We start from the raw sequence: 72089 nt of genomic DNA on the forward strand, positions 1-72089 counted from the left end.
AACAACTAAACTCTGATTAATAAGGTCTTCTTTCAGTTTCAAAATGCTCGTTTCTCTCATTTTGTTGGAGTAACCATCATGGCAATTGGCAAACATTCCACTTTAATTCATATTTTTGAAATATTTCAAAGAATAATTGAATGTCGTCTGGAATCCACTTTGTTATTGGGTTCTTCTTAAGGCCGGTCCACTCGCTCAGTTTTACACAACGATTTGTCTGCGCATTTCTAATCGTTGCAGATAAAACGTTGCATGTGGACGGGAAAACCGCGCAGTTTTGAAGCCGGCGGGAAGACTGCACAGTTGCAGTGATATCTGAGCTAGATAGATTGAAGATGAACATCGATTTCGATGAACTGCTCAGATAAGTCGGAACGTGTGGACGGTAGCACTGTTTTCCAATTCAATTTGTGATTAGTTTCAATGATTTTGGCGACAATGGCGGACCTTCGGTATTATGTTCTCGGGAATTTATTGCTCTATACGAAAGTTTTTCTTGCATTTGGCGAGTAAAATTCAAGGACTATATATAGTAGTAACAGGGAGAAAAAAGGTGGATACATACGAGAGCTTAGTAAAAAATTCAAAGAAATCGATGAACGCGCAAGCAGAGAAAATAATAAGTTTTAATAAAAAATTAATAAGTTGAGGAGCACTCACCGTAAATAATTAGGAAACAATTTAAAAATCGATTCCATCTGGACCTGGAGAAGATGACATCTACAACTACAAGCCATCTCTCCTGTATTTTGATTCCTCGCATTCCTAAATGATCCAATCTCTTTTTTTAACAAGGCACAATGCCAAATTTGATCAAAATACTGCCTTCTCCATGACACGTCTCTGACAAATTTACGGCCGGACTCGCGGCCAGTCTCCCCAAATTCGGTGAGCATGGAATATCTCACAAAGTAATGAACGTTGCTCGATAAAACTTGGAACACGTATTCACTACGACCAAACGGTGATGTTTATTTAGCACGTGACAATTTTTTTCGATTTTGCCTTCGTTTGCGAGTTAGACGGCTTTATCTAATGTAAAAAATTGTCACGAGCTAATCATCGCCGTTGGGAGGTTGGGTTTCTATATTCAAAGTTTCATTCAAATCTGTACAGTAGTTAAGAAGAAATGTCATGCTTACTACAAATTTCGGCACGTATCGTCACATAACTCACGAATGAAGGTGAAATTCCAAAAAATGTTCACGAGCTAAACATCACCGTTAGGTCCTAATGAATACGTGTACCAAGTTTATCGAGCTACATTTATTACTTTGAAAAATATTTCATGCTCACTGAATTTAGACACAGGCCACAAGTTCGGCAGTAAATTTGTCCGAAACGTATCCATGGCGAGATTGCGCATAACTGAGCAAACTAGCCTACACAGATAAGTCGGCACCGTGTGGATGTGGACGCTCTAAAAATTGCAACGGTTTCACTCCGACTTGAAACTGCGCAGATAAATCGCTGTGTAAAACTGAGCGTGTGGACCGGCCTTAACAAGCATTATCGTTCAAACAAGCCATGATTCGCTTGACCCAAGATATTTCACACGACCGGCACAGGTAGCTACTCTCACCATGGCTGCATCAGCGCTACTAGCCACTTCTCCAGCGAAGAAAACAACACATCGTTGTCCCTCTCGGGCACTTGCCGGCGCATGCCTCTGGAGCGGCTGAACACGAGACTATATAGTAGCGCGGACAGTTCAAGCGGCGGATGAACTAGCGGCAAGTACTATCCCTGTGTACAGGCACCTTAAAACTTAGGCCAAGAGAATAATCCAAGAAAACAATTTGCACGCAAAACCGCTGCAAATCGAGAGTCGGACTGGTCCAAGAGGTGACTATGCGGCCCAGTCTTGTTCCGTACGATTGTCATCCTCAAGACGCTATTTGAAGGTTATTTCACATGTCGCTCGAATTGTGTCAAGTCTGAAGCACCAGTGTGACAATTGAAATCGCTATCGATACTATACATGCCACAATGTACGTTATATTGAAGATTTATGGGGAAATTCGACAGAAGTCAGGAGTCAAATTTATTCGACGTTCGATAAAAAAGCTGGAAATATCCTTGAGTTTTAACTACGTGATAGTGTATAGGGATGTGATCTGATTGAGCTACCAAGTTTATTGAGAACGTTTTCCTCCAAGCCATCATCATTTATTTTTCATGAAAAACCTGCGTTAGCTCCGTATTTATTCCTCATGAATCACTATGTAGTCGATTCGTTTTTAGTTGATAGCGCATTACGAAATTACTTCAGTGACAGAATCTTGCACCATCAGTAATTAGGGTCAATCAACATTTCCAATTGAAACTATGAGTAAGTTCACACATTTATTACGCGGTCACAAGCATTGCTAAGTTGCAAATTCGAAAGGGAGTTTGTTCTAGAGGAGTAGTCCCACGATAAGCATGGAAAAATAGGCACATTTTTCCATTTTTAATTCTGTCCCATTCACCACAGGTTTAAAGGGAATTAAACCAAGCCAGGATCTTGCATAACTCGTAAGCGGGATTTTCGAACTTCATTAGGAATCAAAAATTTGTAAATATCAAAATTTTCTCATCTGGAAAACAAGGGACAGACAATATTATAGAAACCTCAATTATACTCACCTCAAACGAAACAAAATGTTTAGATTATTTCAATGCGTTATGAAGTCTATGCTGCAAAACAGAGGAGCACCACCCAGGAAAACTATTCTAAACACGGGATGACATTTATCTGAAATTTATTCATACACTAGCTACTCCTAAGGAGGAATTTATGGGCAGCATTTGTAAGCAGTTACGAGGGTGTATGGTAATAAGCTTTATTTTTAGCATGCAGAACGACAGGGTGTGGTCCAGGGAGAGTAAGACAAAGAATGCATCGGTAGGTACGCTTTAATATACAAATGAGCCCTAGAGATATAAACAGTAATGAGAGCGTTAGTACAGTCTCACATTAACATACACTTGTACATCGAGTAAACAATTGTCAGGCATATCAAAGAAGTTTTTAGGGCTTGTGGAAGTGCTGATGCAGCCAAGACTAAAATGAGAGCATTATTGAAAGCGAACCAGGCCACTTCTTCCGGAATGCTACGCAAATAAAGCTCTTGTTCTCACTTGCAAAACCAAAAAAGACGATTTTCGTTTAAAATTTTCAATTAAACTGTCTGAAGGAGCGCTAAAGTGAACAAGAGGGAAAAAGATGCGATATATAAAGGTCAAGTTTAGTACAATGATAACTAATAAGTAGAATATGTTAACTTTGAATGGATGATGGAACGAGATTGAAATGGTACTGAGTATGTGTAAATTACTCGGGTTTAAGCACCTCACGATAATTAAACGAGTCGACCTAGCTTTTCCAACGATAATACTCATTGTTTCCTCCTCTCGAAGGGATGAGTGAGTAAAAGAAACGTTCACACTAGCACTCAACAGTTGGCAAGTCAGGTTAATACTGCAGTTGTCATCCTCCATCAACACAATCCAGCCACTCAGGTTCACAAACGAAGATCAATTCCTAGCTGACAAATGGGTGATAGTATTGATTGATAGCAGTCAAAAGTTACAAGATTACGGTCAGAAGAATGTATAAGTTGTATCAATTAGTGTAAAACATAAGCACTTTCTAAGGTGAATTATAATGATTTAAGGGATATCGAGGATGTCATTAAATTTGAGTAGTAAAAAATCAAGTGTTAGCTGAGGTATCAAAACGATGGTTACGTATTTATTTTGCTGTACTACCATAGTAATGAGCGATGAAAAACTACACCAATATCAAATGTCTCGCTTATATGAAAGAAGAAGAAAATATTAGAATAGAGAAAGACACATTAAAGCGCTGAATCCACTATGCGGAGATGTTAGATTATACACATAAGAGGCACACTATCGTGAGGAATTCAAGCACGTGCAGGCTATACATTACATGTCACCAAGATGTATAACACAGGACCAAGCTCAACACTCAATTTTCAAACCTGCACAAAATCTAGAGAGAATTATTGCCACAAACCAACAATCACACGCCACGAAAATTTGTTAGTGTTTTGACAAAAACGTAAAACGAAACCTAAAGAGCTGTGATGGCGCAACATGATTAGGAGGCAGTATCTGCCTGCCTGGCGTATGCAGCAAGGCGCGAGCTTTGAAAGGTTTGAGCGAACGCTAAGTTTATTATAATACACAAGAGATAATATCAAAATAAGAAAAATACGCTAAGTAGAAGCTAAGGAGTAACACACACAATCACAACTATACCTCTCCAGTAAAAAGAGTTTCACTAAAGTACCTACAAAAGCAGCGACTTGACAACTATGATCAAGAAGGTATAGTGCGTATCCAAACACTTCAATTTGGTGTCGCCTAGCAAAAGGCAACACTAAGTTGCTAACATAAAGTTGTGTCGCTCACATATACTTAACGAATAAGACTCGCCAAGAACAGGACCAACCAATGGTGTGTAGCCTGTACTGCAGCCTGCATGCCATTGACACTCATACACATCAAGGACAAAAGTTGGTACGTAATGCTCTTCTAAAGGTACGCAAAAATAGACAGGATGAAGTCACGATGCACCAAACACAACACGTGCATCCAGAATACCTATACAAACGAACTTCAGCATTTCACTACCTAATAAATCACAACTTCGCAATAGCATAATCAGAAAATAGTACTAGATTACCGATGATATCAAGAGCCCAACAGGAATTTATTACACATATTTTAATAAGCAACCATACTAGCTAAGTTGTTCAAAATAGTACAAAAAATATGTCCTACGATCATTCTACAAAAGGCTGCTGAGAGTGTGCAGGTAAGGAATACTAGGCGAGACTGCAGATGTCAACTCGACACAACCAGTCTTCTGGTGATCGTTATGACGGACAGTGGCGGGAAAAGTTACACGCCACTCGCATAGAAAAGTCCAAAGAGAGAGAAAATGTCACAGTCCCAGCAAGCGCGATTCAAGCTTTGTCATAGCAATTAACATTTACACATACCTTACTATGGATGGAATCAGAAGTGGGGCATTAAATCAATGCACACCACCAAGCAACGACACTTCAACGCGTGCCCGGGGTACCAAATGGCAAGGATAACTTCTTTGAAGGTGGCAAGAAAAACAGTAGTGAAAGACGCGCGCTTCGCAAGCCGGGGTTGACCATGTTGTCTTATGCAGGGAAGTACATAAAAAATAGTTCCAAGAACAACCTGCAGCACTAGAGATACGAAGGACATGGCACGCAAAGCCCTCTCATATGGTTGAAGTTGATGTTACAGTGCGGGTCGCATAAATTTCCGCGGAGCCTATATATGAGAGGGAGAAGTTTCATGACAATTTATTGTACTCTATTCCATCGTATAGAGGTGAACCATAGGCTATACTTGCAGCAGAGTTTTTAGTCGAGGGCAGATTGATGAAGTTTGCTCACAGGAAGTAAATTCTTCGAGTCGTAATCCAGCTTGAACTTGTGCAGAAAAACTTTCGTGTTCACAGTAGGCATAAGCTCCACGCAAGAAGACAGTTGAATCGAGTTACCCTGGAGTATCAGTTGAAGTTTGCATCCGCCTTTGTGCAGACACGAGTATAAATCTACCAAAACAACTAAGTAAAGCCAACTTTGAGACGCAGGAAAAACACCGCCTTCGAATCCAGCTTGCAGCCTCCATGAGGAACGTCTAAAATGACGGAACTCCGCGAAGTTAAGCCAAGAAGTAATCTGGTGTGCTTTTTTCACAAAACAGTTCAAGTTTGATACATTCAGACGATGTCAATAATAAAGATGATTCTAAGTAATTTGTATTTATACATTACTCGTGATTACTGTATGGAAATAAGGCAAATTTTCATTGAAACATCTTATGGAGAAATGTTTTAAAAATCCTCCTGCGAATCAAATGATCCAAGAATGCACAATGAACCATGCAGAGTTAGAAAGAGAAAATTGGTGCCATAGCGGAATAAAGTTGCATGAAACTCACAATTTGTGGACACAACAAATCTTGTGCAGAGGGAAGAGATATATTTTCAAAAATTTGTGTAATGATCGGAGAATAAGCATTTTTTTCAGGTCTCGGGAAAGTTTATTATTTTTGTTACAGGAACTGGTCTACTTACATTATTCGTAGGAGCAAATACAAAAGAACCGCCACGGCGTCGTAACTGCAGACTGAATGGCTGACTTACAGCATTTGTTAAAAGGTGAGTTAGACTTTATGGAATATTATAATTCAATAGCTTCTAAAATTATCGGAATGAGAGATACTTTGCGTTAAATTTTGACAAATTTTATATTGGATTGATAAGTGCATGATCAATTGAACAGCATATAGACCTAGGACGGTTGAAGAAAATATTTCACAAGTTAGGTAAAGATTGATTGGGTGCAATGGAGGCGAAGCTGCACTCGTGGCATGGAATGAGTGCTAATTAAGACGGCGTTGCGATCAGAGGAGGCGTTTAGTCGTCATCTACTAACACAGACGTAGATAGGCACATGGTCTTACAAAACATACAAGGAATAACAGCCTCGAAACTCCTTGACACAATATATACGACACAAATAGCGCGAAATTTATACCAAGCAGCAATCCTCAAGTCCTCAAAGTATTCTCGTCTTTACGTTCAAATGTTACACATAGATCTTTTGAACATGAACATGAGCGGCAGGGTGCACCCTTTTGAATACAAAAGTACACGACAAATTCAGAATACGGAAACCAACACTTGGACAGCGAACAAAGAAATCAGCATATTGGAAGCTGGAACTGAAAGCGTAGCAAGTGCGACTTCAATTTTGCACCGAAGTTACATTCTAACCTAATGATTAGATAATTTGGTATTAATAAAAACCAAGGAAAATTCAAGGAGTTTCGAGCCGCACAGTTAGAAGCTTAGGTGAAACACTTCCAGCAAGACGTTTCTAGTCTAATGTAGAGAAGATTTTTCTACACACAAATGATCATCCATAAGACAAGAGTAAGAAGACCAAAAGGCATGACAAAGAAAGTTTCAAAAGTCTAGTGCATGGCAGAAGCGGTTCGTATCTAATATCCATACTAAGGTAAGAAGAGGCGTAGAGAACTCTAGCGTATGGGAGTGTTTGAAAGTATTTCTTGAAGGCTATAGCATATAAGCGGACACACAATAGAGAGATAAACTCGATAAACTCCAATAGAGTTAGTTTATAAGGAGGACAAGGAGGAGGTGGACTAAGAATTGAATGGATGACATCAAACAACATTATATCGCTAGTCTAGAGTTAAGAGCACTACAAGTATTTGGTGTGGGCCTTCGGGCGCGAAGACTTGGTTCGATCCTAAACTTCTTAAAATTAGAATTGTATTATTGTAGCTAGGGATATAGCAATCGCAGTGCAGCAGAGCGCGCTAAAAAATGCATCACTCACAGAGGTTTGAGCACGATCAGAACAGTAACGCTAGGGTTCTAAGAGGTAGAAATACAACACTGCTGCACTCAACACGACAGCGCGAGCAATGCACTTGGGATGTGCCGCTCCAGCTGTGTTCAGAACGCGGTATTCTCACGCTACACCCACGAAAAAGCTTTTTTTTATCATTTTCTTGTTAGATTGAAGACAGGAGTGTGAAACAACGCCTCAATGATCACCACTATCACCATGATCATCACTAAAATGATCGGTATCAATTCAGGGTACAAGAGGAAGACATAAAATGGCTCAAGCACAGACACAACTACAGCCCATGCATGCAAGACTTCACCTCAGTGACGCTCAAGTAATTCAATTATAAAGACTTCATCTCAATCTCTGGAGCTGCACTGGCCAATCCACAACTTTTGAGCTTGCCTCCAAATGATGTTAAGAGTTCAATCTACAAGTTTGTTCAATTCAGTAAATTTAAACGCTTTATGATGAAAAAGCATTGCGCAGTCTTGTGTAGTGTACATTACCATGTCAAATCACATAAAGGCAGTTAGTTACATGCGAGATCAAGAAAGAAAAGCGAATGTGTGCAGTCCATAACAACACAAATGCACTTCACATACAAATAGTTAAGACGAACTCAGCCATTAAAGAGAACTGGAAATTTCTCGGTCGTAATTGCCAGCTTTTGATTTGTGCAAGATGACTTACTAACACTTTGTCGACAAGAGAGCAAGAGAATTGTGGAATTTGGATGATATGCAGCAGAGTGGTAGCAGCCAAAAGGTTTCACGACAATGAAATATAGGAACCGATTCCAGTACCAAGTTAGGGTCGGGAGTTATTTTCCAAACATTTAATTGGATGAACCTCATGCACGGGGACAAAACGCCGTTCATTAAGCTGGAAGATCACGGCAAACATTAATCAACATCCATAGAACAATTCAAAATTTACATGCGCGCAAAATTTGGGATTCAAGTTGGGTATGGTTGATGGGAGCGAGCAGGGACGTAAGGCGTCGTGTAATAACACAAGCGTGGAGGCGGCCCTCGCTCTTCATAAGTCAACAAATGCTGGACGGAAACTATCGTCGCTGCATGCAACCCTGACAAAGAAATATAGTAATCCTCATAAGTTTACACAACAGAGAATAGGTGGCGTGTTTCAATCCAGTCTGGGGTGTAAGTTCTTAACCGAGCTGCGTGGCGCTTTTCGTCTGCACTCTCAAGTAAAAGATAAAAAAAATGATCAAAATCAGGAAAGGTAGGATTTAGCCTTTATCATCTGAAATGGGAGAAAAATTCTAGGCTATACTAGAAGTTACACAACCAGTCCTGTTATACGCAATAGAAGAAAAAGATCGAGGCGAGTTTCATTCTTTCAAGTGATTCAACACTTGAGAATAATAATTCACATTAAAATTTGAAGAAGATGGTGGCTCAATTATCGTTGCGACTTAAACATTTTCTTTGAATGTTCCACTAATACTGATCTACCATACTGTTCTGCACGATACTGTACTGGGAAAGCCAAGGTATCATTATACTGTTCTACTCTTGGTGAGCGTAACATTGAATGCCAACCAACTAGAAGTGGAGAGAGCAAGCATGACTGAGCTTAGTCTATTTTGATTGGTAGTGATGAACTGGGGGTAAATATCACACAATTTGCATGGTACGCTCCGCTGAGCATGATACCGACACACACAGTAGCAGCCATCAACGCTTTAAAACACACGGATACGATGCGCATTAACGTACACCCACGAAAACGTCAAATTGATGCGCCATGTTCCTTCACATCATGCGTATGTTACAGCTCCAACTAACGTCATATCACACGGTGAGAGGCGATCTTGATACGAATGCCCCAGTAAAATGTCAAGCAAAAAACTCATCCATGGAAGAAAATATCGATAAAATCTAGCGTCTAACAGGGTAGAATTAAAGCATTGGTGAAGGCTGAATGATTAATGGATGAAGACAATCGAGGTTATAGTGTGAAGAAAAACGACTAAGCACAATAATTAGCAAGGAATGCCGAGTAACGTCCCATAAACGCACGGGTGTAATAGGCAAGGAATGGTTCAAAACGCTGCGCCAGAGACGTAATAAGAAATACCTAAGACATGGAGAAGATCGCTTCAAAACTACTCACTCGTAACATGCGGAAAACTTAATTTGCGAACTACTTGCTGGCTGAAACGCGCCAACAATCTAGTATACCGTGCCACCATCAAAACTATTATTCTACAAGTGTTATTATTGTGTTTAGGACATATAAGCAAGCATCAAAATAGACCTCAACCAACAACAACGAAATACTTTGAGAAAGTCGTCATTAAAGCTAATTAATAGAACCAAAACAAAGTTAATGTAAAATCCAACAATATTATTTCTTTTTGTAAATTACAGTACCTAAAGAGACATCCCATCACAACAAAGTTATTTGTAAAAAAAAGTCATGAGGCAAGTCCACACTTGACTAAAACAAGAACAACAATCCCTTTAAAGTTCACTTTTTGCACGAATATTTGCTAAGAAGTCTAATTAAAATGTCGTTCCTTGCAGCACAAAACCAAAAGCTGCTCACAAGGCAGCAACAGCACAAAGCAGCCAAATAAACGTAGGTACTAATAATTCACACGTAAATTGAAACAAACCTTTACCACACATAGCAGATGAGTCACAATAAAAGCTTGCTAAGAGCCATAACCCGTATGAACATTTTTGGTACAACTTAGAAAAAGTGTAGAGATGAACGGCAAGATCGATCCAAGCCAATGCTAATGAGCACGATGTAGCCGCAAGCATTTCCTTTGTAAGAACTAATTACCGTGCACGAACTAATACAGAAATGTAATTTAAAGTTAAAGAGTCCGTAAAAATGAAATAAATACAAACCCTAACATAATTACAGAAATAAAACAGTCATTCTTAGAAACTATAGCAATTGATTCGTATACAGCAGGCTGCATTAAGAGCGGTAGAAAATCAGACTTGAATGACTGGTGAGAAACTGTCAGAAATTATAAAAGAATAGCGAAGCACTGCTTCCTTTTAAAACGCAAAGTACAAATTCGCCAAGTCAAGAGAGAACAAAGTGATACAAGAATGAAAGCCGTTTAGTTTACCGGGTCCATAAAGAAAACAGAATGCAACTGTAACCTAGAGAGACAACACGAACTATCCGTTGCCAACACAGGAATAAGAGTAACAATAGTAGTAATAATGACGATAATATTGAGCATGCAAAGCCAAAAACTGGGCAGTTAAACTACCACATATTAATGTGCAGCGCTGACGCCATATGGAATGAAGGGGTAAAATCCTAGGGATTATAGAACAAAACCACAAATATTAAGAGCAATAACCACGACGAGCAACGAACTTACAAGCAAAGCTTTATAAATTCGAAATAAGAATGATTAAAGACAAACTTTCGTTACATGAAGTAAACACTAACAAACACACCACAAAACTATTAGTTAACTTGTGAAAATGCTAGCAAAAACTAGCAGCAAAAATCATCTAAGAATGCAGACACATCGCCAAACCAACAAGGATGAACCAGGAACGAGAAGTGGAAGCGCTAGTAATAAGTGTGAAGCAATCACGCGAGGATCTCATGTCCAGGCAAGTACCAAGGGTGTTGATTTTGGGAAAGTGTCGAGTGTTCAGCGAGGATCTTGCAGCGGAAACGACGCCTAAAAATTGGTTATTAATCAATCAATGATATATCAAACAACGATAATTGTGATGAAAAAATCGCTGTCATATATTTGACGAACCTGAATTGAGTAAATTTGCACAACGTCATCCAGAAACTAAAGGCCAAAATCACAAAATCAGAAACTCGTAAGGCCAAAAATCACTGGTATTTCAGTACTGAATAATCTGTCAGAAAAGATTTATCGAGTTAGGCGAACGGATGCACGACTCAAACTATAATCTCTTGGTGAGAGTAAGAATTGAAGTGCGGGCAAGCGAGGCAGCAAGACGCGGACGAGACGGCGGCCGGTTCATCGAATAATTGAACAAGCGCAACGTGACGCGCAAGATCCAAACTCAATGCAATGTCTAACATTTCCTAGATGGGTGTAAATTAAACTAAAAGATATAATGAAAGAGATTTAAATGTCATGAATAAAATAAGATTTCAACTGTCGATAAATATTCGAGTGCTAACATCCACTCAAAACGAACGCAAACCAGCCAATATTATTCTAAAACCAGGAAGTCAAACTGAACACTGAAAACCTCGTGAGAAGCAGCAAGACTATCTCGTCGCGAAGAGTGGCGTGTTCTACACCCAGAGATAAGCGGAATTATTCCTCAAAACATGTTGTGATGAAGCAAGGTGACCACAAAGACAGGATAAATTAGTTATTGAACAAAGCGCTACTCCGAAGAAGTTCCTTCTTTCAAGTATTCACTTGCGTCGCCGCGGCAGATGGGACACGTGCGGTTACTCTGCGGGAGGAAAGATTATTTCAGATTTTCTGGCATTGTGCGAATTGCGGAGAAATTGCGAGGCAACTCACATGGAACAGTAAGAATATGGAAAAAAATATAAAGCATTTCAGTTGTTGAAGTTTATTGTACTTCTGCGGCAACTATAACTATTTAATTATTTAATAAAGTTTTTAACACAAGCTCTTCCCAGATAAGGGTAACTTCATGATAATGACACGAGTTGATCATAATCTATTTGGTTTGTACGATGGAATCAAGAAATCAAAATGAAATTTTTCACAGAACAATGGCTTTACTTAAGCAAGTCCAAAGGGAAAAGATATTACTATATACAGGACATTCAACACGTGAATTTTCTCTAAGGAACTATGACAAATATACCTTGAGCCACTTGTCGACACACTTGGAATGGAATTTATCATATCCAAAGAGCTAAGACCAAGATGCTCACCTTGAGCCACTTGTCGACACACTTGGAATATACGGTAATTCATCATATCCAAGGAACTAAGATCAAGATGCTCACCTTGAGCCACTTGTCGACACACTTGGAATGGAATTCATCATATCCAAGGAACTAAGACCAATATGCTCACCTTGAGCCACTTGTCGACACACTTGGAATGGAATTCATCATATCCAAGGAACTAAGACCAAGATGCTCACCTTGAGCCACTTGTCGACACACTTGGAATGGAATTCGTGCAAGCAAGGCAAGACGCGCAGCATCTGGCGCACTTCGAAGTCGCACATGCACACGACGCACGTCGTCTGCTTGGTGTCGCATTTCTCTCCGGTGTACCTGCAAAACCGCGACTGTAAGTTCCAAACGTACCTAGTTGTACAAATGTGTTGTCCTGAAAATTTTATATCCTATCCTACCTAACGTTTTACATTCAATCTCAGGCATATATATGTATATATATATATATATAACTGACTATGATGATAACTGTCCTCAAAGTAAAAAGATTCGTCTCGAATAACCTTAAATTCAGATGCAGAAACACGACACGATACCTTTTATAACATTGCATCACGAGCCAGTAGAGAGAGTACAACAACACCGCAGATATTGCAGAACAGTACTATAACATTAGGAAATGGGCTGACATTTGGTCCTGGCACGATATCTGGTTGCCACACAGTACCTGTATGAAGGGAGCTAGTCGCCACACAGTACCTGTATGAAGGGAGCTGGTCGCCACACAGTACCTGTATGAAGGGAACGGGTCACCACACAGTACCTGTATGAAGGGAGCTGGTCGTCGCACAGTACCTGTATGAAGGGAGCTGGTCGCCACACAGTACCTGTATGAAGAAAGCTTGTCGCCACACAGTACCTGTATGAAGGGAGCTGGTCGCCACACAGTACCTGTGTGAAGAAAGCTTGTCGCCACACAGTACCTGTATGAAGGGAGCTGGTCGCCACACAGTACCTGTATGAACGGAGCTGCTCGCCACACAGTACCTGTATGAAGGGAGCTGGTCGATGGCATGGCGCATGAGGCCTCGTGGCTTAGCGTCTCCCAGACGCTCGGCGAGGTGCAGCAGAGCTTCGTAGTTCTCAGGGTCCTGCACCTCGGCTGACACTTGCTCCACGGCGCTCAGGGTGTGCAGGGCTGTCGGCTGACTCAACATCGCTCTGCTCAACGTCAATATTTTGTAAGTATAAAGCATCAACGATTATTCTGAATATTTTCTGCAACTTGAAGAAGGATCATAAAACACCATCCAATACTAAGCTTCCAATTCATCAAGGACACAAACGATGGTAAATGGATATGAGAATTGGACGAACGAAGCATCATATGTTCAAAGGAGCCTTGCGATGTCCACAGTAAACACATTTCACAGCAAAAGCATAGAATGACTGCTAGAATGATTTTCTAAAATAAATATGCCTCCTTGAATAGGAGGCATATTCCACTGTAGAAAAATCTTAGCAGCAGAAAGCAATATTTATAAGATATAAGTTATTATTTGCCAGGAATAAATTTGTGTCGGAGGGACGACTTATTTTGGTTTGCGTGACTCACAAGAAGTGCAGGAGGATCCCGGGGTAGGAGGCCGTGGCTGCAGCCACCGCTGCTGAGGCCTGTGCGGGACCGAGGGGACCGAGGGGAGGGCCCTGAGGGGGGCCTTGAGGGGCGTGACCTGCTGGCTGGGGAGGAAGGGGAACTCCACCCATGCCACCTCCTGCAAAGTAAATAATACGTTATCGTTGCGCTCAACGGTCCAACAGTGAATGATTCAACAGCGAACGATTCAACAGTGAATGATTCAACAGTGAATGATTCAACAGTGAATGATTCAACAGCGAACGATTCAACAGCGAATGATTCAACAGTGAATGATTCAACAGTGAATGATTCAACAGTGAATGATTCAACAGTGAATGATTCAACAGTGAATGATTCAACAGTGAATGATTCAACGGTGAATGATTCAACAGCGAACGATTCAACAGTGAATGATTCAACAGTGAATGATTCAACAGTGAATGATTCAACAGTGAATGATTCAACAGGTCCAGCAGTGAACTGTCACATGTGCAGACAGTCGATCACCAACACGATGTTCACACTAGGGCAAAAGCAGGCAGAAGTGAATGGAAGAACGAAATCTTACCTTAAAACAACTGTTATCTGACGCAGCACCCATAACTAGAGCTTATATATTCACAGTTCTGTACAGCTCGACTTTATGTTATGTTATTACAACATTGCATTGTTAAAACCCATCAGGCAACGGAAGGCGTGTACAATGAAAATTTTAAGATTTCAACAAGCCTTTAATTGGGAACTAAATTATGGCACACGGAAAATATAAGACTACGCAGTAAAGAACAGAAATATATCTAGCCCACCACTCACCCGGCACGGCACCCGCCTAGCCCAACACTCACCCGGCACGGCACCCGCGGCCGCGACGACGGCAGCGGCGGCGGTCCGCCACCCGCCGCCCGCTCTCCTGGTGGCGGCGTTGAGACCTCCTCGCTGCGCCCCCCACCGTATTAATTCAGGAACTGTATTAATACAGACACCGTATTAATTCAGGAACTGTATTAATACAGACACCGTATTAATTCAGGAACTGTATTAATTCAGGCACCGTATTAATTCAGGCACCATATTAATTCAGGCACCGTATTAATTCAGGCACCATATTAATTCAGGCACCGTATTAATTCAGGCACCGTATTAACACAGTGATACTCCAGATATGATCTAGCAATGAGACGAGATCTCTGGTACTATGACAGATTAGATCATGGCGACGGTATAAAAATATTCATGGTAAGATGGTGAATGGTATTATACTAGTAAATCAAGGACTATTAGGAAGTCCTTTTGACAATCACAGAACGCTGCTTCCACTAGTACAGCTTCATACTGAGTTACTTTTACACTACCCCCCTTATCCCCACTATACATTTACCAACAGTATCCTCCCTTTTTTTTAGACAAAAGTCATATTTTCAATGTTTTTAACCTATTAAATTCCAACTATTATGCAAAAAAAAAAAATAAAAATACTATCTTCACCTTACAATAGATTTACCAGTTATTTTTCACTTCACGTTAATGTTCCTACCATTAATTGTTTACAAAAATCTATAATTTAATTTTGTTCCATCTTAAACTGATGATTATCAAAGCATGGACTAACAATTTCCTTGAGCTGGTCCTGATTCTTATAGGTACGAATTTAAACAAGGATTTACTGGCACTTCCAACGACCATAGGAAAGAAAGGAAGACCTAAATGATATTAATAACATTATTTTCAACAAGTAAATTTATTTCGGATTTGAATAACTCCAATTATGATAAGCAAATGACACCGACGCAAACTTTAATTTAGTTCCTTTATTGCGCCAACGTTCCTCCAAAGCACTGACCATTAGTGAAGGTTATAATACTTCGTATTCCGTCTAAAATATCACCAACAAGAAAAAAAGTATAATATCAGATATAGGAATAAGCGAGACAACATACAAGATGTTGAACGCGGAGAAAAATGTGAAAGGCACTCGTTGCTTTGTCACGGATCTGTACATTTCCTCTCTGCGTCCACACTATTGTTCAAAATTTCATTAATTTCAGTCACAATCCAATAATTGGTTATAAGTATCTGGATTAGCATGAAAAATATTGAAATTTGTTTTCGTTCAACAATGGAGTACTAATAGTCAAGCCGCTTAATGAAAGAACCCGAAATAAATCAGTGCAGCCTGTCTGAGACTCACGGAGCTACAGGGAGACTCTTAAGAAACTCAGCTTGGTTGGCGCAGAAGAAAACAAGAGTCTCCGACGTATAAACAATAACTCTATCTATCAATTAACCTCATAAAAATTCAGGGCTAATATTAAAAATATAAAAATGTATATGATACTTAAAATAAATTATGCACAAATATCCACGCTGATTTGTAGGGGCTTTAAAGGATCAAGAAATTTTCCTCCACTTAAAGCTTCACTAAATGAAACACACTTGCATTCATTAATGAAACTAAGGATTAAATCAATTCAAATTAAATTAAATAAATCAATGAACTCATACGCATATTTGTCGCAAGGAAACGAAAGGTAACCGCCACTCACATGCGAGTGGTGAAGGGCGTGGAGTGGAGGCGGGAGAGGTGGGAAAGGCGTGACGAGTGCAGCCTGGTGGTGGTGTGGTGGCGGTGGTGGTGGCGGTTGGTGTTGTGGATGGTGAGGATGATGATGATGGTGGTGATGTGGAGGAGGATGATGAGACGCCGAGCCGGTGACAGATGGTGGAGGAGGCAGCTGGTGTGACTGCAGGGGAGGGGGGGCTGAGGGCGCCAGCTGGGGCATCTGAGCAGCGATGGCACCGGGCATCTGAGGCGCCAGCTGCCCGAAGATGGGGGGTGCGTGGGAGGGTGGGGGCGGCAGCAGGTGGTGGTGAGGTCCAGCTGAAGCAGCTGGGTGATGAGGAGCTACGAGTGGCGGGCCAAAACATCCCGCGGCCATCTGTGGGGGATTATTAAGGCAGCTTATGTCCCAGCACTGATGATAACCGAGGACATTAAGCGGGGACACCATCCCAACAACTCCCTTAAAACGCCACTGGGCGTCAGAAGTAAATGATTATACTCCAGACTTTTAAATTTCTTTGTCTTTGACATCAAGGAATAAAATGTGCAGAAAAAAAGTTCATACGCTACGAAAGGCGTATGAAAGGCGTATCTTTGAAATTAGGACGAGTCCGCTAGCCCAAAATGCGACTGTCTCAACTGCAACGGGAATTATTGGCTGACTTTAGGCAACGCAACTCAAATATTGAATGGGATAAGCGTCTGAGATCTTTCATTTAAATGTACATGTTTAATTTCAAGCGATGACGTGAAACCGAAAAACGTTTGCAACTTGTAAATTGACATGAGAACTTTGACTTCACAGTAACAGCTGAGGCTGAACATGTTTCTCTCCGCTAATTACAAATAGCGAGTCTCACATGGGAAAATTTAGACGCTCGTATCAATTTCTGTTTATAATGAGCCGTGGAACCTTAAGGAGGAAGGCCCATTGCAACCAATGAAGCTAAGCAGAAGGCTAGCTTCATTGAACCTTAAAATGCTAACTTCGTCTAACCAATTGCTAAAATTGGGGGTTAAGTTGTTAAAGTTAAAGCCCACCCCCCGGCTGTATGCATTCGACAATAAACAGATGTAATAGAAATTATTCAGTAATTTGTCCTGACGCGAAGAGAACATGAAGCAGCTGACAACTTTATGTGAAGTAAAAAAAATAACACACGATATAATTTAATGTTTACCTGGTACTGGTGCTGCATCGAAGGATGCGAGCAGAAGAGCGAGTGCAAGTTACACCGATGGTGTTGTTGCTGTTGTTGCTGGTGGTTGTGGTGATGGTGGTGGTGGTGCAGTGCGTTGTAGGTGGCAGCAGCACCGGCAGCCGCCGCTGCTACAGCAGCACCAGAGTTCAACTGCAATAACAATAAAATCAACATCTCCAATTTAAGAGGTCATATCCTATTTACATAAATAGCCGCAAATTACTCAAAAAAGTTCAATTCAGTAGCCCGCAACAATCGGTCCGCGAGATTACATCGAGCAGCGGACACTCGCGTTGACGTCCCCGTGGGTTTACGTCAATTAAAATTTCTTTGTCAAAGAATTTTGGGGAGCCAAATCGAGGGAACTAGCCGTAAGTGGTAGAAATTTCAAAAATTAATTTTGGCATGGGCTTTCTTTCTTCAAACCGAATCATAATGTAGAAGCCAATTAATTCGGTCTACGTGCACCGGCATAATCTTGGCGTTACCGCTAAGTCCTGGCACGATATTTTATACCTTCAGTGCACCTAATGCAACACTCCAGAGGAAGTAAATGCTCTACAGGCAAGGACGACAATCACGGAAGCAATCTCGGGACTAACCTCATTGGCTAACGAAAGAATTTACTGAGGAGAAAAACAGAAGCTGTTGCAGGGCTGCAGCATTTCTGAAGAAACACTCGCAGCCTCTCTTACAACAGAAGTATTACTAGGCTGTGTAATACTTCTGTATCTTGTGTAATACAGAAGTATTATACAAAATCAAGTCTTCCAGTATAAAAATGTAATGAAAATGCTGTTATTTTGTAAATAAATATAAATTCTTGAAGACAAAGTCTACCAACACAGAGTATCAAAGATGTTCGACATTTAGCAGAGGCCATGTACACAAATTGTTCAAAGCTGTGAAATTTGAATCAGTAGTTTTGAGACTACTCTCGCACTACCTTCTGTTGTATTTAGCATCTGAAGATAGCTGAACTTAATGCCTTTCTTCACTAATAGAAAAAATATTCAATTATTGCTATAAAAGATGCTAGCTTTATTCTAACAGATCTTATTTAAGAAAGGAGATCTTGGCAGTTGAGCAGCCTTTTAAGCAACAGTCGTTTTATTGACATGAATTCAAGCTTATGTTTGTACACTAATTCCCCCTGCACGTTAATTTCAAGCGTGGATGTAACTCACCTTCGGTTCAAGAGGTGGAAAAGAAGCAAATAAATTTATTTAATATCAATTTACCTCGGTAATTATAGTTGAAATCAAATTAAATATGGTCGCATCATAACGTAAGTAGTAAGTCCAGTTAAATATTATAATAGATAAGGAGACTTTTTAATGCCTTGCACGCTTACCTGATGCTGCTGATGATGTTGTTGCTGCTGTTGATGTTGGTGCTGTTGCTGCTGGTGTTGTTGTTGCTGTTGGTGCTGCTGGTGTTGCTGCTGCTGCTGCTGGTGTTGTTGCTGTTGTTGTTGATGGTGGTGGTGGTGATGAGGTTGTTGTTGTTGGTGGTGATGATGGTGATGATGATGGTGGTGGGGGAAGAAGGGGGACAGGCCAATTCCAACGCTGCTGAGGCTCGACATGTTTAGAGTGATAGGCACCTGAAAACAAAAACAACATTTAGCTCGGCTTCCCAATGAACTCGCTCTTGGGCACAGATCCAATATTTATACCTCAGCTACAAAACCTTCATTAAAAGTTTAGAACTGAACAGTTTTGAAGCCTGGACATGTAGACTAGAGTATAAACTAAAAAAGTGTCCAACTTTAGTTCAGCGCACTACAAGGAACATGTAGAAAACATCTGTCCAGCTCCAAGAACTAGTGAGTTTACGCGTACACATACGTACTACACAACATCTCGTGTATCACAGATCGTTACACGTCAAAGGCCAGCCTAACGCCTCAGCTTAATAGAAAAAATTACAACTTGTAGTCTATAAAATAAGTCAATAGAACAATAGATTTGACATTAATAGTATTCTGAACACACTTTATTTGCAGACCAGATTTCAGTCCAAATTAGGGCCTAGAAGGAGCCGGTGCAACATCAGCGTCAAAATAACGGGAACGCGAGTTGAGACCTCGGCTTTAAAACGGCACCCAACCACCCTTAGGCAAACGTACGGCAGGGCGCGCTCGTTGTGACGCTCAGGCAGTGGCATGATGATTCTCACATCTAACTCGTGATTAATTATCAATCTCAATAATTGCTAAAACCTTTGTATGCTGACGAAAATCCTGAGGTTTTGATAGCAAAATCGAGTAGTAACAGAATGAGCCTATGCTTGTGTCCGGGCGGAATGAGCCTATGAATCTATTTTAGGTTTACAAATAAACCGGAAAAAACATTTCATTGATAAAATATTATCGAAAATTTTAGTGCAACTAAAATTTGCGGTGCCGAGGTTAAATCAGAAATGACGAGAGGCAAGCATTGGTGAATTTAAACCTGACTATTGAACATTTGCTATTCGTTAGCCACAGTCTCACGTTTGTATTCATTTCTTTCACCGACATGAAGCGTCCCAATAGCTATTTATTAATAAAAATCATCTATAAAATTTGGTGAAAGAGTTCGAACAATTTGGAACTGCACTCAAAAGCCGCGATGACCCATAAAACAAACAAAATTAAAGCATGGTGTGAAATCGTTAGCGACAAGAAATTAAGATTACTCGAGTTAAAATGAGTAAAGTTGACAAAAGCCGCGATGAGCCATAAAATAAACAAAATTAAAGCATCGCGTGAAATCGATAGCGAAGAGAAATTAAGATTCCTAGAGTTAAAATGATTAAAGTTGAGGTGTCGCGGGCGGCAGTGCGGGCGTCAAGACGAGGGGCGAGGAACAAGTAGCGGCCGCTATAGTTGGCGTGAGCACATCGTGTGGAAACTGTCGCTGGCGACGAACTTAATTCAAGCAAATACTCATTCATCCTGTCGAAACTTAGTCTTCGCTGTGTTTTTTATAGTTGATTAGAGCGCATATTAGGAATAAAATTATCGTTAGAAGACATGTTGTCTTCTTTAATAATATAAGGTATAAAATTACACTCAAACCTAATATATGAAAGTAGGACTGCGAAAAGAATCGTACTCGAAATAAGGGAATTCATTGAAGCAGTATGGCAGAGAGATAAGCATAAAAATGTCTTCAATGAAATGCAGATAAATTAGCTCTTCTTAGACCAGGTTAAAGCATTTGATCCGTTAGAACACAAGCCGAATCCTTATCATTTTCCGAGGTTGCTTTTCTCATTGTGTGTTAGAAAAAATATTAAAGCAACCAATAAAGTCTAATTTAATTCGAGAAAACCTCTCGAAGGACTTGTCAGTCCAACTGAGGTGAACCCGACTATATTGCCCCACTAACTATGACAGGTAGAAAGCAAGACAACATGCTTTCAAGAATTAAATGTAATAATTGCGAATGCAATTCTGGAGCAAGTCTAAGTTTTAATGTGAATTAGAGGAAAAAATCTTTTTCCTTAACATTCTTTGGACTAAGAAATAGAAATGGACTAAGAAATAGAAATAAATATACACCTTGGCATCACCCGATGAATGTTTGATATCACAATTTCAAATTTCCACCGGATATTACAAATACTCCGATCGTTAATTGTAATTTTCTAGTTAATACTATAGATGCTACATGCGTTGATGACAAGCTTCACTTGATACTGCAAACGATGCCTAATTTGATGAGAAGACTTCACTTGTGTAGACTTCTCATCAAATTGTGTAGACTTCTCATCAAATTGTGTAGACTTCTCATCAAATTGTGTAGACTTCTCATCAAATTGTGTAGACTTCTCATCATGATGCATAATGAGTAATCTACAACAACGGCAATCCTGCATCAGGGGAAAAGCCACGCCGTCACATGAGCGCGTTCACGCAGCGCTGCCTGAGGGAAGAAGGTTCAAGTTCATGCGATGGCAATGAACGAGCTCTTGGTTTCTAAAAAATATTACTAAACATTGGAAGTTTGTTCTAAGTACCTCCTCCTCCCATTACTTCCCTCGTTGTCCATGTATTCCCACCTTTTTTCACATGTCTATAATTTTTCTTATCACGTTGACTCCGAAGTGGTACATATGCGTACCACGAAGTGTAATTCTCCAAGAGGTGGTTGACTGGTGGTACATAATTCAGGGTTGTCAAATGGCCTAAAAAACGGCCAAGTCTGCGAACATAAAAGGCCAACATGTCATATAACTCAATTTATACCAGTGTAATTGTAGGTTCCGATGTGAAAATTCCATTTCCGTTTTATTTAAATTTAATTACGAAGTACCCCCTATCTTATATTTTAGCCGGGCAACGCAATTGAAAAAACTAAATCGAGGAATTTGTCCGGAAAATGACTGTCTGACAACTTTGTTTCATAATAATATTTCAAATGAAATAATAGTACGAGATGAAGCAATCGGTCAACGTGTTAAATCTCGTTTTGCCAGCTATTACATTTCCTAATAATTGTGACGCCCGTTCCAGCTCTTACCCTCCTCTTTCTCACCATTTCTCCCACAGCGCTTTATTTATCCTGGCGTGCGTCGCGCTGCTGTTTGCCATCTCACATAAAGAACTTCCTCGGCGCCCACAGCGGCTCGCCAGCCTGCCAGACCAGCAGCTACTAATAGCGTCCACGCAAGTTTCCTAATGCTCATGTACATCGACAGCAACTAAATCAATAACATGATGAAAAATACGTAAAGACCTGCTTTAGAATTATAATCAATTTTTTTCCCGACTGAATTCACAGTTCTGAGTGTTATAAAAGTGGCTCTGGAATCAACATATAACACTCGTAGGAAATTTTGGCTAAATATATTAGGCTCTGGTATACCACCGCTAAAGCGTGCGTGCCCACGCGAGCGAGGCGCCTGAACAGGGGAGTGAGGGAGCGGTGACTCATGAGGTCAACGAATAATAAGAACATCAAATGCAATATCAAGCATAAAAAAACTTTATGCTCAAAATTTGTTCATGTTGGTTATTTGCAACACTAGAAAAATTTTCATCGAATTTCAAATCGAGAGAATTACAAGTTCAAATATTAAATCATTAGGCTACATAGGAGCGCAAAGGGAATCCTTTCGAGTAATGCGTAGGAGGTTAGCCTAGGGTGGCAAGCCGTAGCCTAATGTTCTCCCCAGCACGGATAAGATTTCATTCGCCATAAAAACGCCAAAAATATTCGCCATAAAAACGCCAATAATATTCGCCATAAAAACGCTAAAAATATTCGCCATAAAAACGCTAAAAATATTCGCCATAAAAACGCTAAAAATATTCGCCATAAAAATGCTAAAAATATTCGCCATAAAAACGTTAAAAATATTCGCCATAAAAACGCTAAAATAGGTATCCTGGCTACGACCCGAGCGCAGTAGTAGCTAATAAGAGAGGCTGCGTAGTGCGTATGATGCCAGTTGGAGGAGGGGAAACCCAGAGTGACTCAGAGAGCTGGGCAGTGAGGGCGAGGCGCAGCACTCACTGGCCAGCTCTCTGGTCACGATTCATTCCAGCTTCGCTGAAGCTATGCCAGGAAACCCTACGGGGCGCAGCGTCAGGCAACGTTAACATAATATCCCAGGGAAAATTGTACAACGTTTCTCACAAAAACTTTAACGATTTCTTAATATCTTTACTTTAAATCGAAACAATTAAATTATCTTTTTTCACAATGAGTGTTTTAATAAAATTGTGTTTAACAATGTTTTTATGCTTTTGAATTTGTAAGTTTGCTTTATTTCTAAGTAACAAAATAAGGAAGAAAACAAAAAACGTTCCATTAAACATATACCTATATGGTTTTTCTGCCCCTTTCCGTAAATCGATTAGTGTGAAATGGGTTTCCAACCAATTTTCAAAAATTATATATAGACGAATAGAAACAGTTTCTAACACTACAAAAGCAAATTGGGCAAATTTAAGACAGAATCAATTAAAAGTTAGGGACATTTTCGTGGGACATTCTGTATAGCTTCACGTATCGCAAGCAAGCAAACTGAAGGTTTAAATGTGTAATATTTAACGAAGACAATTGAGAAACAAGCATTTTCGACATCATTGAAGTGAAAAAAAGCAACGCCCGGCTGAAGCCATGACCCCATGAAGCCATGATCGTCGAAAGTCATTTCTGTATCTGTAGTAATGTACCTATATCTTTTCAGAAATTTGTACTTGCTAATACAAATCTCATCAAACTGCATTGCGAAAACCATGTGGTAATTCAATATAAATATTGGTAGAATTATAAATACAGACATCAATCGATGTCATCTCAAGCATATAGTTGCTATAAAGCAACAACCAATACAGCTCTTGAGCACACACACAACTCATGTACCACAGTACCAAATCATAGTACATACACCACATAAATATACACAAGAACAATTATAACGCCTATGGTTGCTCAGAACTTACAGCCCTTAGAATGGCACAATTTTGCATGTTCAAGCGCCGTATGCGAAGTGTGCCGTCACATGTGCTGTAGAGCTCCCACGTCCTCAGAGGCAGGTCGTTACAAAGACCCGGCAAATCTGTGTTCTGGGTCGGAATCGTCGCCTGATTTTCATATATCATTTCGCCGTCTTAGCGTGATAACTTGCTAAAGACAGAACAATTTTCTTAGATAAGCCCACCAATCAACAACGACAAATCAGAAAATATACGATCAATTCGGTAGTAAGAATCACCTAATAACCTTTAAATTATATTAACTCTGTTGTAGATTTTCTAAACCCTTTTCAGATTCTATATTCCATTTTATTTTACAGAAATATTCGATCAATGAAGCACAATCTGATCGCGATGCCATAACCTCAAGAACAAACTTATACATAATCATAACAAACATAACATAACCTTATAACAAAAAAGCATCTGACATATAAAAACACTCCCATTTCAGTTACAACCCTGCAGCTTTGGAACTCACGTTACCCTATCGTCTTACTTAATTGGAGCTTCTTTTACGATTGCATTGCGAAAAGAACCACAGCACTAGGTCCAGGTGAAAGAGCAACTCAAGGCTCCAGAGCACCCAAAAACATGCCTTGTGTTTTTTAACTCTAATGATCGACTCGTCTAATATTCTAATCGCTCAGAATAACACGCCACAAAGAAAAACCTCTAGAGAATCAAAGCAAAATTCACCATTGATCGCATGTCAAAGAGAGAAATAATCGAATTTCACGAACATTGATGCAGAAAAAATTAGTTGGAGCCCACGTGCAGAGGCTGAGATCGCAATCGCCTGATCTTCAGCAATGGTTCTTCGAATTGATTAGAATTCATTTTAACGGAACACTGTTGATTTGGTGCAAATCCTACCAGTGTGACTATTGTGGCACATACGATTGAACACTAAAGTTCATTTTCCAGGCGGTTTAACGGTTTAGTTCATTAGCCTGACCTCAATTCTACATGCTGACTAAAATTTCTTCCACTGCAAGAAAATGATTCTAATAAATTTTCAAGACGAGCATAAATGTAGCAGCAGTTCTGAGCCACAGCACACAGCGTGCTGTCAAGTTCTATTCAAAACTACCGTCCATTCACTAGCCCCCAATATTGCGCAAATAATTCCCACAGGAGCGACAGGCAGCGTCTCTACAGAAGAAGCGAGCATGGGGGCACCAGCATTGCTGAGAGGGAGCAATAGTTCTGCACTCCGGTCCCTCCCTTAGCAGGGGACGTTGCGAAACATCGCCCGAGTTCTACAATAAACACTGAATCATAGGAACACGTCACTGGTGCCCAACAAGAAACACTGAACTTTCTGAACTCGGCACCCGAGCTCAACAATACGCACCCAACTTTTGGAAGACGGCCCCATGCATCAAAATGAAAGCTGAGCTTCAGCAACAAGGCCTCAAAGATCTATCTTTATCATTAAACTTCAGAAACACAGCACCCGATATAATATACATTGAATATAAACATTCAATGAATATAAACATAAAATTCATTCATTCAATTTTATGACTTTTCATTTAATACAAACATAATAAACATTGAACTAAAGGAACACTGCACCAAATTTCTACATATAAAGTCAGCAGAAACACATCACCAGGGTGATATACGCCATTAATACCGAAGGAACAGGATGCTCGAGCTCTACAATGAACATTGTACGTGATACTTCTAAAAACAACACTTGACCCTAGCCTAAACACATCATTAAATCAACAACGAATAAATAGCGAAATTTTCAAATGCGGAATCGAAAGATTAGCACGGCACAAACCACTGAATATAAATCCACAAACGTTTCCACGTGTTATTTCGGCGAGTGGAAGACGTGCACAGCACACGCAAGTTTAAACATGAATGGTTGGTTCCAGTCTGACCAGATATGAGGCCTAACTTTATGATACAAGAGGAAACGTTCTGTCTTACATTTACGAGGCTAACATCCGTAATAGTAGTTCTACAACACCGAATATTTTCTTATGCAACATATCCTCCTTCGATGTTGCATTTTTTAATGTACTAATTTTTAAAAAATAACCTACATTCTTTGTTACAAGTTTCCTACTGCGAATAAAGTCTATGTTATTGGTGCATCGCAACAGCTTCGAAAGAGTTGTTAACAGTCTCCAGAATTGGGGAGGCTGAGTGGGGGACAACCACTCACCAGTAAAAACTTTTGTAATCCGTCAGGTTTCCGCTGGCCCACGCAGCTCACGTTTTACTGGACGTTTTTTCTGCAAGTCGCTACGGTACCGACCCTCCTATAGCTCGGGGGAACTTAGGCTCAACATCAGAACAAACGCGCAATTTCGTAGTTTGTTAAATACTGGAATCGAAATCTGACGTGACGTGAGAGATAAGCAGTCATTGTGCTCTATGAAACAATTTATTTTAGCATTATTTTGCAGACAGATGATTACATGCAGTACACGGCACAGGAAAATTTGTTTCTGAATCCGTACTAGGATTTTTACTCGATAAAATTGGAGTAGAGCCAACAGAAACAGAAAAAAAAACATGAAAGAACAAACCGATTCTGTCGGATGCATCTATGGTAGTTCAGATCACATCATGCTCATGGTTCTCCTGTAACCAATCAATTTACTGTGTACAAAGATTATTGCAAAACCAATATTAACTGCTTCTGAACTTCGAATACCACGAGACCGCGGTCGATTTCAGTAGAAATCGGCAAGACATTAAAATTACACTCGGGTAACGGCGGAAAATTTATTGGGAAACGGCGGGTAACGGCGGAAAAATACAGTGCTATTTTTCCGAAAAATTTGTTATGTCGGAACCTCAATCCTCGTCACGCTTACGCAGACGTGCGGACTGTCGCGCTAGGAAGAAGTAGTCAGCATCGGTTGGCGGGCGACTGGCTTTGCTGCGCGCTGGACTGCAAGTGGTGGAGTACAAGTTCGATTCCAGGGCCCATACTTTCAAAAAAAGTTAGGAGATCGTAAGTCCATCAGCCAATCATTGACAGCCACGCAAGCAAAATCCGCCAATCATAGACAAGAGAATAGAGCGTAAGTACTTACGTTCACTTAGCGAGTTTTGAAAGTATGGCCCTAGACTTCGGCAAATTGTCCTTTCAAGACGTGGAAACTTCTTGCACATTGCATTTTACTATAGCGAAATAATTGGCATTGATGTCGCATCGAATACTAAAAGGAATTTATTTGAACCATTTTTCAAGGTCTTAAACGGCCAGCATCGACGTTCGTCTTGTTGGAGTTTCAGTCCTTATCTCGCCGTGTGTCAGCCTATAAAGTTGCTCCAGTAATTTGGCACACCCAACGATTTCGTCGAAATTCTCGCTTTCGCGGGCGTGCAGTAAGGCGATGATGATGGCGGCTTATGAAGATTTCCCGTAATCTTCGATCCCAGCAACAACCATTGCAACAGTAAGAGCAAACGAGATCATGCGTATTAGCGTTAGTTTCGATAGATTCTGTATAACCTCGTTTACTGTTCAAAAATTGTAAAGTAGCTTCAACTTTAGATTTCTTATAAGATGAAATGGATATGGTGCATATGAATTTGTAGACGTTAATCTGTATTTATTTATGTATGACAGTGCGTTTTCTCCGATAACTATTGGGAACATTAAACTGCTTCCAGGGGATAGCCCAGCACTATAATTCTATGAAAATCAAGAATATTGCAGCAGCTGAGCATTATAATAAACCGAGATTTTTAAGAACGCGGCACTCGAGCTCTAGGATAAGAAGTGATCAGAATTAAATCATTACTCGAGTTCTATATGCCCAATGTTCGAACAAATAAATTATACGGAAATATTTTATAGTAGGGGATTCAGCAGCCCAAATTTTACTCATGGCATTTGAGAAAGAGTTTAAAGTAAAATATTCGCTGACTCTAAAAAAACGGTACCATATAATGTTTACATAACAATGTATACTAACTTAAACAAAATCGATCTAAGTATCGAAAATGAACAAAATTTCAGGCGAATTAAAACAAAACGAAAATGCAGATAATTGATGATAATATATTAATACAATGATGTTATTTTTGTTCCCTCGTATCAAGCGCGCTTCTACTTGACAGTAGAAGAGAATTTGCCGATGAGAAGACGGCGTGCATACACCGACACGCATGCATGCAGCCATGTAAGTTTAGTTCAAAAGCACGATCAATGAACGCCGCTTGCAAGTGCGAGTGACAAGCATGTCATATCAGAGACCTCTACCGTCGCAAGATGAGAATATTACAAACGAATTTCATCGATCTATGAGTGTATCGAAAGAGAGTATGACGCCTTCAAACAGAAAAGAAAGAAGAGAAAGGAAGAGGCTCGTGAAAAGAGAGGAACAAACACGAGAAGGAGAGCGAGGCCTCACCGATCAATAGAGAGAGAGGAAGAGGGGTGGTTAGGTGCCAGCAGCACAAGCAGCCGCAGCCATACAAGCAGCAGCAGCAGCAGCAACAACAACAACAGCAGCAGCAACAACAACAACAGCAGCAGCAGCAGCGGCAGCAGAGGTTACAGAGCAGAGCAGACAGGACCAGCATACATGACCAATTCAGATGAATCATAGCTCGGGCGGAAAAGGAACTAGTGATATAAGTGCTATATATCAGTGCACCTTTGAAATACAAGCAGCCAATAGTCAACCGGGTTAATAATTCATTGAAATTACGAAGGCATTCGTCAACTGAAAGCCTTTTCTCGTTACATTTGGCTTCGAAGACTCGACTGAGCAAAAGAGTAAAGAATCGCTGCATCAATAATCCTAAAATAAATACATGAACGTTGTAATACTTTTAATTGCCCTCACGCCAGAATATAAAAGCCACGTATCGTACGCACGACCGATTCCTTCCTGCGACAGAACTGAGAGGATACGTAGAGGCAAGTTGAAGTAAGTTGAGGTACGTCGAGGTACGTTGAGGTACGGTGAGGTACGTTCAGCTCGCAGGAAATAGGGACGAAGGGAGAGGAGATAGAGGACGAAAGGAGAAAAATAGTAGACGGAAGGATAGGAGATAGGAGACGAAGGGAGGGGAGATATGAGACGAAGGGAGGGGAGATATGAGACGAAGGCACCGGAGGATACAGGGGATGAATTAAGCACAAGCAGAGCAGCACGGAGCGAGCCAGATAAGGCGGTGTTGGGGCGGCCTGAGAAGGGGAGACGTGAGCGAGCTTGGCTACGGGCCGCGCTCTCTCGCTTCACGTTCTTGCTGCGTCTGCCACCAACACTTTTTCTACACACTTTATACTTTATAGTACGTGTGCGTGGTGCGTATACCACCAACACAAAGACACTACGTTCTTTAAATCTACATAATAGCTAACAATCATTTTCAGTCGCGTAATCTTTAACTGCGAGATCACAGTGAGATAAGCTAAAGCTAAAGAAAAATTGGACACTGTATAGCACTGTATATTTTTGAAGTTCCGGAGCGCATTCTACTGCTAAACATACACGTGAATAGTCTCAGTATTATCAGTAACTGAGTTTGTACAACTAAGAACAGTGAATTTTCTCAAGAAAAACTGTCAACGCAGCATGGATTGATTCAAATGAGAGCATGAACAAAAATTTTCCAGCGAAGCAAGAATGCGTACAGGGAGCAACACACATACGATGGAAGGGATGCAGCAGCGACGGCTTGATGTGGCGATAGAAGGGGTCCGTAATAGTGGGGAGAGGGAGACAGGCATGGCCGTAACGAGCCTCAATAGAGGGGAGCAAATCCCTGAGCAGCTAGGGAGCGTTATGAGCTCGATCCCACACTCCCTCCTCCCGTCACGAGCTCCCTATGGCACCCTAAAGGCAGCAGCCACGTACTGCTCTGCCGTGTCCACGCACCACACCTGTCACGCTCAGCTTCAACACAACACTCTTGTCTATGTAATGAAACTGGCTGAGGGCGAAATATAGCTAAATGGAAAAAAATCTAGGTTTGATGGTGTGTCCAGTTGAACATGTTGATGGGTGAAGGAAAAATTGTTTTCGAAGTAACCATCATTCTTCGTTATGTCATCAACAAACTTAGGACTGAGTCAATGCAAGGACATACATATCCTAAATGCTTTATAAACTATATAATTGCGTACTTCCCTTTATATGCCTTGATATAACAGCGTTATACCTTACTCTGAGATTTAATTTGATCGCAGTCATAATGTATAAAATAGAACACGTTAACCGCAATATTGAAGGAAGATTAGAGGCTTAGCAAGCACCAGCGCATGACTGCACACTTCGAGGAGTAAGAAAATCGTAGTGAAACAAAACACGGGAATGAAAAAAGTTACGGTAGCAGGAAAATTTTATGTATTGAATAATTCAACATTAGAATGTGCCCATACTATGAGCGATTGTTATCTGAACAGATATTAAGATAGTTGCGTATTTTATTTGGAAGTGATATTGCAGTACTATATAACGGTCAAAATTATTCTACAAAAAGACGGTCCCGCATAGGCGAAAAAACAATATCTATTCAAAGAAATCAAAAGATACATCTCCATTCCAAAGTAGGGTGAATCATTCCGGAAACGATTATTCGTCATCTATTAATAGGAATCCTTAAAGCAAGTATTTTATATGAGTTAAGCAAGAAGATCTCGACACAAGGAGCCGCAGTCGTGCAGTGAAAGTGTTCTCTGAAGTCCTGTAGCTCCTGTCGTGCGCTTCCTGGGGAACGTCTTGGCTCGCACATCACAGGAGTCCCACGCCTCACTGCAGCGCAGTGGTTCTTATACAATTCTCGTCATAGATACACCCACGCTACAATAGTAACATTCATTCTTATCCAATTCTCGTCATATATGCACCCACGCTACTATAGTAACATTCATTCTTATACAATTCTCGTCATATATGCACCCACGCTACTATAGTAACATTCATTCTTATCCAATTCTCGTCATATAGATGCACCCACGCTACAATAGTAACATTCAAATATGACCCAACGGGGTAGATGTGCACAATGTTTCGATGAATTGCGCGAGAAAGAGCATAATTTATTCGTAAAATTAAAAACAAATCCTGATTTTATATAGATAATTTTATACCTTATGGTCATTAATTCTAATCAACATACTGTAGGCAAAATGATGGAAAACGTGATAAGTGGCAGTAAAACGCACAGTTATAAAGCTGGTTTATCGGGTGAATGGAGTTGATTTCATGTAATCAGGCTACACGCACACAAAAACGAAGGGCGGGGCTCTTGGCTACGCAAATCCGTGTCTCACAAATAAAAATATACCGAGACAAAAACACAATGGAGCATTTTCCATGAGACTTACTATCACAGAGTCGCCGTCGAGCTGTAACTGCATGAGGTAGAAGGCAATACTTGAGTTTAAAAACTCAACCTCAAGACACCATGCGTATAGTGCTCATGCGATTGTTCGTACCGCCGCACCGAGCTACAACGAATACGTACTGTCAACAGTTATAGCCATGCAAGCGATGGAAAAATCCAGCAAACAATTCAGTTTGTGGGACATGGTTAACACGGCACTTGAGCGTGAAATTTGTTCTATTTTGCACACAGCTTTTTACTAAAAAACTATTGATAGCCTTCTAGTAACTATTCTGTACCATTTTATTTGCTTCATGAATCATGAAATGACCTCCATTAAAAAAAACAGATATATAAGCATCAAAGCATACGCTCCTACACGTCCACGCTGATATTACTTTGTCCCTCACAAAGAAAAAACGAGAAAGATTTTCTCTTGCCTGAGAGTAAAAGAACAAATAAGTAAGTATAAATACCTTTGATGAACTTGAAGGAAAAGAATCAACATTAAAAAAACCAGAGCGGCCTTCCAGAAAACTTGAATTTAATTTTATAATAAAAAATTTTTATGACAGGAGTTTCTAGATCGTCATAAAAAATATACTTCATGAGGCGTCTGATGAAAAAATCACGAACAAGTGGAATAAATAAATAAATTGACAACGAGCAACATTAGATTTTCAAAACGAAGCTAATTTCGAAAATGAAACAATCCATAGCAATTATGATGCCCGTATGCAAAAATATTACGAGGTAAACCTGGTAGAAAACATAACATAGCGCTGTCGCATTTATATATATGCACATCGGAAACTCTTAACAGCTTAACGTACTCAGGTCTGTTGTCAATTACAATACCAAAGCTAAATTACAATAACTGAATATCAGCACAATACGTAATCCATCACCAAGTATATATATACATTAGGTTGTAAGAACTTAACACGGCAACTGACAGCAGCAGCGCTCACGTGGAGTTTATCACCAACAGCTCTAAAATGCTACGCAAATGGGAGGTGAAGACTGCGCAGTTACGATCACTGTAGCTATTTCCAGACTCTGACAACTGAAACTCTTAATGTTATCACCAGAGTATAGCTTTCAATTAGTAACGGACTGGATAAGAACTAGCAACTCGTGTAGAATGAAACAAAATATTACAACTTCACAACTTTCAAATGAAGACATTTTGAAATATTTGAAATAGACAATTCAGTAACAGTGGAAAACCATAACGAATGAAGATTGGTTCACAGACCGCCAAAACAACTCCTAGCACATGAGTATTAACATATGCAAAAATCAAAGCAATTAATACCAACACCCAACTACATGAAAATTTTCGGTATATTCGTAAATTTCTCCCATTAATAAGTAAGGATAAATTTTAGGGCAAGAATGCGGCCGACAAAAGACGGGACGGCGAGCAGATGGAGGGCGACAGCTGAGCGCGCTGGCGGCGACGCGGCAACCGCGCAGCTCGCGGCGACCAGCAATTCGTGCGCGGCCGCTGCTTCCTGGCCGCACTGCGCAGGCCAAGGACTCGCCCTCGGCCACCGCTGACCTGTCGTATGGTCTGCGCCAACCACCTGCTTACGCTGGCTTCCTTACATTACTTATAATAATTATTATGCTCACTTAAATGGCTCCTAGGCATTAGAAAATAAGTATAAATGCACCTCGGACTAACAATGGCAACTCTCACACAGGGTCATTGTGATTGTACGTACTGTAAGTACTGAAAATGCTGCAAGTAATTCAAGAAATATTTTTAACATTTTTGAACGGACGAATCGACGTAAGTGACAGAAAATTAAGTTCACAAATAAACACATAGGTGGAAGCATTTATCTCAGGAATGGTTAAGTTACTAAGAGGAAGGTGGAGAGAACATGATCTTTAAACACTCGTTTATACTCGTGCAACATTTCCTCCTTTCACCAGCGTAAGATGCATGCATGTCCAACAGTCGAGTCCATCATCTACGAACAATTAAGCGTAGTAATAATTAACTACACGATAGCGCAAGACATCATCTCTACAGTAATAACGCCACATCGACGTCACACGTCGCTTTCACAAGACCATTTCAGCTGCTAACTTCAGCATAGCAGCACGATAACAAGAAACGTTTTACCATCTACCGCTCCCTGTCATTGAAACGCTGGTAGGAATAGCATTACAAGTGGAGCTATTCTACCACTCAGACTGTAAAGTTAACTGAGCTGACTAATCAATCCCATGGAGAGATCAATTATCAATTAAATCACAATATTAGATTGAAGAACAATATAGTCGGTCATGGTATAATATGATGGTATACGAGTACCAAGTCAATAATTTTATCTTGTTATCAATGCATTGGAAATCCCTGAAACATTCGATTATACACGAATATAATACATGATGTAATTAAAAATATAATATTTTAGAATATATAACACATGGTTTACAATATTTATAAAGCGATGTGAAGAAAACGCTACGGCTGTGGCTATCAACGTTAGTTGTATTGCATAATAACCCTTTAATTTAATGTTTATAAAGTACTAATGATGTCCTTACGAATTTCTGCCGAAATTATTACGGATATTTTTTAATGTCGACTTTTAATGTATAGGAGGAAAAGAAATCGAACATAACCAGCACAAAAGGCACGCACTCTACAGAAGTGCGCTAAAACCAAGGGACATCCACTTAACGAACATAAAGTATTTGCAATGCGGCACAAGATAAAAGACTACTTATAGGCAGTGACAGGCTATTGACAAAGACAACATTATCGAACTCGTCGATACCGAACATAAAGAGAGCGAGCAGACACAAAGCAAGCGAGCCTTCTGACAACTGCATCTCGATGGGCTAGGCGACTAGACAGCGCGGTATGCACAATACAAACAGCCGCGCACATTGTTCCGTAAGAATAACATTGGTGTCATTGACGTGGTCTAGCAAACACTCCAGACGACAAGGTCGTACGCTTTCCAAGCTTACATTGCAGAGCAGGGTTCACGCCCAGAGCATGAGTCCTGCTATGCACCTTTGACTCGCGGTTCGTGGGTCAGCATGATGCCAAATTGATGCATGTATTCCATTAGTTCTGTGATGTTGTCGACACGACAGGCCACTAGTTTTCATACAGAGCGGCACTTGCCATGCATTGAAAATCATCAAGAATAAAATCTTAAAGGCTTATTTCTTATCTCAGTCAGCCATTTATCCCAACAACCATTACCATCAGAAGCACCAATTGAAAAGTCTAAACTAAAGCATCACCAAAAGCTTTAACTGTAAGTTGCCTATTTTCAACAACATGCAGTTGAGATAGTGTAGAATATTTCTGCTTTTTCTGACTATCAACACAAGTCAAATGATACGGCCAGCCTTTCACAATGAAGGAGGCTGAGCTCTCCTCAGATAATGGCGTCTCTGACAAACACTTGACACATAAATGATAATTTGATTAAGAACTTCATAGGAAGATTAAAATTTTGACAATTTTCAATCACCATTGCTTCACAACTCGGTCAACTGATGATTTGAAATAAAGTTGGCAGTAAATTTCAGAGGTTTTCGTAGCGTAGTGAAATTCGTGTAATCATTTGATTTTTGATTATTAGGCTAGCATTCTCAGCCGCCAACTAAACACCTAAGTCGGAATTTTAACTTGGTCATGAGAAAAATGTTTAAACTCTACCAAGTGCACCTTATTTACAATCAACCAGTCTTAGAATAGAGCGGAGTAAAATGAGAAAGTTCTAGAGTAAGAAGTAAAATGTTCAATATTAGCCTGCAGCTCATTTTCAATAATAATATTCAATAAAATAAGACATATGAGAGCAAGAAATACTACAAAAAAGGATTAAAAATGTGAAACAGAGCCCGAAGCTGATGGTTTTCTCGCCTAGAATCTAGATGCTGCTAGATGTTGAGCACGAGCCGCGCGAAGCCACCACGCCCGCCGCCGCAAAGGGCGAGGCTCGCGCGATGACATTTCAACGTCGCGACGTAGCTCCCAGAAAACTGGCTAAGTGAACGTAAGTACTTACGCTCTATTTTCTTGTCTATGATTGGTAGATTTTGCTTGAAAGGCCGTCAATGATTGGCTGATGAACTTACGCTCTCTTAACCTACTTAACTTACTTGCTCTCTAACTCTCTTACTTACTTAACTCTCTTAACAAAGTATGGGCCCTGATTGCTGTGCGCTGCGTTTGTGCTCGATTCTGGCAATTAATCTACGTGCGTTGCCAGCACAGCCAGTGGTTAGAACCTCGCGTGATGAATGATATTATGGCTACACTGAAATCAAGCTGCCTTGTGGTGACTCGGGAGTGACTCCGGGTAACCGCAAACGATCTGGCAACTGCTCATAAAATTTGTAGAGACTTGAATCACGATAGCAATATTGCATTCTGAACGATTAACGTGATTAGTTATTAAGGAAATCAACCGGATAAGAATGAATTACTATGATACGGCCTTGCTGGCGATACCAAATGAAAATCCTGCAACCAAGATAGAGTACGGAATTAACTGGAACGCATCAACCCTAACAAGGATATTTTAGTTGGTGTCCGAATAGGGAAAAATAAACAAATTCTCGCGTCACACCGCATTCTCTGCTTTAATGCCCAGCAGCGTGTTAAAGCTAACCTCGTTCAACGACTACACGCAACTTGAACACAACGCGCCGAGTTAATACTTAGAAGCTTTCAACTGCACCTATATAGCTATAGTTGATACCTAACAGCGACTGGCATTCTGCTGCCAGCTTAACTTAAGCAATTAGTCAACCAACCATGTGCGTAAACGACAAGACTATCAAGAATCGATAATTTTTTTAAGAATTGAACCATATATATATATATATATATATATATAGATTGATATATGGATTATGGATGGTTCAATCCTATACATATGTATATGGCTTGAACCATATATAGAATTGAGGATTGAACCATCTCTATATAGAGAGAAGCAACAAACGAATATGAAATGATAATTCATATTCGAGTAGGAAAAAATACTGTTTTATAAAGCATGCAAATTATGAAGAAATTTCGGAAACTCTTGAAATATAATACCTCGGTACGCATTCAATCTGATATATTGATTGAGTAGAGAGTCGGTCGGCTGACGTCAAAACAATAAAATGATCAATGGAATGTCTGAATAAGAAAATTTTACACCAGTATATATGTCATTTAACAGGCATTGTCATGAATGGGCCTTACGAGTCGTTATACTGAAAGAAAAAAACCCAGCCACGTGGCCTCCAAACAGCATGTGTGCAACAGTGGTTAGCTGAAGCAGAACCAGTCCTTCAATACAAAAGTGCTATATAGACAGTTTAATTCGTATTAATACTGGCCACTATTTCACATGCAAATAATACCTACGTGGTTTTAGGCAAATAAAAAACTACAGAGACATAGAAGGTAAAATACAGTAAGTGCCTGACACGACCGGAAGCGCTACGTGGTCCAGCAGCAGCGGCGGCCAGAAGGCAGCGCCAGATGGCGGCCGAGTGACCCCAGAGAAAGCTGGCTGTTGCATACCGCTGTTCTGTGGAATTATTGTAGTGGCGGAACTGACACATGCCGAACCTCAACTGGGGAATTTGGAGGTTTGAAGCCACAGTCTCCCAGGCCCACTTACGCTCATCCTGTGTGCAATGTATATATAGATGATGATGATCGACATCTTCAGCAGAAATCGTACACAGACGGCTGATGAGACTACAGCAAATCGCTTAGTCACCAAATTACGCTCCACTTCTGAGTAATGAGGAGTTTTGAAGCTTCATCATCACACCTTATCCTGGATCGTCGCCTCGACATTTCCGTCAATGAATGAAACGCGTAGAGTGGAATAAGCGTAATTGTGGTAGGATAATATCGATCATAAATTTATTCCAGAGTTGCGTTTTTTTACTCATTTTTGAGGCAATTTTGATCATGACGAGAAACGTGACCATTCATTCACTGATGCAATAAATTCATCTTCAAGAGCACAAACTTTCTCACAGGTGTGCATACAACACAGATCATACACCAATATGTTCGTCATTGAAAAAGCAGGTCTAGTCGCAAGTACACATATAAGCGAGGATGATACATACTCAAAGTATTACTAAATATGGATAGAGTATAAATTGGTCAAACTTAACGTAATAATTGGCAAGATAAATGTGTTGTAACCCCGTTAAATATACTGTAATTGAAATACAATGCGGTTGCTACTGAGCCTTGTATGGAGATGGAGGGTTAAAGTTTGCCCGGGAGGGTGCACTGGACAGACACGGGTTAGCAAGGCCTATACAAGCGTAGCACGGCGCGGCGGTGTAGATAAGATAGCAGCAGCGCCAGCGGGTCTCTTGTAGTCACGAGCAGACGTCGGCTTTACTACCAGCGGCGGCGGCGCACTTCTAGATGACTTGAAAGTAACGCGATATTTGCACATAAATGAACACTTAATTTGCACCTTTGTTTAGGAATTGCACTGTGGCATTTAAATCAATTGTCATTCTTGCTTGGTGAAAGGCCACGCAAATTATACCGGCATTAACTCTAATTCGTGGATGTTAAAGTCAATTACTAAACAACCGTTCGCCAAAGGAATATGTCTTATTAAAATATTCTCAAGCGAAGGCCTCAAGTTAATTATTATCGGCAAAAGCTAGTCGTGACACTACGAGACGCAGGCGACACCAGCAAGCCCGAGAGCAGCACAGGTGCGGTAACGCTGCACAAAGGAGAGGAGAGGAGACAGAGCAACGCAACTACGCACGGATCAGGAAATGCCCCAAAACAGAACAAAGCAGGAGTTCTCTGTCAACCGAGAGCGGCGTGCCAGATGGAAATTCAAGTAGAAATACGTAGTGTTAATTCACTTGAAACTCGTTTGCTAATTCAAGCAAATACCAGGAAATGCTCCAAAACAGAACAAAGCAGGAGTTCTCTGTCAACCGAGAGCGGCGTGCCAGATGGAAATTCAAGTAGAAATACGTAGTGTTAATTCACTTGAAACTTGTTAGCTCGTTCATGCAAATATTTTGACGAGAAGATATTCGTGGTTCGTCTTGGTTTTGGCTTTAATATATTGTTACTATATTACCTTATTAAATGCATTGCTCAGTTTTTGGGCACTTTTTGCATTGAAATAGCGATATCAATCAATATAAACTAATACTGATAGATGGATACACGATTCATGGTGCCTGTCACGTGGCAGAAATAAATCACATTATAAAAGTAAGCTCATGCACAAAACATACAGGTTGAAGTAGGACAACGTCCTTGAGCGCTGCCTCGGAAGCAATGCAAGTGAAACCAAGGACTACAAAAAACGTTATCGAGTTTAATGACGCATGCCTTTCAAATGCAAATAGAATCTCTTACAACGAGCAGCCTGAGCTAAAAGCGCAATAAAACCGACGGTTTTTGCGACTTCATAACGTAAACGCATTTGAAGGTACAAAAATACACACAGAATACTAGAATGCCTGAGGAAATAGTGGCTTCACTCTCCCGGGTGCGGCATGCAAGATAAACCTGAATAGCGATATCTTTGAACGAGTTTCTTTACCATAAGTAATGTAAACAATTCCAGTAGCAGATGGATTCATATAAGGGCCGGTGAGCTCATGAACAAATAAGACTATGAGCAGAACACCGCGCATTACAATGTCGGAAGCAGCCTGGAGATAACGGCTCAGTCACGCATCCGATTCCACGGTCCTAGAGAACAAGCGCAAGTATTTCGAGGATTCTAATTATTTTTTTAATTATTATATTATTATTATTTTTAAACGATTTGTGATTGACTACCCGTTACAATGTTTTACATTAGTTTCCGACATACGGACTATAGGAATTGTAAAACCTAACCGCTGTCAGAAATCGCTCAGTAAGTTTTAATTTAACCCAAGCGGGTAGGCGGGCAGGGCGTCTCTGTTCGGGTATAACAAGCGGTGATTGACGGGCAGATTTGAGGCAGAGCGATTATTTTCAGATCCGGGCTCTAGACTCTAGACGAGCAGAGGCAGATCGCAACACGGCCACGCCGGGCAACCCTGATGCCAATACGGGCTGGCTTGTAAGTGGCTGCGTGAGATAGCGAGCGGTCGGCCGGGTAGCCAAAGTTTGAACAGGACTAGGATGGCACATTTACGCAACAAAGGCTCACGTGATTGCGACACCGGCAAGCGCAGGATGGTATCATAGTTATCAGGATAACCTGAGAGATGGAAATTCACGGAAACAATCGTTCATCAATCACAGTTCTTAACTCAAGATGATATCTGGCTTTTCATGAGATGCAGCTAATTTTGGCAAAGATGTGGCAAAGCAACTTTCATCACAAAACGACGTTTTTACATATGAATTTCCTCGGACTTCATCGTGGACGTTCAAACTCAGGAATCATTTATTATACATTTTCATTTCCTACTCTTCGATATTTTCCTGTAATAAGGCTTAATGTAACTCAGTCCTCGTGCTGGGCCAACAATAATCAAAAGTTAATTTGGTTTACATTTTTACCATGAAAAGGTTTAGAAAAAGAACGTTCTTGAAATATACCGTATAACACGAATGATATAAAATTAAGTAGGTATATGCGCGGGTGCAAACTCATAGAGATTCACTTACTGGGTACCTGAACAATGGTCAATGCATGAATAACGAAGAGACAACTGACTGAATCGTGTCGGCCTTAAACAAGAGTTCTTTTGTTCTGCAATCAGAATTTTAGAAACTGATAAAAAAATGAACTGAAACTTAAACAAAAGAGGCACACGTGGCGGGATTATGATCGGATGTATCCAGTAGCGCATGCAGCTCGCGTGATTACGAGCGATGGGTTTCAACTCTGTATTCTGTTACAATAGTAAACTATTGAATTACTCCACTGTACTGAATAAAGATTTGTGCATGTATGAACATATAGCTTTTTTGAACCAGCAAAAATGAAAAGGTCATTTTAAAAAAATTAGTTTATAAATTTATCAAAAATTATAAGCATCAACAAATTTACAGTATACTACAGGTACTATGCATGTCAAAAATTGTTATCACAAAATCACCATTCGATTTTGTGCGAAATGTTGTATGATAAGCAGTATGATATGTAGACCACGTGCACACAAGCTGGCCCAACTTTCACGTTTCTCTGGCAGCCGCTCACAAAGATCATGTCATGAACACATATGTACACCGTATAATTTATAATGATTCTATGTCAAATCTACCTCAAAATTCAGTACGTACTAGTAGCACGACTTATAGTAAACAGTTTCTAGTTAAGGCCTCTCAATCTTAGAATAAATAACTGAAGAAAGATCAGGATAGTCAGCTCAAGTGCTAAGAAATTGGCCGAGAAGAGAACACAAATGCATGGGAATTATACACAAGAGTTCAATTTACATGAACCGCAATGAGAGGATGAAGTGAAAGTCTTCGCACGTGACCAAAGGAACGATTGATTCCCAATAAGAGGAAATCGATCATAAGTGATCCCACACTTGATAGGCGTGATAGCGAAAACATTCAAGCCAAGAGAACATTGTGTTCAGAACAAATAGGACTATTTTTTCAGATTTTGCCATAATTTGGACAGTGCTAACAGAATAACACAAAATAACAGGCCATTGAAAGATTGCACTCATTAAATTTCATAAGAATTCTTCACGATACTAATAATGTTCCCATATAGAACCTCGACCCTTAAGCCTGAGTGGTCAGCCACTACCGGTCAAATCTGTCACAAAGTACAACGACGGTCGTTGCACTCGGATAACCGAAGATAGCAGCCAGCCCACAGCAGACAGGAGCCGGCTGGCGGATGTTGGGCCACTGTTGCGGAGAATAACCCAGACAAAACTTTCACGAATGCAGAAAATTTGATCAAATCTCTTCGTTTAATTATATGAAATGGAGTTTTTAGAAGGAAAATAGCATTAGTTCATTCGGGACTTGCGATTATTGTATTGCGCGAGGTCGAACAATTGCTGGGGGAGTAGATTTCGCTCGAACAAACTCCCGCCAGATTAAAACTCGGTAAAAAATTTCATACTGATTCACTGAAGTCAAGACGGAGTAGTAATTAGAATAATAGTAATGTCGTCAGCACATTCGAGAGGCAATAGTCTGGAGCACCAGTCGTTCGGCGAAATTGCATGTTGGGACACAAATGGAAGCAATGCCAGAACATTGTGGTCAAAAAGTTTTTTAAACATGGTACATAACCTGGTTACCTGAACCCCTGTAATTAATTCCAAATCCCAGCAAACAAAGTTGGTATGTCGATCAAAAACAAAATTTACTCCAGAACTAAGCAATATAGCTAATGAAAGTGTCTAACTTCAATTGGTGATGACGTAAAAGTTGTACAGGGTGCGGCGCGGGAACTTACTTATTTGAATTGCGCGCCACGTGGCGGCCATTAGTCCTAGGAAGGTGGCGCCATGCGCAATATGGTGCGCGGGCTATGAAGTTTTTCGTCCACTCAGTTCAGTTGCGACCATGCAGTGGTCGAGAGAGGAGCGCGCGTTCGCAGTCTCTGAGATGTAATATTCAAGAATTAAACTTGTAAGTAAACCCAACGAAACTTTAAATGTAGCTCTTTGTAAAAAAGAAAGAATTAAAACGCTATCTTTAATACTTTTTACTTTGTGATTTTTTTAAAAGAGTAAGTTCCCACGCCGCACCCTGTACATTTAATGCATGAAGATGAGACCACACCGGAAGTCGGACGATGGCCTGGTGCGCGACTCTCTAGCACATGTCAGCTGTGAATGCTTGACCGTGCAGCTGTACCTTGCATGTGCGGTCTGCGGCATCACACTGTCAACGCTCGCAGTTCCAGTCGTGTTTCCTGCATAATTTCTCACTCAACACTACACATCTTACAATGTTTCTGCCCGAATCACCGAATCAAAGTATTTTTTTTGAGCCAAGAGGGACATGGGGGACAACCCCAAACATCCTCAGTAAACAAATAAAAAACAACAACAAAGTAATTTTTAGGAGTCGGCCACTTCTCGCGGTGTTTAACGCCAGTGTCAGGCTGCAAGTTCGCACTCCATGACCTGGTGTTGTTAGCTCGACAGAACCAGTGGCCGTTGCCAGCCATGAACGCTATCATGCAGGTCTATCGCTTTATTATCTACGAGTAAACTTTTACAAAATAACAGTGCTTATTTTGGGTTAAAACCTTAGCTTGCATGGCCTAAAAAGGGCTCAATGTTTATAGCATATGAAAAAATTTTTTAATTTATAACCAGTTTATAATCAATTTTAATTTTACTTTCCAGTTTGATGCAATAAATACAGACAGTATGCAAATAAGTCTTTAGAGATTATTGAAACCTAAAATTTGTATGAATATGAGAAGGACTTCTAGTGTCACATGAATAAATAAACTAACAGATTAATTGTAGGAGTTTAAAAGGCAATTTTTGCGCCTTGACATTCTTACGGACATTTGGATTAATGTTACGTTTAAAGGAATTACCCATGACTCATGGTACCCATTCACTTCATAGTTAAACACCATCATCACAATAATATCCAGCCCGTTTGGCAGGGAGCGGGTAATCATGCGATACGTTCAACATTTAATTCGAGAAAGTGTATCATAGTTTGCAATGAGGCAGAGTAGTATGATAAACGCGACAATCTTAGCATAGCTGAATAAAAAAACAATCGTATTCCTCCCATAGGCAAAGCAGCAAGAAAACTATGTCAGTAGGACACAATAACGCAAGAGATGAACGAATTAGTTAGTAATATTATAGAGGAGATACTGGAGACGAGCCTCCAGTGCTGCGAGTATCAATAAGATCGTTTGGCTCGCTGCGACATTGCGTGAAGCGAGGGGGGAGGGGTGGCCGCTGCACACATGCTGCACCAATACGCGTATTAGGTAAGCACACATGCCATGCCAATACGCGTATTAGGTAAGCACACATGCCATGCCAATACGCGTATAGTTGGTAAGCACACATGCCATGCCAATACGCATGTTGGTAAGCACACATGCCATGCCAATACGCATGTTGGTAAGCACACATGCCATGCCAATACGCATGTTGGGTAAGAGGACTGGCGCAGCGCCGCGCGAGTCAACACACAACACACGAGTCAACACACAACACACGAGTCAACACACAGCACACAGAGTCAACACACAATACACGAGTCAACACAACACAGATGTGAACCATCACTCATGGCTGTGTGGTGGCCATATGAACGATATTCAATCGACATGTACGAAGCTAAAGATAAAATTTTGCCTGTGTGCCACAAATCCTGGTAGGCCTGGTTTTATTCAGGTATTAAAATCAAACAGAAATGCGCAAAACTCTTCTCTTGATCATAATTTATAGTTCTTATTTCACAGCTGCCGGCATACATATTTTATCATAAATTAAATTATTGCATTATCGAATAAATAATAACAAGTTACATAAATCGCAATCGGAGAACAATCATTTTAAAGGAATATTGATCAGTAGGGTAGAGTCAACCATCAAAATTTTGTGTAAAAGAGCCTGGAACACAACGGGTTTACATGGATGCATGCAGCGCGGTTGTCTGCTATCATAGACGTCGTGTACTCAATGTGAAGGAGCAAACAACGAGCCTAGCGGTGAGCGTTTTGAAGGCTTCGAAGGCAGATAAGCCTGCAGCCGACGTGCTGCTGATTGCTCGCTGAGCCTCACGCCTCTGAGCAGAAGGTGCAGGTATCCTGCCTCACGCCTCTGTGCAGGAGGTGCAGGTATCCTGCCTCACGCCTCTGAGCAGGAGGTGCAGGACTGCAGGTATCCTGCCTCACGCCTCAGAGCAGGAGGTGCAGGTATCCTGCCTCACGCCTCTGAGCAGGAGGTGCAGGTATCCTGCCTCACGCCTCTGTGCAGGAGGTGCAGGACTGCAGGTATCCTGCCTCACGCCTCAGAGCAGGAGGTGCAGGTATCCTGCCTCACGCCTCTGAGCAGGAGGTGCAGAGCTGCCAGGTTCACCGTGTCGTTTCTGCAAGCTACACTGCCCGTAAAACCTTTAAAAATGTCCGAGTTCTGCCATCAACAAGCCTACAAAAATACAACAGTTCGGCAGTCGCCATGTCTACAAAAGTGCATAGTTTTGCTATCACAAAACCACAAAAAATGCTCGAGTACCGCGACCATCAAGCTCAACAATCGTCAAGCCCTGAAAAAATGTAAGAGTTTGGCTAACGGCATGGACGGAACTGGAAGTGAGCACGGCAGGGGCGGTCATTACTGACCGTGTGATATGGCCAGTGTGACATGGCATGATGGCGCATCGATAGTACAGGGCCTGACCCGACAATTGCGTCTCTTTTAGGTGCCGCTAAAGTAATCTATCGTAACGATACGTGGTGCACCTCAGCGCGTGTGTCGCACCACTCATGAACATGCTTCCATGTTCTATATTGTTCATAAAAACAATAGACAATTAACAGATCATTGACACAAGAATTCGAGCAGGATACACAAGGGAATTTGGATTCAAATATCAGAGGAACTCAGCTTTGAAAAAGTAATTTTTTTAAAATAGAAAATCAGAAATGGAAATGATGGCAACCTAACCAAAAATTTACAAATAATAGTCCCTGGTGTGGAATAACAATACATAATAGCAACAATTGGATCAAATAAAGCAGCAAAATAACTTACAGGAAAATTAGCAAATCATCTATTTAGATCCAATAAAAGATTAATGTTGGTTTCATTTTCCACTGTTACATCACATCAAACACAATGGAGTACCTAACTTCTAGCACACAAACATAAGTTTGTGTATTAACTCATCAACTAAGAAAATAAAAATGACAAATTATTATTTATCTATTGATGTCCAAACAAAACTTATCAAGGTAATTTGATTAACTAAATCCCTAATAACAGACACAGGCTAATTGGTTGATATTGACCTCTGGTAATCAAGGACAAGACTAAAGGGGTTGATAAATGTTGGCTGGAGTGGGGTCAATAAATTCATGTTGGTGGGAAGGAGGCCACCAAATTTATGTGGGTGAGAAAATGAAAACTCAATGCATTAGGTGAGCTACAATAGAAATATGGATTCTTTTATCAAAACCAGAAATGCCAACTCATTTTAAATACATATACCTATTCAATGTCAGGCAGGATCATGCTGATGATAATTTTCTAATCATGAAATGGAGGAATATAAGGTACCTCAAAACAATAGTACCTATTGGAGATGCATTGGTAATGAATTTGAGTCTTCCATTCTTTAAAGTTTAATGTAGTGTACCCCAGGAGTAAATTGTTGACTAAACACAACTCAGTCAAGCAACTACACAGCAATAACATGAAGTGATATGACCTCAATAACAAGTTGATAGGCAGCACTTTTCATCAGCCTAAACTCAATATCAAAAAGAGATCAATATAAGATACGAAACAAGACAAATACCATATTCAAACACCATACATTTTTTATTGGTACCTTTATGCAGGCCTGAAAAATATCTATCCTCCAAGCCGCAACTAAAATTTCCGGCCATTTTTTGAAGCCTCGAGATTTCTGCTAGAAGAATTATCCTCTATTGAGTCTATTCTAATTGTTAACAAAAGTGAATGCCTGGTCTGCAAAAATTCAAATCTATCCAAAAGATCTGACTTGAATGGACTGACTTGGATGTAGTAAAAAGATCTGACTTGGATGTAGTAAAAAATTTAACATTAGCTAAACATTAAAAATTCTATCATAATGTAGTTGTACTACCTACTACCTAGTGTCAATAAGATGGAACCTTAAAAAGAACGAGTCTGGTGTCCAACATCTACTCAGAAACATATATATGTCATTTATTTTTTCATATGAATTTTATTGGAACCAAGTAAGTGGTGTTAAAGTTAGCATTTTGGAAGCCACCATATTCTTGTGTGTGGAATTCCAAGTAAGTGGTGTTAAAGCTGTCTCTTATACACATCTAGATGTGTATAAGAGACAGGTGTTAAAGTTAGCATTTTGGAAACCACCATATTCTTGTGTGTGGAATTTCAAGGAAGTGGTGTTAAAGTTAGCATTTTGGAAGCCACCATATTCTTGTGTGTGGAATTTCAAACTTGGACAGAAGCTAACCATGGATTGAACAAAAATTCCTGTGGATCTAGCCAATTTCACACATTCCCATGGCCTTTCCAAATTTTGTCATGAAAAAATAAGAAAAATGGCCTATCTTTGCCTGCAATTTTCAAAAATCACTAATGAAATGATATTTTTTGTGCAATTTTAGGAAACTTGTGTCAAATATTCTAAATTGGAAAATGCCCATGCATGCAGTCAATTATTGAACCATTTTAATGGCCCTCATCCAATTTCTTCAAACAATTTAGAAAAAAAAACACATTTTTGCAACTGATTTGCAAAAATTGCCTATAATACGATAGTTTTTACTAACAATTTTTGTACAATTTTCCCAGTATTCCAGATGGGATGCAGCGCAGCCAAAAACATATAAAAAATATAACTTAGTACTCACTGCAGTGAGTGACAGAGAGCGCATTTTCTCGTTGACAAAAACGTGGTCACGGACGGACAGACAGACAGACATGGCAAGCACAATAGTGCATTTTTTCCATAAATGAGAAAATGCACTAAAAATAACTGGCCACTGCTTTTTAAAAATGCAAATATTGCTTTAATACACAAGAGTATTCCTTAAAATACTTAAACATCTAAAAACAGGCTACAAGATTCACAATGTAGTAAAATTTTTGTCACTTTAGAGGCTTGCAACTTCAGAAGTAGGTAGGCAAATCCCAATCCTGCTGAGAATGAGGGATAGATAACTTTTTATGCATCATTAATGCCTTTGATGGTATTATAAACAGAATATTGGGCTCCATGTGAGAATACAATAATATACATATGTCATTATAACACATTTATTTTATATTATATGAAATAGCTTGGATACTAATTAAATTTACCATGGCACACAAATGACACAAGTCAATGAAGCTGTCAATCAGCAAGCATCTACATGCTTAAATCACTGCTTCAGTGCTTGTCAAGTCGTCATCAAGAACAGTATGAGACTCATAGTGGCAAAGGAGAACATTTTTTGTTGCTCTCTCTCAAAACATGAGGAAGGGGCAAGGACTTTGAGTCTTATAAAAAGACTGGGATGTATCTTCGATACCATTGCAGATTTGGAATTTTCTTACTTATAAATCAAATCTTGCAGCTCCAAAGTGACAAATTTTTTATACATTTCAAATCTTGTGGCATGGTTGTACAGCCAGAGCTGGGCAGTGCTACTTCGAAATGTAGAGGCCACTACCGCTGTCGCTACATGCTCTAAATGTAGCGGGCACTACCGCTACCGCTACAATTGCTTAAATGTAGCGCCGCTACCGCTAGCACTACTGAAAATGTAGCGGCCGCAACATGTAGTGCGCTACTGCCCACCTCTGCTAACAACTAACATGTTGACACTAGTAATGGGCTGAGGTTGACAACATTACACCAAAATCTTTCGTACTGTTTTTTCATAGCATTAAAAATATTTGATACTATTAAGTAACATCTAAAGGCTTTATCGATAAATGTAGCGGTAGCGCTGTAGCGGCAACACCTTGTATTGCTACTTAAATATGTAGCGGGTGCTACCGCTACTGCATAACAGTTGCTTAAATGTAGCGCTGCTACCACTACATGTAGCACGCTACTGTCCAACTCTGTGTACACTGTACAGCTTTATTAACAATTAGATAGGAGATAATTCATCTGGCGAGGTGCACCAGAATCTTACAGCTCTGAAAAAAGGCTGAAAAACTCTAGACTTGTTAGACTAGGCCAGCTCAGGCAGCTGCAGCTGTAGACCTTTATTTGTCTTGAGCTTGAGGTGGCTTGAATATTAGATATATTCCATGGCAGGATACCTCAGACCTGCATACCTAATAATACATAAGAAATTGATTATAATATTGAGTAGATGAAGAAATTGAAAATTAAATGGTTTTTAAAAATCTCTGTTATGCCACCACTGATCAAATAATTTGACTCAAATGTAAGATTGAATTGTTCTATTTATGCTTTCATCACATTAAAATTGCAGAGCCACTTTGATCCTAATAGATTTTGTCTTGCTGCTGTTAATAGAATAGATTCTCTTTATATTAGGCTGGCAACTTAAAAAGATGACTTGCGTGTGTAGAATTGAGGTTAGAAGAGTGAAGCGTTGCCATCGCGCTATGATAACACTCACCGGTATGTATATGTACATCATATGCCTTGATCACGCTTGATTGGCGGTTTGGTCATAATAAGACTTCAACATTATTGGGAGCATTCACAATGAAGTATAATACGCGCCCAAAGTTTACCACAGCTCCCTGGCACTCAAGCAGCACATCACTGGCAGTCTGGCACCACACACCGCATCACCGAGCTGGCTGTTTTCATGTTTCGTATTCATGAACACTCATTTTCTAATCTCAAGCAGAAATTTTCAAGCAAAGGAATCCGAAATACGAAGAAGAGTTAAACTTTACACTGAAGATCGAAAGGTGCGAATACTTGTTTCGTTCGTTCTTTGGTACTTGGTAATTACCGACAATCGAAATGACTAACGCAAATTGCGCCTAACTAAAGCTCACTACCATTAATATCAACAAAAAAGGCTATTATTGCACAGCACACAGTATTCTACGATAAATTGCACATTAAGAAGCACAGGTTAAATACTTATGAGATCATCACGTACGATTATCATGACAAGGAGTGTGTAACTTTGAGATGATCAGATGAAGTAAAGGTAGGAAATGCGACACCTACTCGTCCCACGATCTACCCTCGCACTGACCCCTCTGTCGCGCATACACCCCGTATTGACTTCACCACCACCGCAACGTTGCCACATCGCCGGACAGCCATGTTGCCAAACGAGAGAAGCGCAGGAGCATACAAGCTAATTTCGAGACTATCTACTGAGGTAGATAATTCTCCAATCAAAATATATGTGAATTATTCCGTTCATACTCAGATGGCTTCGAAGACATAATGATATAAGGCAAATGGGAAGACATAATTTCAAGACTGTCATCAAAAGAAGATACATCAAAGAAAATATTAAAACTGTGCACAGACTGAAAATTCGGACTGAATTAATCAGGAGATCCTTGATAATAACGTGAAATCGTTGACAAACTGTATAAATGTAGGAACAATTTGTCCCATTTGAATGAATGCTATTGCTATCAATGAATTATGTCATTTTATGCAATTCGTTTTATTTAGAGTTGACATAGTTATGTGCTGGGCATAGTGCGATATATAATTTTGCACCCAAATTGTAGTAGCGGTCTCCACGGAAATGTATTTCCCACTTTTAATATTTTTAGCCGAGTCAAAATTCCTAGTGTACGAGAAGACGCGTTCGTCATCTTCGAAATGTAGCGATATTCTGTCTCCAATGTTCGCTATCGCTACATCGGTACACAAGATTAGGAAGATTCATGTTCTCGTCTCGCCGTGCTTGAGTAGCTGCGTCAAGTTTTATTTGCTTTATTTTTTTTCATGAGTTCCCAGACGTTTATGCTCTCTTGGAACATGTGATGAGCTTTGAGTCATACATAACGAAGTGTTTCTTCTGCTTACCGTGCATACCTCCACGGTAAGTATGCCTGCCTCCATGCAGCGGCACAGTACAGCAGCACAGTACAGCACCACAGCACAGCATAGCACAGAACCACTGCACAGCGCAGCACAGCACAACACCACAGCACCATAGCACAGCACAGCCCCACAGCACAGCACCACAGCATAGCACAGCACCACAGCACAGCACAGCACAGCCCCACAGCACAGCATAGCACAGAACCACTTCACAGCGCAGCACAGCACAGCACAGCACAGCACAGCACCACTTCGCAGCACAGCACAGCACAGCACCACAGCACAGCACAGCCCCACAGCACAGCACCACAGCATAGCACAGCACCACTTCGCAGCACAGCACATATATACATATATATATATATATATATATATATATTGCACAAAGTTTGTCAATGTCATGTCAAACCATTTAAAATTGACATACAGAAACAATTACACAGGTTTATGATGATAAATCTGTTGAATAATAATTTAATTTGTGATTAAAATGTCATTCAACCTAGAAATGTGCCTCATTAACTCATTTACAATGCACATTAAATAGTACTGTTCAATGGCCATTTGATGCTAAACCTTTATACCATTCAACATAGTGACAAAGGGTACAGGTCTTACTTGGGCTTGCCATTATGCCAGGATTTCGCATGAGATGAGCTAGTTTCAGTTTGTTGAGCTGAGGAGTGCCCAGAGTCACAGAGCTCTGTGGTATATTGGTCTTGTTCCTGAGCACTGTGACGTTCCTGACAGCTTCCTCTATCACCTCAGACGCATACTCCAGGTAAGCATGATGCGACAGCTTGGTGACCACCTCAGCTCTTTCCCTCCAATTCTCCTTATCCTCATCATAGCTGGTGTTTGATGCCATCACTAAACAGCAATGCTAATGTTCAAGTTCAGAAAATTTTTACTGAAACATTAGAAAGTGGTTGAGGAATTGTTCAGACATAAAACTGAATGGAATGGACACATATATATTGGAAAGTAATCTCTAAAACTTTGCGTTTGGCCACCTTCCCTGTCATAAAGGCCAAAATATGTTATTATTACAATGCGGCAAATACAATCAAAATTTTACTAATTCACTGAGCTACTTACTCATAGGGCTCTCGAAGAAAGTGCAACTGAAGTTGCCAGTATTTTCTCTTTATGTCTGAGCTAATATTTTTAGATTGAGTTAAGATTGGAAAAATCCTGCATCCTCATGGCATGAAAATCATATAATTTCAGTGTATTTGAAATAGTGTACCTCCAAACTCAAAAATTGAGTATTTTGGTTTGATCAGAATTCAGAAATATAGAAATCCAAACTGCTTTTTGATAATATTGAAGTTGCAATCTAATGTGAAAAAGATTGACTCTCTGAGCTGCAACTGTGTTTTTTGGTGCTGTCAATTCATCAAATTTGTAACTGTAAGTTCAGTTTTCAAGATGTGAATGTATTTTATAAAATGTAAAGTTGATGGTCAAATCCCAAAATGTTTAGAGTTATATCTTCAATTTTACCCTATAAAGAGCAACAAAAACCATTTGCTTTATATTCAACTAATTCAAGGCAATGTAGCAAGGAGAGCGCAGCCGTGCACCACCAATTTTGTGTACCAATAAGCCCTGAATTGAACGCCTTGGATCTCTCCGGACCTACACCAATCAGCCGCGCACCACTTGGCTTTGTCCTCTTCCGGCCTTGACCACCACCAGCCGTTTACCACCAGGCCGCGGATCGAATATGACTTCCAGGCATCGTTAAATTACGTAATTTTACGTTCATTGCATCTGAGGTTAGGTTTCAGATAGCATAGTTCTGTTCCAAAATTTATCGTCCTTCGACAAGTTGCCGTTCGACCGAGGGCTGGTTCGACCCATGGCCTAGATACGGACGGCTTGAAGTGTTGAAGGCTACGTTCCGGAAGGCAGGAATCATGATGGTCCATTACATCCAGGGCAGTGGTGGTCTTCGGCAGGCGACCCGATATAATCACTAAAGATCGTACTTTACATATATAATAAAATATTTACTATCTCTAATAATGCACTGTATAAAAACTAATTTATATAAAACGCGACACTGCTCGAACTTGATAAACCCTGTAATTTTAGTATCTACTTTTTCCGGATCCCGTAATTCCAGTTGTCCACAATTCCGTAGATAATAATAAAGCTTATGTATACAATTAAAAAAGTTACCCGTTCAAATCAAATTTTACATGGATCACAGAACTCCCATTTAACTGTTGTTTCTCAACACGACACATTAGTTGGAAACAAAATACCAAATAGATGTATTGTCAAGATAATTTTTCGTAAGCGATAGCGATAAAAATGTGTGGAGTTCTCACTACCAGAAAATAACTAGCAGACTTTAAAGCATCAGAGGCAGTTTGGATAGATCTGATCTAACGACACATTCAATACCTATTGTGAGTGAGTGGCTCACGATCATAGCATGAATCTGCGACAGACCAGACTGACTTGGTCTAATCTTTAACGCAACTATGGAAATAACAACATTTTGGAAAAACATCGTCCGGACAGTAGACTGAATTATACGGCACCATCAGTAATTATGGCCAAGCAATGAGCAAAATACGCTTTTTACGTACACACCACTGGAAACCATCGGAAATGCAGCCAGGTGTGGACACCGACTCTGTCAAAAAGAGGACGCGAGCTGTCAGTATAATCTTACTTCTGGCAGTGATGGCACTACCCGGCAGCCAGCACTCTACTTTCACCATACCCTCCGCATTCACAATACATTTCACATCCCAGCACTCTGAAACAAAGGTGGCGTACTATTTTCTCACTATGCCAGCCGGAGCAACAACTGCGACGAGGGCTCAATTGTCCCGTTGGCCTAGGCGGACTGAGACGCGCCGCGTATACCGGATACCCGCGTTCCGCTACAACCCCGTACGCAGGATGCGGGCGGCCGGTCGCGACACGGACTCTGCATCGACACAGCCTCTGCACCGACACAGCCTCGATCTGCACCGACACAGCCTCTGCACCGACACAGCCCCTGCATCGACACAGCCTCTGCATCGACACAGCCTCTGCGTCGACACAGCCTCTGCATCGACACAGCCTCTGCCTCGAGACAGCCTCTGCCTCGAGACAGCCTCTGCACCGACACAGCCTCTGCCTCGACACACCTCTGCATTGACACAGCCTCTGCATTGACACAGCCTCTGTATCGACACAGCCTCTGCACCGACACAGCCTCTGCACCGACACAGCCTCTTCATCAACACAGCCTCTGCACCGACACAGCCTCTGCCTCGACACAGCCTCTGCATTGACACAGCCTCTGCACCGACACAGCCTCTGCACCAACACAGCCTCTGTATCGACACAGCCTCTGCATCGACACAGCCTCTGCATCGACACAGCCTCTGCATCAACACAACCTCAGCATTGACACTGTCAATTAAGAATTAAAGCGTAATTCAGAAACTACCCTCATATTAAATTACAAAAAACACGAAATCGTACAACCAGCAGAACCTTCAATCCCTTAGAAATAAAACAAGAAATTAGGTAAAAAATCTGGCATGCAACACTGATGTTCACCTCCCGGCTGCCTTGCGATGAAGACCCGTAGTTATTCCAGGAAGGTCCCCAGGAATTGCTGCCGAACGTAGGCCAGAGTTGGTCGAGGCTGGAATACCACGATTGACTTGAAGGCGCGTAGTACGGAGAATGCATCCACGAATTATTCACTGAAGACCAGTAAGGGCTTCGGTACCATTGGTAGGCATTCGAGGAGCTCATGGATGTGTAATTAGAATACCTCCCCGAATTCGACGAGTATGGAAAATGAGACGAGACACTAGAATATGTTGAACTTGAATTCTGAGGCCATAAAGAATCGTATGTAGGAGCGCTAGTAGTATTAGAAAATGAATTAGGAGCGACATAAGATGGCAGAGATGACGAGGACGAAGAAACCTGATCTTCGACTCGCGATTGTGAATATCCAAGAGCTGCAGGCGTTGATATTATTACATCGAGATCACTCGCAGAACTTGGCTGAAGACCGTCATATGTGGATTGCCGAAGATAAGTTGACGAGTTTGCTTCTCTCGATCCGGACGAATTAAAAGTTCCCCGTTGATGCACACTCTCTATAGTCACAGGTCGATCTAAAGATGGGGACGTTCGACTTGGAACGTCTGGAGCTGGCAAATCAAGATTGAAGGAACGTTCATTGTTTTCTAAATCATCTCTACTTCTATTACTGTGAGACTCTAAACTTCCAGAAGAATCCATTCTAGATCCTGAATCAGAAACAGCTGATTGAGAGGACAGGGAGCTAGTAGAACGAATTGGTGGGTTGCCATTAATGTCTGCGGGAGCGATTCTTCCCGAATGTGTGTCACTAGTGGATGCCTCATCTGTCAAAATACCACTGAATTCTTGTGGAAACTGATCTAAATTGACACTTTCGATTAAATTTGCAAAATTTCGCACATCTAAATCACAGTCTCCTATGTTGAATCCAAAATCATCTGCAGGCCGATCATGCGTCTCTATGGAGGGCTCTATTGCGGATGCCTCGCTAGCTGACGGTCCAGAGGGACACATTTTAGAGGTGCTGGACAATAGTCCATCAGAATTCTCGACGCTTCCAGAGGTTTCTTCAGTATCACAGTTTAAGATTGAAACATTTGATTCGCTATTTGTATTTTCATTTGAAATTCCTAACCTAGATTTAGACTTTATAATAGAACTACTCTGATCACTTTCACTGAGCCTGTCTACGGAGTGTGATGCAACTGTTGTTTCATCAATCACTATCACCACTTCACTTCTTAAATCTGCGTCACTAGAATACTCGAGTGCGATTTCTGGATTAACAACGTCTTCTTCGTTTAGACCTAGACACAAATTTTTTTCCTGAGGTGATATTCGATCGGTTGAAGAAGACGCAACAGCATAATCCACTACATCTTGATTTGAAGCAAGATGGGATTTCAAAGAGTTTGAACCTAAATACTCTGGCTGAAGAGTGCTTAAAACAGGGTTAACATATGCATGCGGACATACGCCCGAATGTTCAACACTATTGGACGGCAAACTACCTCCTAAAGTGGTACCGGAATATTTTAAAGAAGAATGAATACTCACATCTGCTTTATTACAAGTCTGGCAAATAGAGTTCTCTATTGATTGCTGCGCACAACGAACTCGGAAAGCCTCAAAGCTGATCGGAGCCAAGTCGCATGGGTCGAACTGTACACCCACAAGAGATGTGCTAGCATCTTGGCCCAGGCTCTGAGACGATGTCTCCTCTGATGCTCCTTGCCGTGCAGAAGCTGAAACGTTCAAGACATCTATGATGTCTTCCATTTTAATTTCGCCTGGGGTATTAGGACAACCACTGTCTCTTGAGTCTTCATCCAGAGGTGAACTGACATAAGTTCTATACGGGGCACCTTTCTTTTTAAATTGAGTTGTTGATGTACATGTTTGAGCAGAAGGAATTGAAGACCTCCGGTCAGAAGGAATCGAACGTTCTGCATAGCTTAGCGATTCGCTGTTTTGAACTGGAGTCAATGAATTTGTGTTTGATGTTGAAACATCGCTGATTGCACCATCAGAACCCAACATAAGGTTTTGAAATTCAGTAGCTGAATCAATCCGAGCAGCCAAACGAGTTTTCCTTCTAGTCATCATGTATTTGGTGGGTTTGGGATCTAAGCTTTCGGCTTTACGTTTCTTACTCGGGATATTTCTCTCAGATGTGTAGGTCGTTCTCTCGCCCTCATCCCCTAAGCTCAGGCCGAGGTTTCTAGAGGTTGATGGGCTAGGATTGCAAACTTTTGAGACGTCGCGGCTCAAATCATGCCTTGAATTTTCGGTAGTATTGACAAGATTTGCTCGTTTAGGACGAGGAAGGTAAGTTGAACAGAGAAAATGTTTCAACTTCGCCCTAGCTACCAGACCAGCTATTCGAGGAGACCTGAGAGAATTTGGCTCGCTATTCAGCTCAGATGTACGGGATGGCTTCTTTGATGCAACTGATGAATGCGATTTTTGCTTTTGAAACTCTTTGGGGCGAACAGATCGATTTTCTGAAAAATGTACCGTGGATTTTTGTAAAGACCTTCGATCATTGACAACTTTAGATCTTTTTCTGGAGGTTCGTTCGATTTCTGCCGAAACGTGAACAGTTTTCAAAAATTCACTGGGGACAACAGTTAAATTTGATCGTAATTTCCGTCGAAATGTCAGAACTTGCTTTCCACGTTTATTTTGTTTATTACTACTGTGAATCTTCGTTGACTCATGAGACGGCCGTAAACAACAGCTACGACCACCGTAAAATTTTCGGGCTGAAATCACAGGCCTAGCTGCAGCTCGTCGCGGAATTGTGGAACAAAGCCCAGGATCTCCGCGGTCATGGAGTCTTCTCCCGCTCCTGAGTCGTCTATTGGACTCGTGCTGAGATGCCCGATTGCACTCAACGAAATCACTGCTAAGTTTAACCATTGAGTCGCTAGCCCAAACAGAACATCGAGTTCTGATCTTCGTTTTTCTAATCACAGAAAATTGGTCCGGACAACTGCGCTGACGATCTGAATCACATTTCGATCAACTTCCACTACAGTTTTATTTTTGCCATCGTTAATGCTACACTGTTCTTGAGTTCGAACCGCTTCTTTGCTGACTTTTGGAAGTCGATTGTGCCTTGCTGACGCTCCAGCTCTGGAAGTAAAAAAAATAGCAAATTAATGTCATACAAATATTCAATTTAACAACCTAGAATTAACTCACAAAATAATCTTGCTGGTCCTTATTTTAGTTTCATCTCATCATCATAAAATAAGCAAGAGAAATGGTTTAAATTAAAAATGAGGTCTATTACAGGAGACCTAAACAACAAAGATCGAATAGAAACAAATTTAACCGCACTGAGACTGTGATCGAAGTAAAAATTATACAATTCCACATGAACACAAAACGTTGCGCGTAACCCAACACTTGTAGTAAAATATCCAGCACACCGGGGCTCGATAGGAACTTGTGCCTCTAGGTCTGTACATTCCCGTTGGAAGTTAAATGAACTTGGCATGGCTCGATTCTTGTAGTCAATGAAGTTCAGGCGACACATTGATCGTATGAAGCTGTAAGCATAGAGAATAATTACAGCACGACTGCAGAATAATGTTCACTTGACAAGTCTGCACCGACACACTTGGCGAAATGCCAAGTGGTCTCGGTTTGTAAACATAATATTTTCGGTAACACGGAATCTAAGCATCTTTAATTACATAATTTTATTTCAAAATAATTCCCTTGTATCACTTGAGTTTCGCCAGTAAACCAATTTATCTTGCAGAGTAAACTCTTTATCAAATCCACTTTTCATGGTCCATGTATAAAAGCTTCACCAATTCGAATATAGAATCGGCATATTTGCTTAATAATAAAGAAAAAATGAGAGTAAAAATTCAGAAGCATAAAATAACATAAGTTAAAAAATAAACTTCAATGTGCCTGCTCCCTGTGGCAAGTTTGCATGAAGGAAAAATCTATTTTAATATTGTTTTAATGGCCCGTACTTGTAAGATTATACACTGGATACTCGATATTCATTTTGCGATATCAGCGCGCAGAAGGCCGGCCGGATCTGATTTCCTGACAGCGAACTAATCCGGCGCATAACTCTGCAATATAATATTACATTTAAAAAATCAGTTTACAATAAATTTCGAGACAATTATAAGTTGTGCACGTAGCTTAGAAGAATTCAGTTGGTCGTGTGCGTTATACTTATTTTTGCATTTGGAAATACTCCATGCACAGTGTGCGTTATACTTATTTTTGCATTTGGAAATACTCCATGCACAAGTACTCATACGTCGACGGTACAAGTACTCTTACGTCGACTACGCAAGTACTCTTACGTCGACTACGCAAGTACTCTTACGTCGACTACGCAAGAACTCCTACTCAAGCTATAAGGCTGGGTCATTTCATGAAGTTAAGGAACCAAGGACGAAGTTTTGTAAAACACGATCGCAAAAGAAAACACCCGCATGCCGAATCGTAGTTGAACGTCCGCCTACTGTCAGGTTTTCTGGAACGTCAACAAAACTCCTCCCTCGAACACTACTTAAGCTCCGCCCACTAATAAGGTCAAAAAACTTCGAGGTCATTCCATTCATTTCTCCAAAAAAAACGTTTCTTCCACAGACCTTTATGGGTCTACTCGGTCCAACCGTCATGCACCGAAGCAAATATACGAAACAAGCTTATACCCAGGATACCATTTTTTCGACGCCGTGCTCATCAGGAAGAAGATTCCTCTTTCAACAGCCAGCGTTCACCAGTAATACCATAGCAGATTCTCTAGTGATTATGTCAATACGTATCCATGGGTCTTAGTCTTAATTGTTATAACAGAGATTGAGAGGACTTAGCAAGAGATTGGAGGCTCTCTAGAAAGCTTTTTAATTGTACCGCCTTGAAGTAAAGTATTTGCGTTTTCCCCACAAGAGTCAGGCCGGGAGAATGCATTATTTCACGAAAGATCTGCCTTTACAAGAAGAATTTGATATCATTGTACGATTTCATTCCTGAGCGCTTATGTAGGATTATCTTACAAAAAACGAAAAATCTGACAATGCCAAAGACCATGCAGCGAAAGAAGTAATTTATCTTGGCACCACAGCTGGAGAGAAAACAATGATGACTTTTTTGCGCATAAGATTATAGAATGAAAACAGAAGAACGGATGGGCGTGGAGGCAAAAACGTGTGATTGTTTTCGAGACAGTGATTAAAGTACAAGAACGTTTAAGAAGCATCGACCAATCTCCTTCAGAACTGTTAGGCCTTGTTTCATCAGAAAGTCTTCGTAGAATTGAAACAAGCAAGCTACCGGAAACTATAGGACATATTCATACTCTTCAAGCAATTTGAACGCGAGAGCAAATAAATTTGATTCAAGAATATGGGCATCGATCTCCACGCTGCTGGATTAACGTAATAATTTGTTAATGAGGATTACGATGCTCAGGTGCCACCGTCCCATGAATTCAAGTGCTGGCGATAACAATATAATTTGTCGGCCCTTCCCGACTGTGGTGCTCGATGAGAACAAAACGAAAAGCAGGAGCGTAAAAACGCGGATAATACAAATTATTATTACGGAATTTTGATTACAGTATTTGCTTACAGTTGCAAGTTTCAAATGTTGAGCACGTCTCATGGCTTTATACCATGCAGGACTCAAAATTTACTCAATGAAGTATTTAACGTCCACTTATAATTTTAAATTCGAAATGCTGAATACTAGCATTTTCAAAGAGTTTCAATTCTTTCTGTGGTTTCCATTAGGTTTGCGGCAAGATTTATTTTTAACAAAATCCCCAACCCAGGAGGGAGAGTTCAAATAGAACCTCAAGAGCTCAAAAATAAGAGTTCTTGTGACGAGTGCAGATGGGGATTTTTATGGGTCAGGGCAGCTCTCTTTACATGGCTAGAGAGGAATTCAGGGTCAGGGCAGCTCTCTTTACATGGCTAGAGAGGAATTCAGGGTCAGACTCAGGGCAGCTCTCTTTACATGACTAGAGAGTAATTCAGGGTCAGGGCAGCTCTCTTTACATGGCTAGAGAGTAATTCAGGGTCAGGGCGGCTCTCTTTACATGACTAGAGAGGAATTAAGGGTCAGGGCAGCTCTCTTTACATGACTAGAGAGTAATTCAGGGTCAGGGCAGCTCTTTTTACATGACTAGAGAGGAATTCAGGGTCAGGGCGGCTCTCTTTACATGACTAGAGAGGAATTCAGGGTCAGGGCGGCTCTCTTTACAAGAGTAGAGAGGAATTCAGGGGCAGGGCGGCTCTCTTTGCATGACTAGAGAGGAATTCAGGGTCAGGGTGGCTCTCTTAGCGAGGGCGTGAGTTCGTATATATACAAGCTAGGGGGCTAGATATAAGAAAGAGGACTTGGTGAGGCAGTTCGTTCTCACCATCTAAAGAGTTCTGTAAAGAAGATGTAAATTGAACTGTTCTTAGTATTCCGTATAATTTGCGCGCTGTTCCACCGGCCGTCAACGGTCTGGTCTTACGGCCGTAAACGTTCTGGTATTATGGCTGTAAACGGTCTGGTCTTACGGCTGTAAACGGTCTGGTCTCGCGGCCATAAACGGTTTGGCATATACGGCCGTAAGAAATGAGCGTTCTCGAGCAGCACGGCTCTTGCGCTACAACAGTTGCGCTAAGACTCTTGCTCGTCCCATCGGGTTTTGACGGCAACTCTCGTTACCAGGGCCATAGGTATGAATAGCATAGGCGATGTAAAAGATAGACGTAGACAACACGTTTACTCTTTGTTTTCAAACGATAAAACCCGTAACCAGGCCTTATAGTAAGAATAGCATTAGCTACGGTAAATTAGTAGGTTACCCGTTAAACTTTGTCTCCTGGCGGTCAGTATCATTACCAGGCCATATGGTAAGACTAGCATCAACGACTGGTAATGGTTGAACAAAGTATATTAATACTGGGCCGCTGGCCAGCATTAACGACGGGTAATGTTTGAATAAGGATTAATAATAATCGGCGGCTGGACGTTCATTCCGATCAGGAGCGACGCCAAGTTCTTAACGTACCGGCAGTGCTTGCGATGCTGGCACGCTTTTCACTCCAGTCTTAGAATCGTAAAAATGGACGTGGAGAGAAAACAAGCTGAATTTCTACTCACACTTCTTAGGTGGTCGATAAGTAAGAAAAATTTACAACCTGAAAATGTAACCTTATCATAAAAGCTTAAGGAGGAGGTAAAAATGTCATGGAGTTTTATAAAAGCATCTGAAGTACACAAGACAGGACGCTAATCCAGAAAATACTCCTAGAAGAACCAGTTTCAGGTCCCAGTTCAGCTACCTGCTTAATTGAAGGGTAGATACTGGAAGACCCGCCTCGCCAACCAGGAATTTCCATCAGTCTTAAAATTTCCATTAGCATCGCCTTATTTGACACGCCACACGATCCTCTGAATTATGTGTGCCGCGCAGCAACTTGCAAATGCAACTTTAAAAGATCTCGTCTTAGCCTGAGCTTTATGCGCTTCGATGCTCTTCTTAATTGATTGATCTTCAACGCCTTTAAATTATTTAAAAATATGAATCAGATTTTATGAACACTTGAACCGACAATAGACATTTTCCAATATAAATAAAATGATTAGCGCTCATCACTTTATTAATGGAAAAAGGGGCTGTGAGAAATGGTTGGCATTGAAAAATTGTACATGTAATTAAGAAATTAAAGATAAGTTGTTAAACCGTATCTCCATTTCAAAACATTACTATTGTCTTCATTTTATTATTAATTAGTTTATTAATTGGTGACCACAAGTCAACTATGCACTGAATCCATGGCGGAACGGTAAACAATATTTCATCGAGAGGAATTCAGGGCAAAGAATACATTCTACGATGAATACTACAGTACAGCAAAGAATACTACAGTACAAAGAATACATTCATCAAACATTAATTGCAAAAATTGAAACCGGTAACGGGGGTTGGGGTGCCGTCACTAAAATGACTTCACAGTTTGTTATGAATATCAGAAACCAATTTGTAGCAGAAGCAGTTATAGATAACACATTTCCCCCGACGACATTCTCATCAAGACCAAGGACATAAGACGCAAACATCATCGCAATACCAGGTTCCCGAATTTCAAATCGCAACCCTACAGTTTGCTGACGCTTTGGCTGGGTATGGTGGAGGCCTTGGCCGTTTTCTGGCAGTTTGCGGACGCTTTGGCTGGGCACGGTGGAGGCCTTGGCCGTTTTCTGGCAGTTTGCGGACACATTAGCTGCATGGGTACGGGGAGGCCTTGGCCGCATTTTGCGGACACATTAGCTGGGTACGGTGGAGGCCTTGGCCGTTTTCTGGCAGTTTGCGGACGCTTTGGCTGGGCACGGTGGAGGCCTTGGCCGTTTTCTGGCAGACCTGTGCGCATGTTACGGTAGTTTGGACATGCGTGCCTGCCTGACCTGCTGGAGCTGCGCTGGTGCGGACGCTGGAAAAGTGTTAGGACCGACAAGTTCACCTGCGGCCGGCGCCCCGACTACGGCGATTATTTTTATCTAGTCAAATCAACAGCGAATTAATACTCAATATTACTCAATATATCCTTGAATATCCGACAGAGAAAACGCACAATTTAAAGTACCGTGGCGGCAAATTTCTCATCAGGCAGATTGTTGCTTTCAGATCAATATGTGCTAGTCTTTGCCATTGAAAAAGCTCAATTACAACCGGGCGCTAAAAAAACACAATTGTGTTCCTGAGAACAGATACTTCAGCGTTGAGCGGAGCAGCGCGCGTATACTGAACGACATAAATAATCCTTACAATTAAGGCTAAGCAGTCGACCGAAGCTGGCTTCAAATACGGCCCATTGTCTACATTCCTGGCGCCACGTGACATGACTGAGCTATGAGCAGACGCTACAGAGCAAGCGGCGTTTTCTCTCGGTGTTTTCACTTTATCCGCGCACAAGGTTTGTTTGCATCTCGATGGTGTTTAAATTGGTTGTTTTCTCCTTCAAAATCACTGACCACGCCATGTCCAACTGTAAATATTAGAAAAGCCAAACATGTCACTCGAGTAAATAAGAAAAAAAGTTTGAATGTAGGTATTTTATTGAAGATATCTCAGCTCAAAAATTTGCTTTTTCTTTGTGGAGTAATTTGTCCAAACTTAAGTCTCTCAGAACAAAAATTTGTGTGCTTAGAAAATCGTAGATTTTTAAAAAAATTGTAATCTAATAGAAAAAATCGAAAACAATTAATTATTCCTGCCAGGCTTTCGCAGCAAACTCAACTAGTAGCTCATTTCCAAAAATAATGAATGCATGAGGCTGTCAGTGAAATTTTCTTGAGTTAGCGTAATTAAGTAACTTCAGAGATAATCCATTGTCAAGTCCAATAAGCATCGTATCGTATGACAAGCAGTGGTAAAAATTTTTTCGAAAGGTATAACTTTCAATTACTTATTCTACCACTGAAAAACGAGCAATATTTGTACTATATATACTGAGAAAGGTTTAATGAGAAAATTAAATTTATTTAACTGTAATTGTTGGCATAGTTTCTGCTACGGTACTTTTCAGACGACCATAGTCATAATAAGATAAATTTTAAGACAAAAATGCACATTGAGGATCATTAATTAATGAAAATAATACTTGCTGACAATTATTTCAGCATCGACAATAACACTACGTAACATCAATTAATAGACATGATAACTCTGGTCATTTCCAAATCCATATTGATATGCAACGATGCAAGACGCTCCCGAAAGAAAACCGAACCAAGTCCAGTAAGCAGCAATCCGATGATCTACCTTGGAAAGATAGCATCAGCTCTGTGCAAATTTAGGGTAATTTTCGAGTACAAGGCCGTAGTAGAATCGTAGCAACACAGACTGATGTGTGCAACCCTGTGATGAGAGCAGAGAACCCGGCACTTCAAGGCAACAGCAAGTACCACCTTGCAGCAGCGCAAATGTTATACCTACGTGGGCAATTTTATAACTACATGTCCCAATGTAGAAGGCTTCAGAGCTATGGATCAACAAACTGAAGACCCCACTGATTGCTATTATTTCTAGATGGTCGAAACAAATATCATGTCTCACAGAGAAGGATTTTTGTATGGGAGAGAAAACATCCAACGAGTAACTCGTTAGAACTTGCTAGTAGAAAGATAGATACGAAGGCCACTAATACCATACGTAAGCGGACGATGGTCAGGACACGAGATTTGGTTTGCTTTTCAACCTCGGGCAGCAGAAAAATGGTCCGTCGAGCCTTTCGAAGGCAGGGCTGGATTATAGAGAAGACCGTGCGTGGTGCCAGCGGCATGAGCCATTACAGTTGAGGCTCCAAATTGAAGGGTGGCTGGGACGCTCCTGACCAGACCAACCTCACTCATTTATTAGCCAGGAGCCACTCAGCGCTCTAGCCCGACCATCTCGGCTAGCACATACACATATCCAGCTCTTCCTCCAGCACAACTCAGTACTTCAGGTTACGTACATCCAGCTCTTCTTCCAGCACAACTCAGTACTTCTATCCAGCTCTTCTACCAGCACAACACAATACCTCAGGTTACGTACATCCAGCTCTTCTTCCAGCACAACTCAGTACTTCTATCCAGCTCTTCTTCCAGCACAACACAATACCTCAGGTTACGTACATCCAGCTCTTCTTCTAGCAAAACACAGCACCTCAGCTTACGTACATCCAGCTCATCTACCCGCACAATTTAATTTGTGAGGCCGGCGAGGTCCAGTGCTTATAAAAATCATAATCTACCCACACTAATAATTGCTTTTCATCATCCATTATTGTCTTAATTATTGTAAAGTCCGATTAGTGGTAATTTACAACTAATCGAGTTTACTACTATACGGATTTTGTACAGCAATCAACGTAACGTAATATTTTCGATATCCATGAGAGACATAATATATCCTGATCGTGTCTGTACCTAATTCCGTCCTAACATCGTATTGAGAATCCATTTGGCGTGCCTGCAGAACTCGCGTGTACGCCGCCAAGTCGTGCGCTCCACGCCTCGCCACTTCAACCGTCACCACGAAAACTCGCGGCTCTATTTTGAATAACCAGCACATGTGGGAACGTGGCGATCTGGCCCTAATAACGCCACTGTATCATTTCACTATAACACACTCGTAATTGTGATAAAGAGAAAAATTCAGTGAACATTAGTTCAATTCAAGATTGAATTTGGTAATTGACACGTTCGACCCTTTTTGGTTTTAATCCAGCGGGAAAATAACTGAGGAAGAAAGCCGCTAGCAAGAACCAGCGGGATTTCCGGTAGGCCACGTTCCAAGTGCACGACGGCGACGACTTTTCAAGCTACAGGGCGTTCTCTAACTGGCTCATCCTGTACCATCAGGAGGTCATCAAGTCACTCAAACAACCGTCACGCACGCTACGGCTGTAACGGTTCCAACTATGTTGTTCCATCATCGTCATGGACTACAGAAATAGTCCAACAAGTATCCGTAGTAACTATGCATGCTACCCAATGAATGCTAGAAATTTTCTAATAATCGGAGGCAAATTGTAGCATTCAACAAGCTATAGACTAGCGTTAGAGTTGAACATCACAAACTTAGTATGAAATAATTGTTAGTCGCATACACACACCATTGCCTGAATGATTTATTCATAAGAAAGTTTAACTGCGGGTTGCATTAGACTACGCAACATAGTTTACCTTATCAACGTCTAGAGATTATAACAGCAAAAGAGAAAGAGATTGACGAGCTTGAAATAATGGAGAGCCTACAACCGTTAAGTCCACGGGAAGGTTCGTGGTGCACGTAAATACAGAAAAGTACACAGATGTAATTGAGACAAACTGCTATCAAAGTCACGGATGACGTCGCTCAAACTACAGCAGCTTACGACAGTACGGTTCCTTTCTCCACATGAACGTCGAAGTGCTGGTGCTGCAGCAGCGGCTGGCATTGATGCAACGCGAGAAATTACATCCCGTTTTGATGGAACCATCGCGTTGAACGAAAAGGGGAAAAAATAAATGTTTGTGTTCATTGCACACTAATACCTATAGGGATTGGGAATTAGTGATAGCAGTAAAATGACGTTTTTAGAGTTAACAATATATTTTTATTTCAGAAGCGGAATCGAAAATTAGTTTAATAATTACTTCGAGAGTACAACACGAACCTGCTTACATAAGGGACGTAAAATATATTTCAGGAACGGCACATTGGCCGTTGTGAAGAGTTCGCTCAACTTGGGTTTATATTAAAAAAAGCTGTTCAAAAATACGAGTACGAAGCTGTTCAAAAATACGAGTACGGAGTAGTCTCCGTGAATGCCGATGCGGTGTAAAAATAGACAACCTTCAACTACAATGTTTGCTAACTTTTACACTAAACTTTACGTAAAAACTCGTAAAGGACTGGAAAACATTTATAAACTTCACCTTTTGCTTAAATTTATAAGGAGACCTCTAGCTACAGACCAAAGTCAACCGAAGAAGTCGGACTAAAGAGCATTAGGAGGAAGCCCAAGAAAAATACGATTACGATCGAAAATAACATTGTAGTCAGAGACTTTACCGGGGATAAGCTAAATAAAGCAGAAGGCCAAAGTTGGATTAGAAAACTGAAATCAGTTTTTGGTCGGTATTTTCAAATTTAAATATCAAGAACTCGTAGCCCCGAAGTAGGCCTTCTGTTGTAAGCGTATTTTGAATCGATCACAAAACCTTCTTTACCTTAACCTCATAATTACTTCGAGTCATTCATGCGTAAATACAGTTAGATGGTTAGGGACTGAAATAAGCTACAATAATGTATTAAAATATTTTATACAAACTACAAAAGGTAAAACGTGACTAAATGAGTCATTTTGATTGAAAATTAAACCAAAAAATTATGAAAAAAGCAAAGACGAAGATAACACAAGGCCAATACGCGTCAAATAGACGGGCAAGAAAACAAAAAACTAAACACGCAGGTCAGTGCACAGAGCAACACGCAAACATGCACGCCAGTAACTGAAATAAGACACAGGCAACCATGAATGTAAAAGCAAGTAGCCAGACTAACAAAGAGTCAGTCAGGAAATTAACCAACCGGGCAAGTAACCGGGCAAGCAACCAGGCAAGCAACCATGCAAGAAACCAGGCAAGTAACCAGGCAAGCCATCAGGCAAGCCATCATGCAAGTAGCCAGGCAAGCCATCAGGAAAGCAACCATGCAACACATCATGCAATTAACCAGGCAAGCCATCAGGCAATTCACCAGGCAAGCCGACATGCAAGCCGACATGCAAGCAACCATGCAAGCCATCATGCAATTAACCAGGCAAGCCATCAGGCAACCCAGCATGCAAGCAACCACACAACACATCATGCAAGCAACCACACAACACATCATGCAATTAACCAGGCAAGCCATCAGGCAAGCAACCAAGCAACCCAGTATGCAAGTAACCAGGCAAGCCGACATGCAAGCAGTCACAAAAACGAAGCCCTGCGGATCAGGCGCCCCCTTCCATAACTCATCTTCAAATCCCCCGGCCGCGGTTGCCCGCCAGGCGGCGCTGCTTGCTCCAAGAAAGCTCTTATGCAAATCTTAATCGCCGGCTCAGGAAACCCAGTAGGAGATCTGCTAAGCCTCCGACCCGAGCAGCACAGGCAGACCCTTACTGTACGTGGTCTTTGGCTCATCCAGAACAATTTATATTCGATGCCTCAGTGTTTTGTCTAGACCACAAAGTGGTCCACTTTTTCGAATTGAACTTGAGGCAGTTAAACATACGTTCTTTTACAGCAATAATCAAAGATATTCATAACAGCGTTTGGAACTGTTCATCGAGGTAGTGAAGCTGAAATCGTTAACAGGTTTATAAAATTTCGCCTTAATTGGTGCATTCTGAATTTCATTTGCGGTAATATTCGCATAGGCAGAAGGGATTGACAGAAGTTAATGTACGTTTATTCATTTCTGAAGTCAATGTACTAATTTCACATAATTTCAACTCTAATGTGCTTACATCTACAAACCGTAAAGAGACAGAACATGGATACCTAAAAAATTAAATCTATACATACTATTCGCAGTTTCGGTTGTAATAATCATGCACTAAGCAATCTTCCAACCAACGTCGGGCATATCCTCCCCTATCTCACAGAGCCATAAACGAGTATCCAACAACCCTCCAGTCCCTAGTAACTATCCTAGTCTAGAGCCAGCGTTGCCGGTCCTAGCGTTCCTCTATACCTTCACAATCTAAAGCATAAATCAGAACGTGAAAAAATTCCAGCCACAAAGGAATCTGCAGTTTGCAGAGCTGGATTAAACCTCACCTCGATCGGGCACGCAGCTAGTTTGGTATAACGTTGAAAACATGTTCACTTGTGTATTGTAAATTACATCTTAATCACCGTTAGATTTTTTTATCTAAAAATGCATGAACGGTCCCTATGTTTGGAAGTTTCAAATTAAGATCCATGAAAAATCAAACCTACGAAAGCTGATTTTTTTCTCATAGCAAAAGAATGATTAACGATTCATTTGATCATATCGCTCCTAGCTACAAGCTGAGCGATAAATATTCAATTGAACAGATTCAATGAGAGCAAGCATTACCTGTTTAATTTATGGTTTTTAATGGATGCAAAATGCATCATACTATTGATAATCGGCAGGATTCAACTAATGGGCACCTAGCGCTAAATATAACTGTAGATCGAGTCCTTGCAACTTGGCATGCAGAAATTAGTGTGAATAGAATACATGATCACTATTCTTTGTGCCAGTAATTTAAATCTATGGGAAGAATGTCCAACAATCGCTGGGAGACATCGATGCAGCTTGATAACCATCCATATTTTTGGATTTCCTCTAAAAATGCGACTAGCTTTGAAACTAATCTTGGATACAATATCATCTGAAAACCACGTAGGTTGTGGAAATAAATAATTTGTGAAAGAATTTCAAGAACCTTCAAGTCAAATACGTAATTGAATAATTTGCACCGGTACACATAGTACACAATTTACTCAGTAATAGTATCTTAATTCGCTTATATTCAATGGCAGATATTCAGTAAATAATTATTTTTAGATGGAAAACTCGGACAACGGAATAAATTATTAATGTTTGAGGTCATTATGACGCTCCAGCTAATTCAAATAACATTTCAAAGCATAGTTTCAGATATTTTGTATGTCAGTCGCTACACTAGTAAACATTCTCACACGCGTCCATGCTGCAGTTCTGAGATCAATTGCACGGTACCTAGGAGCCGTAATATCAACAACAGTTAAAAGTTCGTAACTCCAGCACCCAAAATCTGACCGCTATATTCAAGATAAACCCACCAATCACAGACGGCTAGTCGGCCGCTACGTGTACCCAAGCGAGTTCTGATGGTATACTGTATATGGTCCAGTATTAGGCCATCTAGTGCGAATATCTTGAGTAACGTTTACTGTCGATGAGTTTAATCCGGGATACTCCCCATTCCGTAAGCAATTCGTTCCCAGCTGCTCAATACGTATTGCTAATGTGAAATTTTGAAATGATTTGCATGCAGTCTCCCAGCACTCAAATCACTCGATTATTTTGAGTGATTTCAAATCACGTTTGTTTGATTTCGTCGAAGGTTGACTGGAACATATGAGGAATTAACATACTTATGAGAAAAAACTAATATGGACATAATGTATTTAGACACAACAAATACTCTAATAAGATAAGCATTAGTGCTAATGATTTAGTATCGATCTTGTTCAATGTGGCAACTACAACGCCACCATTCGCATTCTTCAGCTCTTTCCTCAGACCTCGTCTCATGCTCGTCCTTTGCTGAGGAAACTCGTCTCATTCTCCGCTCGTCGTTTCAGGAAAATTCGTTTCCAGGGACAAAGAAAGCCTGTCGCCTAAAAAATGAGCCAGCTTTTTGCTACGGACCATTCCTTTCCTTAGGGAACAGAAGTGTAGATAACGAGAGCCAGCTGCAAGGTTAGACTTAGACGTTGGGACGAAAATGGGCCCTACATCCGTTGCGTCCCGAAGCAACTTTTCTAGCTCAGCAAACCAGTGAATATTCCGGAAACAATCCGTGAAATTGAAACCTGGACTTCAAATTATTGGTAGCTGTGGTCAGCCTCCCGAAATAGAGGAGAGAGCGAAAAAATCATCAAATTGTACTCAATTTGCAGTGGAAAGCTAGCATTTGATCCGCTATGAGACATCAATCCAGGCGCTCTGAACAAATTATTTCGCATAGTAGGTCTTGCATGAATTGATGATTATATTTTAAAGCACAACATGGACATGTTTTGAGCTTTGAATAGTAGATATTTCCTGTGAGTCAAACGCTCAACTTTGCCACACAGATTCCAGCATCAACACTGCCAGTTTCCAGCTTCAACACTGCCAGTATCCTGCATCAACACTGCCAGTATCCTGCATCAACACTGCCAGTATCCTGCATCAACACTGCCAGACAAACCCCTGCATCAACACTGCCAGTATTCTGCATCAACACTGCCAGACAAACTTAAGCATCAACACTGCCAGTATTCTGCATCAACACTGCCAGTATTCTGCATCAACACTGCCAGTTTCCTGCATCAACACTGATAGTTTCCTGCATCAACACTGATAGTTTCCTGCATCAACACTGACAGTTTCACACATCCCAGCACCAATAGATTCAAAATTTTATTGAAGTATAAAAATACTGAACTTCCAATCAGATACATTTTTTCTAAATCTTTCCAAGTGAAATCCATACCCATAGTTTGTGGTATCACTCGATTTCGTGTTGCATTATCTCAGAGTTCTTTTGACCCTCTACCGCCGTATGTCCCTCTCCGGGAACATAAATTTTAACTTAAATTATACTTAAACTATTGTTTGTAGCAACCTGAGGACGCAGCAGAGAAAGAACATTTTAAAGTTGTCGTACGTGGCGGCAATCATCAGTGCAAGTCACTTTGCGCTCATTAGCAATGTATCCTTTTCGAGTAGGCTCGTGTGACAAAATTGCTCCGGTTACTCATGTCATGCAGTAGAGGGTTAAATACGTAACGTGTCCAAATGCGAGTTAAATAAATACTTAGGTAGCTGTCTTTAATATTGAATGCTAGGTTTTCCGATACAGAGCAACATAAATCATCGCAAATTTTTGTTGTAAATGTTTTACAAAAACATGGTTGGAAAATGTTTTTCGTAAGCTTCTTTCCTTGACAGCGAGAAAAGGAGATCAAATTTAGCGACCGAAGACTGTCTGAAAAGACGAGCCGAGTAAGAAACCAGACCTGATGGACAAAAACGTACGGGCGATGAACGGTCAGGCAAAGAAAAACAGTTTCCCGTCTCCAAATGCCACATTTTAGGGGAACTTCTTGCAAACAGGCGCCCATTCCGACACTCGTATCATGCGTGTTAATGTTCGCTAGAACTCTTCACACCATTTTATCGAAGATAATACGTCTTGACAGGGCATCGGCTAATGTTCAGCAAGAGTTGTATCAAAATGCGAGAATGGTCGGAACTTTTATACATATATATATAAGACACATCCGGTGTTACTGATCTACGCATTTTAGAATCCCTATATATATTCAAGCAGAAGCCTAGTCTAAATGCCGCTTTTAGCTCCGTTCCTCTTGAAATAGTAAATAGATAGGCCGTTTACTAGCGTTAATTTCATGTCTTATTTATTTATTCTCCGTTTTAAAACCTAACAGTGCCTTTTACTCTACTAATTGATTGTATTTGTGTTTCTAGATCTGAACTTCTGAACTGAATTTTGTGAACTGACGATGGAGCTGGACTCCGAAACGTTTTCTCTTATAAAAATATGGTGAATTTTTGTGGTATTGTTTTTGCTTTTAAATTCCCAGTTAACTTGCGATTTAAGCAAACAAGTGATTTTAATACAAACAAAACGATATTATATTGTATACATATTTTAGCGTGTAATATTTCTCTCGAGGTTGCAAGGTTAAACTTTGGTGGGGGTTAATAGGTGAGCCAGATGCCTCATCACATCCGAATTTCAGAATAAGCATACGAAAACTAATGACGTGGCATAAATCTTAAACAATAATGCCACTCAACTCATCATCAACATTTTAATTTTACTTGTTCATTAAAAGTAATAAATAAAAATCTCCATATTATATACAATAAACGCTTCATGTACAACGGATTGACGTTCACCACGACAAGAACGGATCGTCTTCCTACATTGATCCTAAAATCGATATACTAGAAGAAATTTATCATTGATCCTAAAATCGATATAATAGAAGAAATTTAATCAAAAAAGCTTG

The 72089-nt window shown here is 40.6% G+C and overlaps 1 protein-coding gene across 1 annotated transcript; it reads right to left on the bottom strand.

Annotated features, from left to right (window-relative positions):
• Window positions 1-2880: 2880 nt before the first annotated feature.
• Window positions 2881-51066, bottom strand: LOC108670659 (RING finger protein 44). The gene is made up of 10 exons (XM_047882881.1): window positions 50827-51066; window positions 19079-19105; window positions 17704-17874; window positions 16506-16898; window positions 16151-16154; window positions 14808-14927; window positions 13939-14098; window positions 13371-13544; window positions 12566-12701; window positions 2881-11896 (listed from the first exon to the last, which is right to left on the bottom strand). The coding sequence occupies exons 1-10, from the start codon at window positions 51064-51066 to the stop codon at window positions 11825-11827; spliced, it is 1497 nt and encodes a 498-aa protein (XP_047738837.1). The 3' UTR covers window positions 2881-11824.
• Between the last annotated feature and the right edge of the window lie 21023 nt (window positions 51067-72089).

Source organism: Hyalella azteca, unplaced genomic scaffold (assembly GCF_000764305.2).
Source record: "Hyalella azteca isolate HAZT.00-mixed unplaced genomic scaffold, Hazt_2.0.2 contig11532, whole genome shotgun sequence".
Lineage (NCBI taxonomy): Eukaryota > Metazoa > Arthropoda > Malacostraca > Amphipoda > Hyalellidae > Hyalella > Hyalella azteca.

Excerpts from the sequence above, each read along its gene's own strand:
- LOC108670659 (XM_047882881.1), bottom strand. The coding sequence starts at position 51,066 with ATGGCATCAAACACCAGCTATGATGAGGATAAGGAGAATTGGAGGGAA. Across the intron at positions 17,875-19,078 it reads AACATCATCAGCAGCATCAG|TTGAACTCTGGTGCTGCTGT; the intron begins GTAAGCGTGCAA and ends TTGTTATTGCAG. Across the intron at positions 16,899-17,703 it reads CGATGCAGCACCAGTACCAG|ATGGCCGCGGGATGTTTTGG; the intron begins GTAAACATTAAA and ends AATCCCCCACAG.